The 72,089-nt window shown below is 33.9% G+C and overlaps 6 protein-coding genes and 3 long non-coding RNA genes across 13 annotated transcripts; 3 read left to right on the top strand and 6 right to left on the bottom strand.

The window, feature by feature from the left end:
- Positions 1-8,412: 8,412 nt before the first annotated feature.
- Positions 8,413-10,132, top strand: LOC142505621 (serine/threonine-protein phosphatase 7 long form homolog). The gene is made up of 4 exons (XM_075618683.1): positions 8,413-9,155; positions 9,240-9,358; positions 9,445-9,532; positions 9,638-10,132. The coding sequence occupies exons 1-4, from the start codon at positions 8,481-8,483 to the stop codon at positions 10,115-10,117; spliced, it is 1,362 nt and encodes a 453-aa protein (XP_075474798.1). The 5' UTR covers positions 8,413-8,480; the 3' UTR covers positions 10,118-10,132.
- Positions 10,133-14,000: 3,868 nt separating this feature from the next.
- On the bottom strand, positions 14,001-15,097 carry LOC142505178 (uncharacterized). Its single transcript, XR_012804387.1, has 3 exons — positions 14,979-15,097; positions 14,136-14,231; positions 14,001-14,057 (listed from the first exon to the last, which is right to left on the bottom strand). It is a non-coding gene; the product is annotated as an uncharacterized LOC142505178 (long non-coding RNA).
- A 999-nt stretch (positions 15,098-16,096) lies between these two features.
- LOC142505077 (dnaJ homolog subfamily C GRV2-like) lies at positions 16,097-38,931 on the bottom strand. 5 transcript variants are annotated; one of them, XM_075617894.1, is made up of 22 exons: positions 38,085-38,929; positions 34,986-35,219; positions 34,696-34,783; positions 34,362-34,570; positions 33,579-33,680; positions 33,405-33,471; positions 30,925-33,185; positions 29,968-30,330; positions 27,844-27,984; positions 26,425-26,817; positions 25,809-26,300; positions 23,078-23,301; positions 22,628-22,972; positions 21,960-22,254; positions 20,797-21,213; positions 20,372-20,717; positions 19,953-20,296; positions 19,433-19,870; positions 19,217-19,341; positions 18,970-19,093; positions 17,840-17,908; positions 16,097-16,584 (listed from the first exon to the last, which is right to left on the bottom strand). In XM_075617894.1, exons 1-22 carry the CDS (start codon positions 38,538-38,540, stop codon positions 16,387-16,389), a joined length of 7,731 nt encoding a protein of 2,576 aa, XP_075474009.1. In that variant the 5' UTR covers positions 38,541-38,929; the 3' UTR covers positions 16,097-16,386. The 5 variants fall into 5 exon arrangements, with proteins under 5 accessions (XP_075474009.1, XP_075474010.1, XP_075474011.1 ...); XM_075617895.1 differs by having other exon boundaries at positions 30,925-33,171; positions 33,409-33,471; XM_075617896.1 differs by lacking the exon at positions 38,085-38,929 and having other exon boundaries at positions 34,979-35,116.
- A 941-nt stretch (positions 38,932-39,872) lies between these two features.
- LOC142505626 (uncharacterized) lies at positions 39,873-41,614 on the bottom strand. Its single transcript, XM_075618691.1, has 3 exons — positions 41,068-41,614; positions 40,393-40,474; positions 39,873-40,090 (listed from the first exon to the last, which is right to left on the bottom strand). The coding sequence occupies exons 1-2, from the start codon at positions 41,512-41,514 to the stop codon at positions 40,469-40,471; spliced, it is 453 nt and encodes a 150-aa protein (XP_075474806.1). The 5' UTR covers positions 41,515-41,614; the 3' UTR covers positions 39,873-40,090; positions 40,393-40,468.
- Positions 41,615-49,782: 8,168 nt separating this feature from the next.
- Positions 49,783-51,166, bottom strand: LOC142505960 (uncharacterized). Its single transcript, XM_075619097.1, has 2 exons — positions 50,867-51,166; positions 49,783-50,205 (listed from the first exon to the last, which is right to left on the bottom strand). The coding sequence occupies exons 1-2, from the start codon at positions 51,015-51,017 to the stop codon at positions 49,919-49,921; spliced, it is 438 nt and encodes a 145-aa protein (XP_075475212.1). The 5' UTR covers positions 51,018-51,166; the 3' UTR covers positions 49,783-49,918.
- Positions 51,167-54,873: 3,707 nt separating this feature from the next.
- Positions 54,874-56,702, top strand: LOC142505784 (uncharacterized). The gene is made up of 3 exons (XR_012804497.1): positions 54,874-55,533; positions 55,663-55,888; positions 56,047-56,702. It is a non-coding gene; the product is annotated as an uncharacterized LOC142505784 (long non-coding RNA).
- Positions 56,703-56,836: 134 nt separating this feature from the next.
- LOC142505791 (uncharacterized) lies at positions 56,837-58,015 on the top strand. Its single transcript, XR_012804498.1, has 2 exons — positions 56,837-57,121; positions 57,241-58,015. It is a non-coding gene; the product is annotated as an uncharacterized LOC142505791 (long non-coding RNA).
- A 5,328-nt stretch (positions 58,016-63,343) lies between these two features.
- On the bottom strand, positions 63,344-65,410 carry LOC142506097 (phospholipase D alpha 1-like). The gene is made up of 2 exons (XM_075619246.1): positions 64,045-65,410; positions 63,344-63,957 (listed from the first exon to the last, which is right to left on the bottom strand). The coding sequence occupies exons 1-2, from the start codon at positions 65,327-65,329 to the stop codon at positions 63,527-63,529; spliced, it is 1,716 nt and encodes a 571-aa protein (XP_075475361.1). The 5' UTR covers positions 65,330-65,410; the 3' UTR covers positions 63,344-63,526.
- Positions 65,411-68,999: 3,589 nt separating this feature from the next.
- LOC142504871 (phospholipase D alpha 1-like) lies at positions 69,000-71,331 on the bottom strand. Its single transcript, XM_075617715.1, has 2 exons — positions 71,320-71,331; positions 69,000-69,569 (listed from the first exon to the last, which is right to left on the bottom strand). The coding sequence occupies exons 1-2, from the start codon at positions 71,329-71,331 to the stop codon at positions 69,006-69,008; spliced, it is 576 nt and encodes a 191-aa protein (XP_075473830.1). The 3' UTR covers positions 69,000-69,005.
- Between the last annotated feature and the right edge of the window lie 758 nt (positions 71,332-72,089).

The following is a 72,089-nucleotide window of genomic DNA, read 5'->3' as shown; positions in this document are numbered from 1 at the left end:
CATTTTTTAAACTATTTATGTTGAACAGAAAATAACAGTTTTCTTGTCTCGACAGGCGTAGACCTTTAATTCTGATCTTATGAGAAGAATTTCTCCCAATTGAGGCACTTTTTTTGAATCAAAATGTTCACACTCTTCCTGCGATCTTAGGAATGCGACTCTCTGTCAACAAATTTTACGGTACAACCAGTTCTACTTGATGTCACTACATAGAAAGAAAGAGTGACTTCTTGAAGATTATATATGTTGCATGATATACTTTAGTCAGTTGTCCTTAACGTCTGTTTTAGCTCAAAGAAACATATTACTACTGTAGGCTTACCCATTGGTACATTGCCAAATAGTACAATTTTATTTGATCCTCCAATACTACAGGCTGAACTACTGAAACGATGGTAACTGACAAACTCATTATTAGTTATATTGTCTCATACTTTTAGATTTATCTTTAGGCAGTCGAAATAAATTTGCTATATGCAATGCTTCTACTCATACTTTTAGACCAAATTAATCAACTCATATTGTTTTCTTCTAAGTTGTGTAAAAAAGCAACAATTAATTCCTTATACCACACACTCCCAAAAAAAAAAAAAAAAAATTCCGCATGAATTATAAAGATATCGTATTAGGCTTATTTGTTCAGATCTTGAAACTAATGTTGACTATAAGTTAGGTTTTGATAGAGACATATTAGACTTATTTGATTTTTCCACGGTGATAGTAGACTGCTCTAACGGAATTTTTTATTTGTTTGGTTAACTTGTTCTCAAAAAAAATATAACACATCTTGTCATTTGTCAAATGCAAATATTAATGTATAAGATGTTAGTTTAGTGTTCTTGATCACTCCTGAGCTTATATGTGATATATTGCAGTAAAACAATAGAATATACCTTAGAATCAGACAACAAATTTCTTTTATAGCTCAAATATTTCTTCCAACTATATCATATATCACTAACCCGTGAACTTTACAAGTAGATTTATTAATTTTTTTATTACTAAAAAAGGCTGCCATAATAAATCAAGATATCAACTTATCGGTGCATTGTATCAAATCGACTTATTAGTAACCATTAACAAAAAGAGTTTTACTAAAGAACATCTATGTTGCTGTATTTACCTAAGGTTTTCTCATATTTGTGCTTATGTTCATATTTCTTTCTCACATTTGCCCTATTTATCCGTATTTTTAGAAATAAAGAACTAATATACAGCCATTTTTTAGGATGCAAACCAATAAAGAGTACACAAAAATAATTTTTTCCCAAAAATTGTAGGATAAAGCAAACCAGGAATAGACCAACCATTTGACCCTCAAATTGGAAAATCAGTTAGATTCTGAGCCTGAATGAAGTAATAAGCTCATTTTTATTCACCCACTGCTTTATATAGCTTTATAGTCAACAAAAAGTTTGAAACATCAAAACTTTTTGGTTTGCAGGTGAAATCATTTTGGATAAAAGCTAGGATAAAAATAAATAATCTGGAGAATCGTGTATACTTTCTAGCCTTCCCATTTTGCTCTAAAGCCTGTGGTGCTGCATACAAATATGAGTTCACATGTTTTTATCGCAACCATGTTTTTCCAAGTCCAAAACCACTGTAAGTGATCAATATACTTTGAAAACCTACACTCATTAGAAACTTGTCATCTTACTTATGATATACATATAGGTTACGGTTCCAAGTAGAGCTGTTTGATGGTACTGGGAATTTGCAGGCTTATGTTGAGCACAAGGAAGCAACCATGTTGTTATGTACGTCAGGAGAAGATATAATTGAAGCAGAAGAAAATGTATATTTATTTAACTTTAATTTTCTCAATCAATCAAAGGCTAAAAGACTCCTAGTTCCTTTTTCAACTAAGAACGTCGTGCAGCAAATCAAGAGGGAAAACTTTTGTCGTAACAAAGTCATAGCATGTCTACCAGCAGCTGAATCCTCATCAGCATCGCACAGTTATGAAGATAAAGGTTCGTCTCTAAAATTTCAAGGCCTGTTACAGGTTGACGTGGCTGTAGCTGAATCCCAAGAAAACAGTTCTGCAATGCAAGAAGAATGCTTCGAAATAGATCTTAAAACGCAACAACCCAGCACACCAGGTAAAAGAAGATTATAATGCAGAGAAAATGTGTTAGATGAAAGTTTAAAACATGTAAAACAAGACTAAGGTACTAACTTAGATGTTAAAGTCCAGTATGTGTATTGGTGCTTATACTTTTCGTAGTTGTAACTATTGTGTTATACTTGTTAGACATATGCTAATATTTTGTTTCAAGCTTGACATATTAATTGTCCTTCAAAATTCACCTATCTATTTATAACTGTTTTAAGACACACATAGATAGATACATGTTCCCTTATATCCTAGAGATTTACAGACGTGCTTTAATTGATAAAATATCTCGTTCGGTCTCAATGCGTTCAAATATTGAATTATTAATCTAATTTAGGCTTATGTGTGGAACATGTACATGAAATTATTATTATTCAAACAAGCATAAAGTAAACTCAAAAAAGAATAGCAGTTTTTTTGGTAGCTGATGTCTTCATTTTAGTATATTTTAAATATTAAACAGCAAATAAAAAAACTTTTGTAACAAGGCGTTAAAAAGTCTCTACACAAATACCTTCATAAAAGTATAAAATCAAATTTAACATATTAGTAAAACTAACACCTACAAAAGCTATACTAGATATTCCATCTTATGATATATTGTATCTAAGGTTTTTTAACCTAATTTGCATGATATCAATATTTTATCCTCAACTCAGAACTAACTACTGTTATATTATTTCTCTAAGCAAAATAAGAACAATTGGCAATATTCAATCAACTAAAACGATTTCATCAGGAAAAAAGGCACACTCATAACTACAAATTATGCATTGAATATTGGACAACTGAGTAAGTATTTCAACATTATGTTAAGTAAAGGGAAATGAAAAGAAATCCAAAACTGTTCTTTTACAGTATCATTCGCGCAACTAGGTGATATAGATACGCAAACTTGTACATCCTATATGCATGAATCTACATACTCATATGCATTAACTTGCAACATATTACATTTGTTAACACTCTTTTTTTTTAAAAAATAAAATAAATCAAACAAGGTCGTGGAACGACAGTGCACCTATAGCGGAGGAGAAAAATGATAGCAGGTTGTGCGCCCATGCAAGACAAACACACGCAGCCGCGCACACCCCACCAAACAAACAGAGCCCTGCGCGCTACGTCCGTGCACCAGCATGTCACGAAAGATAACAAAATACAGAGACATAGGCGATGCTGCACATTATGTCGACGCACTAGTCCGCATCTTTTCTGTACAAAGAGCATAACCATGCGCGCATCAGCACGCTTACTATGCGCATATGTGCACCTCACAAGCACACAGACTTACACAGAGAGAGACATGCACCAGCGCATTCAAATTGGCAGCAGCACCTGCCCACTTTCGAAATAAATTATTGAGCGTCGAAAAATTATTTTGTTGACTAACTATAACTTTGTTAATATTTTTCCAAATCCAAACTCATGCATACTGACAGGATCGATTAGGGGTATCATCGTTGAGCTACAATAGTTCGGTTCATGAAATATTGAACACCGATGAATTAAATCGAGTTTGGTTTTCAAACCAAATAGAAGACACTCGAAATAGTCCTTCGTAGAAATCAATTAAATATTTTGTAAAGTATTTAAAATATGTACAAGTTGAATGAGTAAAAAATATTTTGGTTGAAGCATTTTATCAAACACTTGGTATGTAATAATTTTGTATTTGAAGAACACATAAAATGCTTCGACAATGCATCCTTAAAACAATGGAAATGATAAGTAAATGCAATAAACAAATAGACACAAGTTTGTTTATGGATGTTCGGAGACTTCAAATGCTCCTACGTCACACCTTCTTCTCTTTGGGAAGGATTCACTAGAAGACTTTGATTTATACAACTCTTTGTACAAACCCACTCTGGAAGGGCAGCACCCAACTAGAACTCCTAGCACCCAAGATTGTAGACAGCACCTCACAATCAGCATATTGTTTAATATCTCATGTGCAAAGACTACAAACACAATGTTTTACGTCTTTGTGTAAAGACTCACTCAACTAATATTTGAAGTTCAACTCTCTTGTATATGTGTGAGTGATTACGTGTAAGGAATTTATCCTTTACAGTGTACATCTCAAATGTATCCTCACACAAGGGCTTGTACTCTCAACTAGCTGATTTCTTCATGCTAACTACTCATGCTTTGAATCATCTTCAAAATCTCTTGTTTGATCTTCTAGATGTTGTATTTATAGGCTCCAACAATGATATATACGTTATATACAAGAATATGACCGTTTGGAAAGTTCCTGTACTGTTTCTGATATTGCAACGGTCAAATTCACCTTGCTGGACATTTTCCCGAGAAGTCAACTCAACTGGTCGTTCAGTTCAACTGGTCAGCAGCCGGTTCAGTTCAGTTCAGTTGGTCAGCTGTTGGTTCGGTTCAATTCTGCTGGTTCAATTGTTCTGGTTCAGTTGATCAGCAGCTGGTTCGGTTTTGTTGGTATGGTTCAGTTTCAGCTGGTCTGGTTTAGTTCAGCTGATTCAGTTTCAATTGGTCAGCAGCTGGTTTAGTTCAGTTGGTCAGCTGCTGGTTCAGTTTGGTTGGTCAGCTGCTGGTTCGGTTTAGTTCAGTTTGCTTCTTGTGTTTGCAACTTCACACGTGAGTAAATATATTAGAAATACAATAACAAATTCTGTTAACATCAAAATCAAGATTGCGAAGATGAAATGTTTATCACATACCCTTGCTTAAAAGATCGAAATCATTGACTCACTCTATCATATTCATCAGCACACCTCCTTAAAAAAACCTTCTGTGCAGGATATCTATTACCATGACAACCACATAGCCTATAACCTAGCTAGCATCAACATTCTTATCTTCAATACCTTGTTAATTACAAATTCCGTCACAACTTGGTTATAAATTAGTTCCGTTTTGTTGTTTATGCCAATACTCACTCCATTAGCATTTAAAATAAACATCTATTCTCTAACTTTTCTACGACATTACACTTGGCAAAAATAAAATGAATGACTTGATTACTAAGCTTTCTATTTTAAAACATTAAATTACGCCCTAACACTTGTCAATAATTAGAAATGACTAATCTACTTGTACTGAGGTGGCCAAAAACAATCGCAACATACTTCATATAACATATATAAATTCATCTACCTTCTTATATTTTATAAGTAGGTATTTGAAAATTTCAGTACTTTTCCTTCAATATTTACACGTACGGCTTCTAAACCAAGTCTAATGGAAAACAAAATTTATCGTGAATGTATTGCAGCCAATGTTACTACAACAGTCTATTTCAAAAAAAAGTCAAAAACGTAATAAAAATATTTTACTCAAACCCAGTTTGGAATTATCTTGCGCAGGACACTTAATATGGAATCAAAGCTCGAAACATAGCTAGATATCAATCAAATCCAGTATGTACATTAAACAAATACTAAAACATTGATCTTACCATCTAGAAAACGTTCAATCATAAAACATCTATATCGACCTACTAGAAATTCTGGATTAAGTTCTACAAAACCAGTGTTCATGAAACTTGCTTTTATTTTATTCTTTACAACGCTTTACTTTCGTTACGTTACGTTACATAAATAGCCTTTATTATTGTTATTGATGGACCATATTTTTCATTGACATAACTATTGTTAACCATTTGAAGATGTGTATCACTTGACACGTTACTGATAAACTTGCCAATGTCTGATGTATCTACCTGGTTTCCGGTTTTGATCAGTAGATGCTATACATGACCTTTGATTTGTATATATGCTTAACAATAGCCAATAGATAATGTAGCTTACCCAAATTTATTAACGTTTATGAGTGGCGACCTTCAATAGTTTGTATTTACTGTTTTACGAAATAAATATGATAAATTCTAAACGGTTTGTTCTCGCAAGTTATTTAGTTCTCGATAGGTTAAGATCATATGCTTACATTTTCTCAATACTTTTGTTTAAAATCAGTTAAATTTCTATAGTTAGATACCGATAAATACACTAGGAGTTAACTCACCTTGTTATCGGATTTATTTTCCTCAGGTACAATTCAACGGTCGGAAACGGAGATTAAAATAAGCTTGTAATATTGTGAACATAACTAAGCGTTTTGTACTTTCTAAGTATGTAATATCTAAAAAAATTTCATAGAATATCTGTAAATTATCATGTTTTTATCATGTCTAGACTTTCTTAATATTATGATAGCAAGATTCAGCCTAGCTATAGCTTGTTTTTCAGTTTTAACTACACTGCCAATATCCAACAAAGTAAAAATATTATAAATGTGATTTAAATGTATGAAAAATTCTTCAGCATCTACTTATTTTTTTTATACACTTCATTATTTAAACAACTCAAAAACCTCTATTTTTTAGAAATATAGATGTGTGAATCAAATCAAACATTTCGAACGTATAGCTTTCTAACCCCCTGAATTTTTTTCTTTTGGTTTGAAAAAAACAGTATTTACAGATATATATATATGTGTGTGTGTGTGTGTATAAAATACTCACTCCCTATTTTATGTTATTTAACTGAATCATCTTCTTTCCATTATTGTTTATCTCGCCTACTCAAGTACTTACAATTTAATTGCATCCAAGCTTAAGGATGGATTTCTTTTGTAATGTGTATTTTTTTAAACTTAATTTATATCTGATTTCTTATAAACACCATTATTTATACAATATAATGCATTAAAATTTTCCGAAATATGAAGTATACAAATATAAACACATATTTATCATCTTTAGATTATAAAAAAAAAGATCGTTTGTTGCACAACAAATCTGGATAAACACCTAAAAAATTGAGGTGGCAATACCTAGTTGGGTTTTTTTAAAAAAATAATATTAATTTAAAAAGTATGCATTAAAATATAACAAAATAAAGATTTTTATGTAAATATTACAATCCGGAAGAAAGATTTCCGGATTCAATTAAATTTTTTAAAAAAATTAACCCGTAGCCACGGATTATTAGAATCCGTGGCCACTCTCTTCTTTAAATTGAGTGCACACCTCCGAACTCCTCACATTCATTCAACAATTTCTCTTGATATTTCTTCTTCTTTCGGTCGTACACTCCTCCTCACTTTATTTATTTCGGTCATTCTCCTCCTCAATTTTTTTTTCTTTCGGTCATACTCCTCTCCTCAGCAAGTTCCCTTATTTTTTTTCTTTCGGTAATCTTCCTCCTCACATTCATTCAGCAAGTTCTAAGAGATAATGTTATTATTTTTGTTTATTATATTTATTATAGTTAGTTAATTATAGTAGTTTTAAGTAATCACAATAGTTTTATTATTAATTGTCTTATTGGAATTATAATACTATAATTTAGAATTTTTGTGATACCGAGAACTTTATGACCGCATGTTAGTAGTTTAAAATAATAATAATAACTATATTTAATTTTATTACAAAAATTATAAATTATATTATTGGAATTACATGTTATAAATAAGTATTATTCCACGTAGATCATATATAATTAGAGGTAAGTTAATTAGATTATGTTATATATTTATACACAAAAATTTAAGCAGAGAAGGGATATATTGCTAAATTTCACAACGTAGAACTTAGAAGCACAATATTTGGGGAAAAAAAGACTGTCAATCTTTCTATTCTAATTATTAGCTAGAAGAAAAAAATCATTGAAAATAAAACTTTGACAACACTTGAATAATACCAATTTAGTACCAATAAATTTTTCGGTAAAATATGTAAATATTGCTATGGTTTTGTCGAGGGAAAAACCTTACTGCTCTGGTATTGTTGTTGGTCAAATTATAGCTTTATTTAACTAAGTTGCAATTATAGTTTTAAGTAATAATAATAACTATACTTAATTTATTTACAAAAATTATAAATTATAACTATGTATTAATTTTATTATTAGAATTAGTTGTAATATAATTTATATTATTGGAATAATTATAATATTAATTGTATAATAATAATTATTTTAATACTTATATAATGATAATTATAATATAATATTAATACTTATATATTAATTGTCTCACCTAATTTTTTTTACTTATATATTAATTGCATGAAGTAATTTTTTTATTAGAATACTTATTATAATAATAAGTATACTTAATTTAATTACAATGATTATATATGTTTTATAACTATTACTAATTTATTTATTATAATAAATAAGTATTACTGATTTATTTATTGTAATTACATGTTATATTTTTTTTAATAATTAAATATTGCTATTGTAAACATTTTATAACAAATAACTATTACTAATAAATAACTATTAACAAATGATTTTTTGTTTGCAAGATGGCTAAAAATACGGATAATGTGTTGTATTTGTGGGGTAGACACATATCAAATAATATCAACGCTGAAAACATGGATGCAATAATTCCGCCACGACGGTCTGACAAATGTCTTTGGAGATTGCTTAATGTTGGGATTCACCTCCGTGTCCGCCTATGTCTTGCACGCATGGGCTTCTATGGTGTCATTCAGTGTGGTCCTATTAAATATTATGATAATCATTTGCTTACAGCCATTGTTGAAAGATGGCGTCGTGAGACACACACATTTCACCTTACCGTGAGCGAGGCAACAATCACTCTGCAGGACGTTGCTCTTATTTGGGGGTTGAATATTGATGGCATTCCCATCACTGGTGTAGATACCGCGTACAACAAACATACCTTACAACAACGATGCGCTAGTTGGTTGGGTTTTACGCCTACATCTTCTCAGATTAAAGGCGCACATCTTTATCTGACCGCTTTGCTAGATCATTGCCTAAATAATATGATTAATGATCAAAGCACTGAAGAGTACGTGGCACAATATTCCCGTTGTGTTGCATTACTGATCATTGGTGGATGTATGTTTCCGGACTCGGAAGGTTCTGCTGTGAAACTTATGTATTTGCAGTTCCTTGAGGAAATAGAATTAGTGAATACGTATAGCTGGGGTTCTGCTGTGTTGGCATATCTTTATAGAGAGTTGTGCGACACATCAATGAAATTAAAGGTCGATTTGTGTGGCCCAGTTCAGATATTGCAGGTATTTGTACACTTCTACGGTTATTATATTTGTTGTACTTATTTTTTCTTATGATTTGACTATTTCTGTTGTATGTTATTGCAGATTTGGGTGTGGTCTAGAATTACTCTTCTTTGCCCTGATAGAGCGCAACAGATATCTATTTCAGAAGAGCAGGCTGCAGATGTGCTTCAGGGTCTACCATTCCCACCATACGGCGCACGGTACTAATAAGAAATAATTAACATTTATTATTATTTATTTGTTATTTAGTTTAAATGAAAATATTGTGTACTTTTATAAATTGCAGGTGGAGACGCGGATTCTCTTGGACACACACGGCCCATCATTCGGTCCGTATAATGAGAGATATGCTTGACAGGATGGTAGAAGGGCAGGTAGATATATAAATTAGTTGTTTAGAGTTTGAAATTTTTTTACAAATTCAGTCTGAATTATATATTATCAAATTGCTAATCTTTTTTTCGTTGTATTTGCTTCAGTTTCTATTGACAGTTTATGATATGGAGTCCTCGGAGGTTGGCAGAATTCTTGATGGAAACAGAATTCATCTATGTCGGTCGGCATGCGCATTGATCAATTTTCATATAGTTGAGATGCATAGACCAGAGCGGTGTCTCCGACAGTTTGGAATGCGTCAGGGTATTCCGCCACCTGCTACTAACTTCGACAATTTCCATAAACTGACTCGACAAGGCCGGAACAACTTTGATTGGGCAACATATCACACAGATTTTGTAGAAATGTGGAATAACAGATATAATTTTGTGATTGATGGTGATTATGTCATACCTGGTACACCCGCCATCACAGTGGAGTATGTTCGTTGGTATCATCGCATTTCACAGATAGTGCTCTCGCCTCCAGTGGTACCTTCGAACATCATTGGCTACCATCCTATTGATGCAAACTACCGGCAATTTATCGTAAGATATGTTCAACTGGTCTACATATGTACGTAAATATAATTTCTTGTATTAAATTAATGTTACATAACATATGCATCTATGTCACAGACACGCCCAGCATACACTACTCCGCCAGTGGTTTCAAGCTTTCCATCGAATGCCATTGCTTGCGACACTCAACCCGGACCGTCATCTTCAAATATGGCATACACTACTCCGCCAGTGTTTTCAAGCTTTCCATCGTATGAAACTGGTTACTACACTCCGTTTGCTGGTAGTTTTACTGAATTTTTACAAAGTGACTTTCGACCGGGTATGAATGATAGTCGCCCTACATTTAACACGTCGCATGTACCATTTCAACAATATTCTGAGACAGAAGGGTATGATGTTGGTGGGAACATTGCCGATACAAGTACATCTACAGCCCAAACAAGTACGCATGGAGATGCTGAACAAATGTTAGGTCGTGGACGGAGAGTGATTAGAAGACCACCGTGTGGCACTGGGGGGCATCGTTACCATCAGCATTAACTATTTATTTAGATATGCAAAATTACTTACGTCGTATTGTTGTATGTTTTTCAATTTTTTTATTTGCATTTGAAGTTGTTGCTGCAACATTTGTATTTCAATAGTGCATACAAATTATTATTGAATTTTTAAAAGTGTTAAATGTAGTATTTTTGATTTATTATTCTTGTACTAATAAATTTACGGATAAAATTATTATAATGAAAAAACATAAGTATAATTCCTAAATAAAGTCAAATAAGTCAACAAACTTGATATTAAAACATCTTTATAACAATAAAACACCGAATACTATTTATTTACTACTTCTATTAAAATGTAAAATCTGCGTCCCAAACATAAGTATATGGCACCATAACTCGCTCTACTCACATGCAGTTATCTGCAGTGAACAACAATTATTAATAAATATAAAATTTTAATGCACAATTTTGTAATTACATTAATAACTTCACATGTTATGTATTCAAAATCAGGTACAATACGTTATTGTAGATCTTTTACCTCCCACGTTGTCTCTCCCTCGATGATGGTCGATCCATCTCGTTTCTTATGCGTGTCCTGCGATCTCTACCAGCATGCCTCCTTTGTCGACGAACACTATTGTGTTGTAATTGGAATGTAGGTTTATCCCAATATTGTTCATCATGAATAGGGTAGAATCTTCCATCGTATGTGTTCACGTATTCGCTAAGTGTAAACCATGGTTGTACAAGCTGTGCGGGATTCAAACCAAACCATTTTGCTGCACATATAACATGTGAACAAGGAATTCCAAATATTGTGAATTTACCACATGTGAAATCACGCGTAGAAATGTTGACAGCTTGTACGTGATGTTGCCGACCAGGTCTTCCTCCTGTGGCGACGGATGCTGTTTTATCCTTTGGTCAAATCTTACAACTCGATGTTCAATTGACTTTTTTGACCACATATCAAATTTAGAGTACGCAAAGTCGGTCCATGGTTGATTTTTTTCCAGCATCTTATCACTTCGCGCTCGCCGTTGAATGAAATATTGCACGCATCGTTGTAATGTCAGCTCCACTATTGCCGTTATTGGAAGACGTCAAACCCCTTTCAATACACCATTAATGCACTCAGACATGTTCGTCGTCATTATCCCTCGTCTCCATCCCCCATCATGAGCCAATGACCATTTTTCTTTTTGAATGTTTGACAAATAGATGAAAGCTGCTGCATTATTTGTTCTAATTGCCTCCATTGTCGCATTAAATTTTGATACTTGGTGTTGTATCCCTGCTTCCCAACATAAGTCTTTCAAGTGAATGTTTTTGAACTTGCTGTTGAAATTAGAGCAAACATGCCTCAAACAAAAACGATGAACACCACGAGGAGGCTTGAAGTCAGGGAGATCTTGCACTGCACTTGTTATACCCGCATGTCTATCAGATATAAGGCACACACCATTACACCCTCTAGTAACATGTCGTGCAACATTACTGAGGAACCAATGCCAAGACTCATAATTCTCTTCATCAACAAGCGCAAATGCTAGCGGCAAAACCTGGTTGTTGGCATCCAAAGTTACTGCTATGAGTAGTTTGTGCTTATATTTGGTGTACATATGGGTACCGTCTACGCTGATTATGTTGCGACAATGTCGAAAACCATCTACACATGGTTTGAAGGCCCAAAACATGAAGTTCAAAATTTTATGTGGATGGTCATACGGTCGAAGATGCTTCCATTCTACAATAGTTCCTGGATTGTACTTCGACAAAGCTCCCATATATTTAGGAAGTACAATTGCAGAGCTTTCCCATGTGCCATAGATTACCTCCATTGCGCGTTTCAAACTCTGCCATGTCTTAGCGTACGATATATCATACCCATATTTTTCTTTAATACTTTCTCGTACATATTTGATCTCATATGCAGGATCACAACGCACAATTCCCAAAAGTGTGCTGGCTATCATGTTTACATCAATGTTGTGGTGATCTATACCGACTTGGGTTGACATGCATGTGTGATCATCACCATATTTTGTGATCATGAAGTAGCCTAAACTTTTTTTGAACGATGCTCGAAGTCCCCACCCACAGTTGCCACCTTCGGACCAGTTCTTGCATTTGACCTTCCAAATTGTCGGAGAACTTTGGACAACGATATATTCACGTCTCAAAATCCGAACAGAAAAATCCTTCACTGAAGCTATTAAATCACCTTTGCTCTTAAAAACCATTTTTACACCGAGCTCTGGCCTTTCAGGATTGTAAAAGTTTGTTCGTGAAGAAGAAGGAATACCAAATGAATCTGGAATTTGTTCGTCGTAGACTTCATTGAAAAATTGGGGAATTTCACGTAAATGTTGCTCTGGTGCAATATGAATGTTCTCTGTCATTGTTGCTCCCGACATTAACACACCCGCCGATGTCCCTTCATTTGCATTCTCAAACTGTTGATCATCTTCTCCGTCACTTGATGTAGCATAAAAATCATCATCGCTATTAATGACATGATGCGAACTGTCCCCAAATAAATCATCTTGCTCATCCATGTGTTCTGTAATCGGGGTGGGAATATTTGCAGCCTCAACAGAATTATCAAATTCTCTGACATTTGTGGTATTTTCTTCAGGAGCCCATGAATTTAAATCCAATTGGCCTGTTCTACTAGAACCCCATGCAACATCAACTCCTGATGAAACCGTGATATGATGATCCCAACCCCCTGAGGTAAAATCCAATTCTCGTGTTCTATTCATCCCCCATGCATAGTCTTCTTCAGTGTGAGTCGTGATATGGTGATCCCAAGGACCAGTGTCGATCCCAGAGTAGGTCTGAGCTGACTGTTCATCGACGTGATGCATAGAAGGTCCAGCTTCATTCAAACCTACTGTTCCCAAACCTTGCGTTATTACTGGCATGAATGCATCAAAATCGTAATCACTTACATTCTGTAACACTGGCGATGAATCAACATATAAGTACATGCAATCCAGTGTCGGCAACTCAAACATAAATTGTAGACTATCATCATCTGTGATATAGACATGCTCTTCAATGTAACGAGACAACGAGCTATAACAATATTTCGTTGACAATTTGATGCAGCATTTTGATGGGTCGATCTCCAGCTTCCGATGCACATAACTCACCAATTGAGAAAATGTAGTAGAGCGGGGGATTTTAATGGGCCTGGTCGCGGGGATACTATATCCAACCAACACTACCATCTTCAATAATGACATAGCCACCTACGTAAAGTAAGGCCTTGACAGTATCCATGTATGTGCGAAATATAAAACATAATTAATATTAAAAATATAAAATATAAAAAAATTATATAAAATAGTATAATGCAACCGAAAAAAATTATAATTACATTAATACAACATAAATAATAAAATTATAATATAAGAAATTATTGAAATTACCTTTTCAAATGTCGTTCAGCGGAATTTGTAATTAAATGAGCTACCGGAGTTTAATATCTGCAATTAATTACAAAAATTATCAGATATAATATACATAAAACAATTCAATATAGAATGAAAAAATATATATTCGACTTAGACTCGGCGCAATTCTCCCAAATTCTGTTACTCAGCACAATTCTCCGAAATCAAATTCTGAATTGTTGATACTCGGCGCAATTCTCTAAAATTCTAAGATTTGACAGAAAAATATCAAATCAAATTAGGAATTCCAATAATCACACGATCAATGCAATTTATAAAGGGAGGAGAATCACAGATTCTTTATAACTAACAAATAATACCACGGAGTGAAGAAAAATAAAGAGCTGCGCAAGAAGAATGCCGAAAACTTGATCTGAAGGACTGATGAATTCACCAAATACTCGGTGTAATTTTATTACATAATTTTCAGAAATTTTTTGTATATAACAACACAAATTAAAAATTAATATAATTTATTTATATTAAACTTTTAAGTAAGTTATTTCAAAATATATAGTCTGATAAAAAAATTTAATTAGAATTATCAATTTCTTATATTACTTTGCATTAACATAAATTTTTTATAATATTATATAAATTATATTAACGTGCTCAAAGTTATAGTAACTAAACACTATTTCATATATAATTTTTTTAAAAAAACATAACAAAATACTTTATAATTTAGTATTAAGTACAATAATATTAACTCATTCTTATATTAAATTAATTTAATTATATTAAAAATATTAACCTTCAAATATTTCAAAAATCACAATATCATATTTATTATTTTTTTAATATTCCAACTATTTTTTAATATCGCGATTAATATTAAAAATATAATATTTAACTAAATTATACTTAATCATATAATGTTAGTGTACAAAATTATAATTATATTAATATAATATAAATAATACAAACAAAATATTTAAAAATTACTTAAATTACCTTCTCCAACGTAATTGTACGGAACTTGTAATAATATCAACGGACGGTGCTAATATCTGAAATAAATGACAAGTATTATAAAAAAAATTACACAAAAAAAATATTAATTCTTAATATATAATTATAATATTATCAACGAAATTAAACATTACCTCTTGATATATCTTCAAATGAAAAGAATGATAAAATCAACAATTAATATTAATACAATATCGAATTAGAAAAGATCCGAATGCGAGAATTATCACCGAAAAAAAAATATTTTCGGTCGAAAAGAAAGAAGGAAAGGGTTACGATTTTGAGGAGAGGAACATTTTTATTTATAGTGGGAACACACACGGTGTAGACGCGGAATGGACACGGATTCAAAGAATCCGTGATAGTCTGTCACGGATTCTGAATCCGTGACAGACTCCGTGACCACTCATTTTTCTTTTTTTTTTTTGTTTTTTTAATTTTTTTTAAAAAAGGATGAATCCGCTGCAGTGTGCAGCGGATTGTTATACTTTTATAAACCTTCACATTTTGCAATATTTTTATAATTATTATTTTACTTTATAATATTTTAAAAAAAAACCCATACCTAGTTGTCGTAATATATCAAAAGAATAGTCAAAACGTAGTTTTGTCCATTTATATATTATAATATAATATAATAACTTAAAATGGAATACGATTAACAATATTTAGATAGTAAATATAAATACCCTTTCCAATATAATATCCCAAAACATTGGATTGCCCCGCATATCCAAATCACAACGTATCTCGGACATCCAATTTATATTTTGACAAAACTTGTGTAAGAGAAACTCACGGATCGTATTTTGTGAGACGGATCTCTTATTTGAATCATCCATGACAAAGTATTACTTTTTATGTTAATAATATTATTTTTTATTGTGAATATCGGTAATACTGACTCGTCTCACATATAAAGATTCGTGAGACCGTCTTACAAGAGACGTACTCATTTACATTTTATAGTGTTGCCAGAAGATATCCATTTTGCATCCTAAATTGGATTCGAATATTTGTGAACAAAATATTGTTCAGAAAGAAACAACTCAGATAATGGAAAAATAGTCGCAACTCAAATTATGCCACAAAGCACAACAAGTCATCAAACTCGCCTCAACATGCTATACAAAATAAATTAAAAGGTAATTTACAAAGATAAAAAAAAAATTTTATTAGGAAAAAAACTAGTAAAGCCTGAAGGTGGAAAAGATCTAAACGGGGGAGGGGAGAAAGAGAGCTATACAATTTACAATGTACAAGTGAAAATAACTCAACTCCGGCGAAAATGACTTCAACCAATTGTAACCAACACATTTCCTCTCATTTCGTGGCATGCGATTGCAATAAAACTTTGTATCCTTGATTAACGCGCGGCATTTACTTTTGCTTAGCCATGCCTTCCATTCGAATCAGATGTAATTGTGGCAGGAAATTTTTTATGACTAGGTTGTGTTGGGGGAGCTGGTAATGCATATGTAAGACTAGATGCCGAACTTTCGATGAGACCAGCAACTCCAGCGGCTGAAGTTTGAGCATTTGAGGGAAGAAAAAGATCATGCCTTTGATCTTTATAAGCATTCCAAATCTACAAGAAAAAAATATACCACATAAATACAAAAATAGTGATGATGATTTTGAATAAGGAATTGCATCAAATAAAATTTAGACCAAACACTTCGATTTTGAGATAGATTCTTGACCACGGAGTCTTTATTTTGATCATTGATACCTCTATATCTTAACCACACTTCAACTTGCGTTGAGTATATACCTCTATACACCCCAGCTTTCTTTACGTTGTCACAACCAAGAGAAACTAAAAACACCGAGGCAGCGACTCTAAACCACTCTATAGTATTCTACTCTAATATCCAACAAGAGAGAGAGATCTGAATCATGATGTCGTTCTCATTGCTTCGTAGCTCTATAGATATAAAACAAGTACACGATCTCCGGGAACTAGAAGAAGTTATCCATGAGCAAATACTATAAAATCCATCCTTGAGCCTAACTTATATACCCCCCCTGCAATTTGAAACAAACTAATTGGAAAATACATTTATGCAAATGTATATGCTGTGTATGGAGTTAAAAACCCCTTCAATCCATTTGCAAGCTTCCCGTTTCAATCCTGTGCACATCATGATCTCCAGGAACTAGAAGAAGTCATCCACAGGCAAACACAATAAACTTCTTCCTCGAGCCCAAAATACCCCCTTACAATTTGAAACAAAGCAATAGGAAAATACAATCATGCAAATGTGTGCTGTTTTTGGAGTTGAAAAAACCCTTCCATCCTATTCGCAGGCTTCCTATGCATCAATGCTCTGTTTAAGACAAATTCGATCATTGGCTTCACATGGATGGACCACGTGAAAGTTGTGCATAATGTAGTACTAAACCATAGTTTAGCACAATTCTTCTATAGAGAAACAAAGTACTTAACTACTTTATAATGAACTCATATAGCAACTTGGATAAACCTATTTGTAGAGTGATGATGAATACGGGTAGTTGTGACAGTATCTCATTTTGTAATGGTGCTTGCGCAAACCCACAGGGCATGAGACTTGCTTTGATACAAAAATTTGAGAAGGGTGTTTCTCAAGCCTTTTGTGAATGAAGTTATCAGTGTTAGATCAAGTGAACATGAAACACTATGAGCGAGATTGGAGCTTAGGATGGATCCTAAAGAATCAGCCCCAGTACTTTGGAATTAGCTCAAAAACAGATCAACAATATATTAATCCCTCAAAATTTAATAAAACCCTTGTTAAAGAAAATTTTGAGATAGGCTTCAACAAATAAGCATGCATATAGATTCAGGAGTCACAACTTACATCAGAGGCATCTAATATGCCGCGCACTTTGGTACAGTAGGCCCCTTCTGTTGTAAATGCGTGCAAAACCTTCACAAATATAGAAAAGGGTTACAACCATAAACACCGGGAAAAATAATAATTTGCTAAAGTAAAACCATCACGCTGTTCAGAACATCTTGAATAGCTCGTCGTTTGAGTACACTTGAAATTTTTACCCAATCCACAAAATATAGAAAATAATTTTGGAAGGTGAATCTAACCATTCATCACGAAAACTACAAGAAAAATTCTATCAACGGGATAGAGAGACCTTTTCTCAAATCACATCACATATGAGAGAAGAATTTGATATGTGAATTATTGCTTCTTACACCATATTAGCAGTTAGACAACTACACAAACACCGCTGAATCATGCACCATTGCAATTCATATACTTGACACTGTTTGCTGAAGCGCTTTTACCCGAATGATCTCCTTGGAGAAAACATGCCAAGATTTTTTTTCTCCATTTCATCTGGCAGTTGACTCACAATGTGTTCGTCTATAAAGCACTTAACCTTTTAAAAGTTTGCTGCTATAAACTTTTTTACCCTAAAACTTTTTTGCAACCATCAGAAGAATAAATCATGCCAAAAATGAATTGACAAACTTCGGAAAAAATCATCATACTTTGATCAACCAAAAATCGATTCTCAAACCATATGGTTCCATTCAAGGAAATATAGAAACGGAGTCCGAAAATTTTTTCAACAGTCAAAGTTTAGTTCATAGAAATTAATCATTTAATGCTGAAACAAATACAAGCAAAGAACATCTACAAAATGGTAAATAAACGTACTTAAACAAAATTAATTTCAGGGGGGATAACTGCTTAATCTTGATATGTGGCAGTGAAAGTAAAATTTCATTGTTTCGAAGGGGTAAAGAGCAATTTGCTAAACTTTAAAACTGAGGTAGATAAGCTCCCTACAAAGTGAAGGTAGATTTACCTTTAACCAAAAAACATATTTAAAATATAAAATCACTCTGATTTCAACTGGATAAATCGTAATATTGAGTTTAAAGCTTCACATACGAGCATACACCTGTAACGTTGGAATCCTTAAAGGGGACATTATGAAAGCTATTATTTGACTAGTACCCCACCTCAATTGCAAGAACTCGGCCAATCGATGCTTCTGACTCGTTCCAATTCAGCTGTGAGGAAACCCCGTTTCTTACCCCAGCTCGCCAATCAAGAAGACCAAGAAGAACTTCCACAAGGCCAACCCTAGCACAATCATTTTAAATATCACTATTGAAACACAATAGATGCGATAGAAGCATCGTGAAGCATGCAGCAAACCCCTAACATATTCACGGAAATACAATGAGAGGGCGGACGTTTACTCACTTAAGACCCTGAGCAACAAGTGCATCTCTTGCTCGATTTCCCGCACCTACTACACGCTTCAGAGTTTCAAGAGCAAGAATGCTTCCACCTTGCCAACCAATTGCTTTCATCAGAAGTGGAACCACCTGAAATCAAGAATAAGAAAAATTAAATAAAGGCATGTAACCAGACTATCAAAATTTTTGCACATCGCATATTCAAAAAATCACCACATACCTGGGGTGTACCAACACTAGTAGCTGCCATAGCTTCTGCACAAGTGGTGCTACCTGCAAGTTGGTGTAGGACACGCAAACAACTAAGGCGCACTCGCTCCTGAGGAGTCTGTGAAATTTTCTGAACAGAATCGTCCTCAGGCAAACAGGATTCTGAAGTCATTGTTTCTCTTCTTCCTTCATAAGCTACTGCTGAAACTAGTTTCGGTACATAACCTAGATATCCAACATGATCAGCGAGAGCAGGATATACTCTGAGTAATGAGACCAAGGAAGCAGAAAGAAGCAGAGGAAGCTCGGTGTCAACAGCTTGCCCATCATAATGTGTACCAGCGATGGAAGAAAGATACTGATCGAGCAAGCCCTCAAGAAATCTCTTTGGATTTCTAAGTGGAAATTTGGGATCTTTGAGAAATAATCTGACATAGATTCCCCCAACCTACACATCAAGAGATGCTATGAGTCAAGAAATGAATAAAATTCAGGCGTTCTTGGACTGACTTGATGGATCACAATGATACCTGAGGTTCGTCTCTCGTTTCCTTTTGGCCAGACGCCTGTTCAGGCACATCCCAATCAACAACACGTCCTTTCATCTGTTCATGATACAAATCTGAAGCCATCGTCGCAATTTGAGCAGACAGTGATGCCGCCATTGCTGGAGTCCATAAAAGTTCTGGAGTTTCTGTTGTTTGTTCAAGAGCATTGACAACTGCTTCTCCAGGACCATCCCTGATTATAGAGATAAGACCATCTGGCAGAAACCTGGCCAAGGTAATAGCAACTCTAGGTCCATGCATTGTCTGCCCAACAAGCTTTCCTAATAATGAGGCAGCCGCTGCTCTTTGCTGCAAAAGAATTTCATCTACAGAACCTCTCCATTTTAGAAAATCATAGAAAAGCTTCTCCTAGAATACTTACTGTTAATAGGATGCTATACCTTGTAATGGCAAGAGAAGTTCAAGTATGTAAACCACCCCACCATGCTTTGCAGCTGCCCATGCGAGCTCTGGTGTGCTTGCCAAGGCGTAGAGAACGTGCAGAACTCCTTCACGACAGGTGGGAGATGAGTGAATCATCTGCAATAAAAGAAGCAGACTAGAGCTATCTGCAACCATTGCCTCCACGCAAGGAGCATATGTTGTCAGGCGTGACAGAACAGTTAAGCATAACAGAGGAATGTCACTTTCTGAAGCAACTGGGAGAGAAAAGCACTCAAAAAGGGGTAATAACTTTTCCTTTGAGGACACAACAGAAGCTAAGTTGGGATTCTTCGTCAAGACGTACTGGAAGTACAAAAGCAAAAGCATCAAAGTCAGCTAAGTTTATAAACTGTCAAGCTAAGCAAAACTACAAGATACATACCTGAAGAGATACCAGACCGTACTGAAGTTTCTTGACTAACTCTATCTCCTCCGTGCGCATGACTTTCCCACCATTAGAGGGTGAAGAATCGCAGGTAGAGTCCTGCTCAACAGATGATCCAGAGTTTATATCATCATTACCCTGAATATCTGAACCTTCATCTGATACTTTATTCACTTGATGTGATATAAAATCGACAAGGGCCAAGCAGAAGATCTCAGGCTCAGTGATTTCAAAGTCTGGTTGATCATTGTAGACTCTCAAGTACACATTTCCAACATAGAGTTCTTTTGACAATTCTTCATAAATAAATGAATGTGAATCTTTAAGGTCATATGAACCATCAGGCCCATGCAGTGCACGCTGTTCTTCCACAAACGTCAAAAGTTCGGCTCGCGTAGAGGAGTTCCAAATTATCTACAACCCAAAGGTAACAGTAATATCAATATTTGCACATAGAATGCTGTTCTTGACATTAGCACTTGATTCATCATGCATCAAAATGTCTTCAAACTGAAATGCTGTTAGTATCACTAACAAAACCACTTCTCAACCAACACCTATAAGTTGGAAACAGATTTCTGCATGCAGCATCAGGACAACCATTGTACAATCGATAAATAAAAAAATCATAAAACTGGTGTGAGGAACAATTTTCAGCTATTCAATCAACAGTCAGAAAACAAACAATTGAATCGGGTAAGTATGTCACTGTCAGCTAATTGCATTAAACATCAACCAGTTTCGTCATTGCAAAATCTGATTTTTTTTCTTGCAACTATTACATGTTTAGATCACTAGGCATGAAGTTTTTTTATGAGGGTTTTATTCCTGTGCTATCCTCGTTATACAGCTTCACACCAAGGGATAAATGTGACAAGATTCAAGAGGACATAATGAAATATATTTCAATAGACATGCAGAATATTCAACTGATTTCATCATTATTTTTTCTCACTATTTTTAGTGACACAAAATGCAGAAAAAAAACATTACTATATTACACATCTGAGAAATACAACTTCTTAAAGAGCTCTGTAGTAGTTTCATGATAGCAGCTAACATGCAGATTGTAAAATATTTAATGCCAACATATTACAGAATGCTTCAGCAAATAACTTCTCCAACATATTATTTGTAAAAGGAAAGATCAGCAACAATACCTCAGGAGATTCCAAGTTTGAGTTTAATGTGGCTAAAAGATCTTTGGGTGATTTATCTTTCAGCATGCTTGAAAGTTTAGGAGTCAGCAAAGCTCTCAAGGCATCAGATGCAGCCTGGTTATAGGGAGTTGGCATCTCACTGGTCTGTAAACCAATAAGCCTAGACAATGCATAAGACGCTTGTACAGCATGGGAATTCTTCGCTATTTGAACACTGGTTCCAACACCATGAGCATCTGTCTTATCCGATTCCTCTGCAGTCGAATCATACTGAAGCAACAAAGGTATGAGGTACCTGAACAAACATGAGCTAATTCATGAAGTCACAAGTTCATGAAAAGGGCCAGGAATTAGTTAATGGTATAACTAGGGAACATCGACAGACAATAGTTTTTGATAAAACCGTGGAGAGTGTTTATCCAAGAAAATACACATGAAGCAGACAGAGAGTTTGGAGCCCAACTTTCAAGCTTCGTAATAAAAATTTACAGAGCTCACCTAGAATAATGACAACTCTTCAGAGAAAAGTATGCTCAATATTAAGGCCCAAAAAAGCCACAAACAATCAAATCAAATTATGAAATACTCAGTAAAGAGCTATATCTCATACTAAAGCATTGATGGAGGCACTGACAATGCAAAAAGAAGCATAAAACAATCTCGCTTACCACAACACACCAGCCTTCAGTAAAGCGTCTTGAAACTCAGAGGATACAGAAACTCTAGCAACAGTCTGAAGGGCAGCATCAACAGCAGCAGCCACAAGCTCAAGTTCAGTGCAATGAACAATGTCCTCAACCAGTCCAGAAAACTCTAACATCTCAGTTCTGGCACTTTCAAATTGACTCAAAACTGAGAGAGTTCGCATTATGTTTGCAACAATGGTGGTGGATGGCTCATAAGCAGGAGTTGTTGGTTGGACCACACACATGCATCGTGAAAGAAGAGTTCCAAGAAGTGGTATCCCACCATCTCTAACAAGCTCTTCACCGTTTAATGAAGAAGATGCACACCTGAAAGATGTGACGGGTATGGTGATAAACACAGCTTATCGAGTACAAACACAAACTGCTGAAAAAAGACGAGAACAGATAACCAAATGTGGACGATGAACTTACGTTAGCCAAACAAGCTCAGAGGCCGCAACTAAAAGCGGTGCTCGGTCAGAGGATAAAAAATTGTTGTCAGTTGAATCGACTGTAATGGCATTTAGCAGCATTGGATATCCAGCGTATTTAAATGGCATCAATAAGTTCCCGTATCGCCTGTATAGGATGCACTGGCCCTTTAGTAGCAGCAACAATCTCCAAGTTTGGGGGCCTTGCAACCCTTGCATGGTCACCTAGAGGAAATCAATCAGAATTCAGTAAAGCTGCCAAAGAAAACACAATCTAAGTGGCAATTATGTCTTAGCAAACATTTTGAATATAAATCAGCTCAAACAAGACAAAAGTAAACAACAATCTTCTTAACCACCCACCTCCAAAATATACAGTCAACATAAGCCAATAAAAACCAAAAGGAATGAGAGGACATCAAATGAACATGAGAAAATGACAACAAATAAATAATGAGATTTACTTTCTTTGAATACTTGTTAATGGAAATTTAGGAAAAAATGAATATTGGAGTTTAAAATAGACATTTTACAGCTTCCATTAGGCAATTTTTACACATAAATTCGGCATGTGCAAACATTTCAGAAGTGAAGTAGAGATGATTGTGATTTTCTAAGAAATGTTTGCTACAATAGAATACCAGCACTTTCTGTTACATGTTAATACCAATACCCTCCTTTCGATCAACAGCCATTAAAGTTTGACTTCCCTCTAAACTTTTGGCAATGGTAACGCCAACACTACCACAGATCAGTACATGTACAAAAAGTCACAAACTAATGTACTTATGATCAGAAAACCACTTTCATCATCAATCTCACCTCCTACTGTGAGAAACCCATATCTAAAATCAAATCCAATTAAACTAAAACAAGCATGCCTCACATCAATTTGATATCAGTTAAATGGATTCTCATCCGTCGTTCTGCTCAATCAAGTGTCATCACCAAAATTTAACGAAACAGACGACATCCTTTGTCAACACTTTGTTACTCCTGTTAAAGCCATTAGGTCTATCTATTTCCCTGACTTATATACTACACGTCTTTCACCAGGTACAAAAAATCAATAAATTTGGAATTTTATGTCTATTGCAGCTTCTCACAGATTCTTATTCACCAGTTACATAAGCAGTATAGGGGTGCTGGGAACAGTAACATTAAACTTTAGAGCGATTAGTATACTAGAGCCAACATTCATAAACCAAACTGGCCATCCGTGGACCAGGTTAGAGGGGGGCATAGACGATGGAGCTAACTGCTTAGTGTTATCAGAGAAGGTTGAAAGAGAGTACATGGTACTTTAATGTCCTTTGAATAGAAAAATGGAATTATCTCTTCTATGAATCAATCAAAATCATTAAGTTACGCCAACATACGAAGGGTATGTCCCTAAATTGAAAACAGTGCATATCTAATCCTCGAAGAAGAGAGCAAAAAAGCTTAAAGATAAAACTTGTATGAAATTCATGAAGGCATGGTCATGTAATTTAACTTCAATCATTTGGCACTCAATAAACTGAAGGGACCTCCAGTTTGTTTTCTAAAAAGAACTGATAAGAATGCTATTATTAATAATAATGTTAATAATTATAATAATATGATGATAACAACAACAACAACAACAACAACAACAATAATAATAAACAAATAAAAGTCTCAGTATGTCACTGATGGCTTTGCCGTCACAATTATATAATCACAAAATGATGTTTGGAAACACAGAGTAGAGACCTTTCACTCTAATATTTGTCATATGTGAACATTTATCCAATTTCAAGTTTAATTCAACAAATTTTAAGATTCTTGGCTTTAACAAAACCAGATAAGAACAAAAGCATTTTGTGAATGCCGCTGAAGCATTTTACAATCCATAAATGTATCAAAAGGTTAATTTTTCTCTCATAGATTATGACCATCAATTCCCTCTGAACTCTGAAGAACTAGCGCACACAGGTACAAATTATGCCTATGAAGTTTATGGTAAGACCGAACATCTACAAGCTTCATTAGCTGAGATAAACACATTAATAAACACAATTGGTTTTCATATTTAAGGTTCAGAGCATTATATTTAGGGTTTATCTTTCTCTTAGTTTTGATGTCCGTAACAATGACAATGAAATTCTTCATTTATTTTATTAACATTTTTCTCTTGTTTTTGTTTTTTTATAGGTTTGATTGGCATTTTTCCATTTCAATCAATCAGGAGCTCTTTTGATCTTTTTTTTTTTTGAGTACTCAGCATCATACCTATTCCCAAGACTCGTCAAACTCTCATCACTACAAATGAACATTGCCACCTACAATCATCGATATATGCTACAAAAATTTGGTGAAGCTACAGTAAACTACATTAAATGACAAAAGTATACAACACAGTCACGAGATCCTACATCAATGGCTATCAATATGAACAGCCTATTTTTTTGACGAGAAGCATGGTGTACAAAAATCCAACAATTTGAACTAAATGTGAAATAAGATCTAAATGTGAAAGAGTTTCAGAGTTTATCGATACTTGATCTTTTGAGGGATTTGAGTTATATTTATTGTTAGTTGCATGATTTTATCTTTCATGGTGGTGGATCACTAGTCCACTCTATGTAAAAAACAATATTATGTTTTATTAATATTATCAAGTTTCTTATCAAAAAAAAAAAACAGTACAAGTCCCTTTCAACTTTAGAAATAAAAATGGGTTTTACATAAGGACATTGTTCTAGGAATACCTGCAGGCACTCATATGCTTTCTGAACTGCCAAGAACTTCTCCCTCCCTTCAGGATTTTTGTCAGGATGATACTTCATTGCAAGTTTCCTATATTGTCTCTTGAGCTTTTCTTCATCAATATATTCGATCTGTTTCAGAAGATTAGGAATCTCGTCCAACTCCAAACTTTGATTTTTAGGGGCATCATCTCTGGATACATCTTCAATGGATATCTCCAGTATTTTGCAAGCCTGTTCTTCAGAAAGATCCATTGGTCTTCGACTTAACTCCTCACGCCACATAACTAGCAATGATTGCAAAAACTCAACATGCTCAACAATAGGCCAATTAGGAAATCTAATTTCATCACACAAGTTTCGGAGATAATAACGGTGACACCACATTTCATCTTTGAGCTCTGGATATGTCACTGGAGGCATTGGAGCATAATCATACAACGAATGACAATGTTGCGGTAATTTTTGAGGAAAATCACCAAGATGCTGAAGAACCTGAATGAGAAATGAAATAATAATTCAAGTAACTGTAACAATTGTTTAATTCACAGATGACTTGAGCATAATATTCATTTGGAAGTAAATAGTAAGAACACTAGCGGGGTGGATACACAACTACCTGACGGATAAGATTTTCTGCCCGCATCTTATGTGTCCAAATGATCTCAGGAGTGTCAGAATCAGAAACCATTGCTGCCACAAATGCAACTGGCCCACTACGCTCCAGTACATAGAGCAAAGACTCTGGTAAGAGGCCACCTAAAACACTACGTTTTGCCAAAACCAGAGAAGAGGAAACTGTGGCTTCTTCACCACCATGAAAGGCTTGATGTATATGTGTTACTGAGAAAAGTTGTGCGATTGAAAGAAGATTAGATCCAGGGTATGCGAGGGCGAAATAAAATGCGCCAGTACTGTACAGTCTAATCATTGCCTTGGGATTCCTGGTAACGATATCCTTTAGTAAAGTAGCAGATGCTTCAACAATTGTTGGTTCACCAGAAAGTAATGCCTGTGAATGAAATAACGTGGCAATTAAATTTTAATACAATTTCTTCACACAAAAAAGGAAAAAAAAACAATGCCGTGCAGCCATCCATTCATCTTAAAACAAGAGTCAAAGTAAATCTCCCCAACAAAAATAGTAAGGGTAAATTATGTCTATCTCTATCAAACCTCAAGTATGGCACAAAAACCTCCCGTCCAAAATCATATTTACATCCAGTTCCTTGAGGTTAAACTTCTACATTTCGTATGAATCTCATACAAGGCATTTACATCCACCTCCTCTCTGAAGATACCTCTACTTCCCTCATAACTATGATTTTGGAGGTGATTGGTCTACTATGGACATTATCTTAGTCAAACAATGTAATTGAGCTAAATACTGAAGGAAAAAATATTATACTTCACCTCCAAAAGATCTAAAATCTAAGACTACAATTAATAAAGCTTACAAAAATAGTAAGGGTAAATTATGTCTACTCTAGGAAATAATATCTTAAGTGTGTGTTGCATGTAATGCCTTTCTAACTTTCAGGAGGGTAACATCTCATGCAAGCTTGTTGCAAATATTGAGTGTTTAATCTTTAGTCAGCAGTCAATAATATATATTCAGCATCAAATGCAAAAATAACCTCATATAAGTGACAGTCAGTGTGATCAACTTTGTGAGCATGCTGCATGCCATAGTTTCGGGACTTGTACTTATTCTCAAATCTCTCATAGTATTGCTCCAAGTGTGTGTTAACAACGTCTTCATAATTAAGCAAATCTTAAGCGATAAGAGACAATTATCATGATGAAGCAGAAGGCCGACATCAATAATTTTCGATAGCATCACAAAATTAATTTAGTATAATAAGATCTCAATTACAAGAGCAAATAACTTAGTGCTGTAATTTCTGGCTAAGATAAAGCAACCATGTGTTCAACATAACTCTGCATTAACTAGATTCAAGCTACATTTCGAGAATCTACAAGCCAACTGAAACAATATAATAAACCAATATATGATATAAACGCTTTTTAACATTACTTGCGCGATATGTGGAAGGCACCGAGGACTTGATAAAATCCTTTTTACTCTAGGTGTGGGTGTTACGATCTCTCCTGCATCATCTATATCTGAATGAGCAGCTACCATGCTTTGTAATATGGATAATGCCACCTGTCCTACCTGAACAAAGTGACAACCATCTTAGAAACATAAGACAAAAAATATTGATATGGTCAGATTAAAAAAACAGAACTCCTTCAAGGTTCGTTGCTGTCACACCTTCCTCGCACAGCTTGTTATACATGCCACCTTTCCAGATAGACTTACTGAAACTATATTGGTCCTTAACCTCTACTATTTACTGGTTGAATGTGGCCAGTATTTCTTCATGATTGTTTCGCAATTTTGGCTAGATTTCCCATATTTCACTAGTTAAACAGGACAAGAAGAGACAAAAAGAAGTCTTTTCCAGACGAGCAATGCACTAAAAAACCCTTTCATCGAGTATTCTAGTTATTTGCAATGTTAACTTTCCAAGAAATATTCAAGCCGTGTACTATTACAATTATATCAACGACAGTCAAAATCATGAAAATTTTCTTTAAAACACTCATTCTCTGGGAACTTAAATCAGCAGAGATTTGTAGATCAATAAAGAGTATGCATCTCTTTGGCATTTATTCCGATGTGCCTCAACATTTGGAAGTTTGACGCTATGTAAAAATGAATAATTTCCATTTAGCCACCAAATCATTTCAAGAGTGTTAGATTTTGTTTTTGAGCGTTTTAGGAGGAGTTCAGGGAAGCATTTTCGGAGAATGTTTGGGGAAATAATTTTTTTTTTGGGTTTTATTTTTAGAAAAATAAAGTTGTTACTGCAGATGTTAAATCATGTTGGGATGGTTGAATAAAATTATTATAAATTTTAAAATAGCATATTTTGGATTATAATAAATAATAGGATGATCAAGGAAATGATGAAAAAGTTTAATCAAGAGTAGTAATTACATTGATAGATGTGAAAAAGGATGGAAATTTTGATTTTGGGAAACGAAATAAAAACAAAAATATAATGATAGCATCTGTTTTTGTTTTGTGAAATGAGACAAAGATTTGGAAAAATGAAAACATGCGTAGTATAATTTTTTTACCAAATGGTACATCTCCCATCAGGGTACCAACCGTTTCCCATATCTCATGTTTCGGATTGCCATCTATTCATTTGTAAGGAATATATTATTGAACCAATCAATAAAATAAAATATTGTCCTATATTTTCATCACCAATCATGTGTCACTGATGTGTAAATATATCTATCAATTAGGTGATAATATTAACAATGAATAATAAATTATGTTAATACAGTTTTAAAATAAAATGCCGGCGCCGCGCTACATAAAACGAGGGGTGGGCTTATAGAACAACAATCCTTTAAGAATCACCAAATCAATTCCATTTCAAATATCACTAGAGTAACATATTCTAAATAAACCAGAAAGAACTCATGCACAAAAAAGTAGTCAATTAGTAGCCATTAGTGATAGAGCTCCACCCACGGTAAAGGAAATAGAAGAATCCTAACAAGCAAGAAATCAATGGAAGCATTGACAAAGAAGTCTGACCAGATATGCAGCCATCATCATGAAAATTGAAAATGCATTTTTCATTAAAATAAAATAAAATCTAAAGATTGAGTTCAAATGACCAAGACTCGTTCACTTTCGGCCATGAATTTGCAAAACCCTTGATCCTGAAAGTCTTCTTTAAAATATTCTAAAATAACAAAGAAGATAAAATATACATAACAATCATCATTTGGTATTTCTTCCTGATGCTCCTGCCCCTCGATCAAATCCTATTTCATTGAGGGATTAAATGCACAACATTTTCTATTATCATAAATAAACAATATTTCAGAACCATTAACTAATGGTTACATTCACTATCAATCTCATTGAATCTATGTTAATATCCATTGCTCGAAACTAAAAGTCACTAACAAGACATGTATAGAAATTTGAAATCGTGATAAATAAAAAAACTAGGTAATGGAGGTCCAACCATTTTATTGGGGAAAGCCGGAAAGGTTAACACCAATAATTTACTCAATTTGAATTGTGTTTACTAAATAAAGGAAACAGTACATTTTCAAAGAATCTTACCTGGATCGCAGTAAGAACGGGAACTCGAGTAGCCATTGCCCACCGGAGTTCACGGATGTCTCTTAGTCTCTTCCAGTCTGCCATCCCAGACGCCAAGCACCTAGTCGTCCAATCAATTTCTTTTATCGCCCAAAATCTTCTAATTGCATCCTTCTCCACTGGCCCAACTTTAACATTATTATTGTCTATGATCATCCATTCCTTTAATGGTTCCATAAAAGCAGTGGCAGCAATTAAGTTAGACTGGAGTGGTATAGCAGTTCTTTCAGAAGTCTCGTGAACTACTGTCAGTAAATCTACTGCAAGCACACAACCTCCTACCAAGACACATGCCTCTACGTTCAATAAAACCTTCATCAAAACCTGTTCATGGAAGGAAGCATTAACTTAAAAATCAATACAAAATTAATAATATTTGTGCCAGTGATATATTTTTAGACTCGTCTGTGAATATTATTATGAATCTTTATTGCTCATGATACCCTAAGACACCATCACTGTACCAAGTTTTTACCCTTTATATATTCTTCTTCATTTAATCTTTTAAAGCGACCTGCATATGAGAGATTCTAAACTTACAAAATAAGATCTGATTTTAAGAATTTCGCGATAGTTTGAGAGTCGACAAGCCCTTCTGCTCTCCATTTTATTTCTTTTATTGCAGACCGCTGAAGTTTTGCAGTATTTTCGAGATCATTTCCCACATTTACCATAACCAAACATGTCTCAATCCCTAGGCCTGCATTTGTTTCCTGTCTTAAAAATAATATATATTATTCCTCTTCCCAGAAGATAAGCCTGACAGTTCTCCATCATAGAGCAATAAAGATGCACTAATCTTTCGAGATTGATTTTAGATTATATTAATTATAAACTGGCCTTCGATCAGGGTTAAATCACGTGAGCTGGAAACTGAGAGACAGCTACTTTATTGGGGAAGGGAGGTAGCACATTTACCTTTAAGAGAAGTAGAAGCCGGTGTCGTAGAGCTCTATCATTTGTCCTGTCCAAGAGTACTGTCACATGAGCAGTACCCTCAAACGTGCCTATCAAACTGTGATGCTCTTCATATACAATGGCCATAGCCCTTGCACAAAGCTCCCTGACAGAAGAACCTCCCCCTCCTCCAAAACCATCTAATCTTCCCATATCACACCAATCATCTGAGGGACCCATTTCATCCGGAACAGCACCATCTACGGTCAGGCCCGTGTCTGCATCACACAGGAATCGATGGTAAAGTGCTCTGAAAAAAGAAACAGGATCACGCAGTGGAAAGTCCTGAGCCCTGCTGCCGCTGCCACTCTCAAGAAGCAATCGCAAATAATATTGACCCACACAAACTTCTTTGGCCAAGCTGGGGTACCTCACAGAAAATTCTGTGTAGTTCCATGAAATTTGTGGCAGACATTCTTGCACGCTGATACTTTCCTCAGATCTACCGCCAGGAACAATATCTCCAGTTCGTTCCTTCTCAAGGTCCAGTTTATGAACCTCAGCCTGCAAAGCCTCTCTCAATTCCTGTCTAGTACGCTCATTCCAGATCAAATCTGCACGATTATGATCAAGACCAAAAACTCGCCAAAAATCAGGCCAGTTTAATAGCAATCTTCCACATCCAACAAGAGAATTCTCCAAGAACACCTGGGCTGGAGCAGGAAGGCCTGGCTTTTCGGGCTCAGATGAACCAACATCAGAATCAACTTTGCTCCTAACACTTGTAGCAACTGATTCACAAGCATCCGCAGGGATATCAGAAGAAGAAATGCCCTGTAACTGATCCGTTGGAGGGATCCCTACAACCGGGAGCTTGTTAGAAAATTTTTCCATCCCCTGAGTTAAAGAAGGACGAACAGATGGAAACAACCCACTTTTTGAATCTCCAGCAGACTTTTGGTAACCATCTGAACCTCGAAATGGGTAAGGACTTGTCGGATGTGTTTGCTCAATAACTTCAGCAGCATTGACAGAAGGAAAGGAGTGTCCTTGAGATGGTATTGCTTTTCCAGGACGATTCCTCCTTTGTTGAAGTAGTCGTCGCTGTCTTCTGCTCATCAAGGAACCTTCCTGATTAGATACATCATCTAATGAAGTAGCCTGAGATCGTGTATGCAAATAAGCGACCAACCCAGGTGGCAGAACTCTAGATAACAAATCAAGAGCAGGTTGATAAGAATCTGCCCATAGAGCAACAAGTTGTCGGCTGACATCACGTCGCTCTCCAGCAGGAAGGTAAAATCCATGTAACAAATGCCTCAGCAGCGCACCATCACGTAAAGCAGCATCCCTCATTGATTCGGCTGCAACAGCATCTTCTTCTGCTATCGTACGCATAACTACTGCAACAGTCTCTCGAACACTTTCCGCAGGATGTCCAAACAGAGCAAACAAACGACGACGTAACCCAGCCACAAGGCGTAGTAACTCAACAAAAACTGTGTATTGGGTTGTTTCACCGTGCAGTTCACATATCATTGCTTCAAAAACTTCAACAACAGTCATGGACAATAAAGGTGAAACTGACACGGGCTTTAATCTGTTCACAAGGATAATTAAGTTACTATGATCAGAAAATAATACAGATTTGGTGTGCATAATTGTTGCGTACTGTTCTCCTTTTGTATCGGATAATATGTTTGCATCCCCAGGATCACCACCAATCAGCAGAGCAACAAGCCCAGCCGTTTCAGCAGCTACTCCCTCAGAACCATTTCTAAGCAGTCCCATGATTCTTCCAACAGCGGCAGGAAATGACATAACATGTGAAGCAGCACTGCGCGAAGAAAGCAACCTCCGTAAGCATGCAATGAAACCTATCACTGTAGCAGCTGCTTTAGGAGATGGAGGAGGTAAAGGTGGGGCTTCCGGAGGAAGATTAGGAGCAGCAGGAAGCAACGTAATCAAGGCCATCAAAGTCACCTCAGGTACTTCAACATTGGGAGGAACACCACTAAATGGAACACATGCATTAAATTCTCTTATCCTACGCCACAGTTTAGCTCTTGATCCAGGAATTGAGCCTCCTTCAGCCACAGCGTCTTTCGCAGCTGCAGCCAGGTATTTCAAATGCATGGTAGCAAATTCAGTCTCAACAAGGAGCTGCTGCTGACTTAAGGGATATTGCAGACATACTCTGCCACAAGGAGGATCGATTCGATGGCCAGGCATCGTTATCCTGGGTAAGACGGGAACTGGATATTGACCCTGCACAATCGGAGCTATACCATATTCAAACAAATTTTGAATTAAGCTTATTGTTTAAACTCAATACATGTCAATTGCAAACTGGATGCACATTTTTAATGCAATATACAAGGAACAAGTCAAACCATTTAAAATTAACTAGAACACACTGTAGTCAGTCAACTACACATGCAGAAACAGTTGGAACAAAATTACCAATTAAAAATTATTTGACCACCAAACAGCACATATACCTACTTCAGATTGCAAAACATCCCGAACTGCAGCAAGTAAGCTATCACGAGAAGTACTAGCATACACCTGAAATATCATCACATGTTAGCAACTCTGTTTGCTTTCCAATGAAGCAAAATTTAAGTAACTTTTTCATGATAATATTTGGTATGCTTCTAAGCCAAAATACTCACATGAGTAGGACATCCATCATTAAATTCAACAGCAAACATCTGTGGCTCCTCAGCTAATCGAACAAGAGCACTAACAGCGGATAGAGGACGAACAATAACGGCCTTCAAGCATTCAGAATGAAAAGTCACACTTGATTAACAATTCCATCTAAACATACATCCAGGGAAAAATGTTGATGATGCAACACTAACTCATCACCATCACTCATCAACAGTTAAGAAACAGGAGAGATGCGACACACACACCAACTTAATGTGCAAATTGGCAATACTTCAGAACTTCAGTATGGATTCTCCTAATTTTGTTTGCAGAGTCGATAATAATAGATCAATATAAATTAAATTCTGTCTCGAGCAGTGGGTTCACAAACCACCTGTGATCCCACTAAGTACCGAAGGCAATGATGTATAAAGCGACACTTCGAAATAAACAAGAGTTAAAATGTGGAACACCGTGGTATAAACAAAAATAATTAAAATATGAAGCAACAAATCTATAGAAAAAGACCATAACCTACAAAGAAGCTTTGACGAAAAACCAACCAGTTTATACAGATCACTTGAATGAGTAAATTTGACATTTTTGGTTCGAAAGATTCACAAACTTTCAAAAGGCATATAAAGTCAGCAAAAATAGTTAGATACGAATGCAAATTTCTTTTACTGTGTGACGCCGGCAGTCCAAGAAGGCAGAAAGTTTTCTCACAAAGAAAACATTGATTGCACATGAAGAACATCCATAAAAATTATATCATCTGAGATGCACTACAATCACATGCTTACTTCATAGTTTTCTGGACGCCTTTCAACAAGAGAAAGCTTGGTAAGAATAAGTTGCCGAGATACAGCATCACCAAAGTCCCCAATTCCTCCTTTTGGTCCGAGTGCCAAAGTTGATCCAGCATAAGGTAGCATCCCATGAGCAGCAGTCCGCAATCTGGTGACGGACCAACCACCAAGAGGAGTTTCTTCTGCCCCAACAGCCTCTTTAGCTGCAGATTAAATGTGTTTAAAGTTGAAATAGAAGACACGTGCAAACACGTCGTATGGATAAAACTACAATGGATCCACAAATTTAAACCACATACTAATTTTAAAACAAGATAGTAGAACATACCCCTCAGTTTCATGTACTCCGTGATGGTAAGTGATTGAGAACTGTCAACAGCTAATGTCACCCCAACCATTGCAGTTGCAGTTTTTGTCTGGAGCATGACATTTAAGCAATGTTGTTTAGTACATAAGCATTATCAGAGGCATAATACTTGCCCAATAAAGTCATTAAAGAACAGCATCTAGGTTCTTAACACAGTGTCAGAAAAGTTAAACCAAAAGAAATTTGAAAGACAACAATATGGATTTTCATAGTAACATATGAAATAAGGAAGGAAGTAATGTACTCCATACTAAATTTGATACGATGACAGCATTTGAAGTCCCTGGAGCAGCTTGGAAAGCTTTAGATTTCCTTCCATAAAGAGAACAAAGAACAAATCCTCCATGGTCAACATTTTTTCTTCCCTGACCATCAGATAAAAGAACAATGGCAGGAGAATTCATATCTCTGAAATCCAAACACCAACTAAGTTCTCCAGACTCCAAATTTATCACCTCGACTCCAGCATAGGTGACTTTCATTTTCTGCAAAAAACAAATTCATTATTCCTCGGAATTCGAAACTTTAACACGCATATTATAGTAAGATCTGGATAAGCTGAAAACTACCAAAGGTCAAAGCAGATTCTGTTATACCTCTAAATCATCAAACTCCAGATAGTAAAATATTTTAAAATAATTAGGAAATGGTTGTTAAAAGGTTACAATACTTTAGCCAAGTTTAAACTACCAACAGTGCACCATGTGAACAAGGAAACTATCGAAGAATCCATCCATGTTCTTTGCGTCAGATTCCCATTTATAACTCTCTACTTCCATTTCAAGCTTCAAATTGGCAAGTAAATATAAATTGATTTGACAACTTTCATGAAAAACATAACATCCAGCTCAAAGATACCTTGAGGTAAATACCTGCTGATTAAAATAAGGGATGACTGATACGTGCGGAACACCAGACAGGGGAAGAGAGCTGAGAACATGGAAAACATATCCCACTAATGTAACAGGGGAAAATTTTTTGGCAAGTGGTGGTTCATTGCATATGCTGGACGGTATGGCTGGAAAGAAATCGAAGAATTTTTTATAACAAGGAAGAAACTAGAGAAAAACGCTGGGATAAAATCAAGATCAATATTGCAATGTGGATTGGCAATCATCAAGATTTTAAGAATGTCTCGATTTTTGATTTATTGAGAGATTGAGAATATTTGTATCATTAAGACAGCTTTGATATTGTGTGGTTCATGATGAGAGTGGACCACTAGTCTACTGATGTACTCACTCTTATTTTATTATTAATAAAATATCGTTTCTTATAAAAAAAATTGATTTTGACGCGCAAATTATCGGATAATTGCATATTGGTGTTTTTACAGTTTACTATGTTAGTTAACATACACACTTGTAACTAGAGTAAATTTGTATCGGTACACAATGTCGGCATTTTTATAGTGAACATATACATGGGGAAACATCTTGAATAGTTCCTGATTTTATTAGAGAGTTAACCAATAGGTTGAACAAAATAAAGTTATTCCAATTTCAAATAAATAAGCACAAATCGAGCCAATTTGACATATATTAATTCAAAAATGAATTAACAGTTTGTGCACAACAAATTTTACTCCGTAGAATGGTTGAAACTAATGATTCACGCTCACTACTGTCGGCATCTTTCTCCTTAATCGAGTGAGCTGCATGCAGGCACCAAGTTTTTGCTTCAGATACCATTAATTTTCTTTTGCTTCTGTTTTTTGTCTCATTTCACAATGAATTCTTACAACCAGGTCGCAGCTACTTATCTATTCCAATTTTGGTTATGCCAGCCAATTGTTCAAACAAGGAAAAGTATAATAGCAAGATATATTGCTTACTATTTTTCTATTTATCAGTATGTGAGTAGTCCCTTGCTTTAAATGAATATAAATGGAAGGGGCATACTGACTTGGGAGCATGCCTATTGTCTTCTCCATGACTGGTCAACTAGGGAATACCCCTAAAAACGAAATAGGTGGAATCCTATTGTTCCAAAGAACCACCAAAGGCATGATGTCACCCACACAACCATGGCATCTTCAATGGTTGAGAATACTTTTTCTGCCCTTCGTGGAACCTCGCTAGCGGTGTCCTATCTAAACAATTTACGAGGATATCTCTAGGTTTCCTTTAAGAAGTTCTCACAATGTTATTGTAGATTTACCCTCATTTTAAACATTAATTTCACCCCACTGACCATTGTTAATCTGGAAGGTATCATTTTGTCCCCCATGTTAAAAGCCAACCAAAAGCCAAACGATACATAAGATAATAAAATTACAATTCCCCAGTGGCATGACATGTATGACTGAAGATGATAGAGACAGTGAGACACCGTCTTTTAGTTCAAAAATTAGTATAATACGCAATCCACCAATTAGACAATTAATGTCGACGGAATAGTGAATCAATCATCCATTTTGCTAGAGGTTCTTATATATTAGAATTGTGCCTCTAGGCCCTCTACAGTAATGGGGTTCGCACCCGTAAGTAAAACATTCATTCTATTTCACTCCCATTGTCACACCCGGTAAAGCCCCTATTCTCCTATTCAACTACTTATGGGGAATCAGCTTCTCCAGGTTTAGGGATGGCCTCCAACAGTAGCAGTACCCCAAATACACCAACATATTCATATATATTTCTCATTTTCAGGTTATAATCATGAGGACAATTTCAGCCAACAAAACAGAAATGTGTAAACCAATTTTCAAAAACACAAACAAAATGTCAAAATATAAAGTTTATCCAGCAAAAACATCATTTGGAAAAAAAGAAGTACAGATGCTATGTCGTGTGCGATCCCTGTCATACTTAGTTCAGGCAAGTGAGAGTCTAATCCAATGAAAGACCAAAAAGGATTCTCCCAATAGTTGAACAATTAATCCCTCTCTTACTTTCAAGTACCATCTAAAAGGTTTCCTCACTACAAAATAAAGAAATAGCAAAGATATTACTCAGAAACAGATATTAAGCCAGAACTTCACTTCTTCTTTTTTACTTACACAGGTTCCCACAGTCCTACACCAGCAGCACATATTAGCTCGCAATCAACTTTTTTTTTAGTAGTCTAAATTCTAAAATAGATTTGTAGCAGAACTTTCAGAGAGAAAAGGCCGCCCCTTTCTTGCATCCTATGCACTTTCTCTACAGGAATAATCAACAAGATTAAAATGAACTGAGGTTCAGTCATATCATCCAACACATTAACTTTTCTTTTAATTTTCAGGTGTGTCAACTAAACTAAAAAACCGGAAAGTTCACATGAAACTCACCTATAGAAGGAGCAGAACCAATGACCAACAAATTTAAATTACATAGTGGAAGAAAAAAATCAGTGATCTTGACACTTACCAAAGAGACCCACTCTGAGGTCCTCCTCCGCAAATGAAGAACAGGAAATTCCATCACAGCAGCCAGCCTATTCCATCTTATCCTATGCAACTCGGTCAGTATACTCGCCCTGTATTTCGATGAAAACTTGATTGTCTTAAACTTCCCACGTCCATCAGTCCGCACACTGATACTAAACTCATTGGAATTTTCATCCCTCCCAATTATGGGAGCAGCACTTTCAAAATCACTGCCCACATCATAAGAATTGGTAACAGACAGCGTGTTCGGATCCAAGGTGATAATACTATAACTTGAAATGCAAAGAACTCTCTTGTAACGGCCCCGCCATGAGTGCTTAACCACTGAATAACGGGCCAAATACTCAGGCTCCTCGGGTGGGGCTGAAGAAAATGTGGCGGCGGGAGGTGGTGTTGTCTGATGATCTGCGGCAGCGTGGCGGGTGACGGTGTCCATTTGAGGTTCGGGTAAATAACGGAGATAGTGAGACTGTGGAGGACTATGACGTAGAAAGAACCATATTCCACCTGCCGACGATGACGGCAGAGGTCTCTGCCTTGACTGATTGGCACCCAGAGCTTCAAATATCAACCCTAGGAGGGTGATTCTTGCTACGTTAATTCAAGCGATCAAAATTCAACTCACGGTATAACTGATCGAATTCCAATCCACGCATACGTATCATAAATATGTTCATAAATCTATTTAGGGAGATTGAAAGAGTGAATTGGTATCGGATTAGGGATTGATGAAGGTAAAGAAAATGGCGGATGAATGTCGCCAGATGAGCACTGGTCACACGTACAGAAAAGAGAGACGTTTAGAAGAACTCCTCAGACTCGTCGATCACCAATTGATTAACACTATTAACAAATTTAATTTCTGTAAAAATAATAACTATGAAAAATTTCCATTTTTTCTAAAAATTTCACAAAACTTGTCTAATTTCCAACATAGTTAATCATTTGTAGTACATTGGTATAAATTTATGTCAATATGATAGAGTTCGAATTTTAGATATCACGTCGTTATTTTCCAATGCTACTGATGAAAAAAATCTAAAATCTAAAAATGCTCAAACCGAGAAATTAAAATCGCAAATTATCAGAAAACAAGACAAAAACAAATAAAAAAATGTAAATTACAATACCAAAAATATACTTTTTTATTATCTTTGTTGTAAATTATCCATTAAAAAAATATTGGACTTCAATTTGGGTTACTATGTTAAATATTTTTTCATGATTTTGAAGTAGTGTTTGTAAATATTTTAAAAAAAGATTATGAATTTTTTCTTTATAAATTTGTAAAACGTTGTAAAAGAAAAGTTCATAATAATCCATTATGTTATATTGATAAATGACAATATTTTCCTCTCGCATGTATAGAGATTTTCCATTCAATATAGATATAAAGTCAATCACTATCCCCTTGTAATTCACTGAACACTCGAAGGAAAATAGTTATTTTTTCTATGTCGAACCTAGCATAATTAATATTGAGTAGATTTCTTGTGAGACGATCTTACATATATTTATTCATGATACGGTCTCACATATGTCAACATTGTTTATATTTACAATAAAAAATAATATTTTTGGCATAAAATATAATATTTTTTCATTGATGACCCAAATAAAATATATGTCTCACAAAATTACTCCAGAAACCGATTCACATAAATTTTTGTGATTAATACTCTATTAGTCTCCATTCAACTATATTTTAATTCGCACAACACCAACTTCACGGGGACTTTGTGTGATTGAAGACCTCGAGATGATTACATATTTTCGTAAAATCGAATATTTTTTATATATTTTATTAAAAGTTATAGTTGATAATTACATTACTTATTATTCTTCATAGTTTACAGAAAGTCTTGTATAATAAATAAAATTATTGGTTCTAAGCAAGTGGAGCACTATAACAAGACACTTTGTTCTTGTCCTTGGCATTCATCCTCAGCCTCCCAAAGAAATCGGGCATACGAACCCAGAACATCACTGCACACAAGAAACACACAATACAATCAACTCATAAAACTTGAATATTAAAATTGTTTTGTTTTTCCGTTCTCTATATTACAACTTTGTTTCGCCGCGGACTTTGTAATTTTACGTTTTTTTTTCTTGATACTGAGAACGTCAGTGTCATGACAGTACTATATCATCACCATGTAGATAAACAACTAAAATAGTTTTAAAAAATAGAAATATAGAATACTAAAACTAAAATTTGACATCATACGAAACCAAAATATGGATATTCATGTCGCTAATTAGTAGTGAATTATGTATATTTTTACCTGTCATTTGGGGCCGCTTTGACTGCTCGATCAAGGTAAAACTGAGCACGTGTTGAATCCTCGTACGTTTGCCATATTAAATCTGCATATAGTGACAAAACATTTCCGTAGCTGGGATTTGACAGAATTGCTCTTCCACAAAACTCTTCTGCCTTTTTAACATCAACTCTAAACCGCATTTTTTTTCTCAAATTAATTAAGCCCTATGTTTATTAGTAACACGGGTAAATTTTGCTTATATTTACAATAAAAAATAATAATTTTGACAAGTGACTCAAATTAAATATTCATATGTCTCACAAAATTGACCAGTGTTTAAAAATTAATGAAACTTATCACTCAAGTTTAAAAAATTTATACAATCTTTAATTTTTTTTAGAATAAAATTTGCATATATAACAACAAATAAAAGATTTTAGAATTCTATTAAATTAATCAAATAATAGATTTTATAAAATCCTTTGGATTTACACAAATCCAAAGGGGTTTTTGTGAATAATGCTATAAAAACAGTTGCTGATGTTAATTATGAGAATTAAAATCGAAAATAATTATTTTATAATTAACAAACATGTAATAAGATTTGAAATATATGTATTATGCAATCAAATTCTTTTTTTACAAAAAAAAAAAAAAAAAAAAAAAAACCAATATATTTTCTAATGAATTACTAACCTCTTTCAGAAATCTTGCGTAGTTGCTTAAGATCATGGAGTTGCCAGGGTCAGCCGCAATGATCTCCTGATAATAAATCTCCATACTTTCACTCCCACCATTTGAATCCCGGAATCCAGAACCACCGCTCCCGCCGCCACACAACCGCCGTCCCCCTCCTCCGCCGACATAGTCTTCTTCTTCATCATCAGTAATTGAGAGAAACCCATGAAGGTTAGAGTAACTATCAGAGTTTATTGGTCTTGAACTTTCGATCTCTTTCAGATCTGTTTCCGAAGCGATTCCCGCCATCTTCTTGCTTCGATCATCAAATGAAACTGATGACATCTTAATGGAATGCAAGGATCTTGACTTGGGAATGACTCTCACGCTGAATTCTGGTTCGGACTTCAACTTCTGAGGAAGCCATGAGTTCAGAACCGTCGACGAATAACTTCTAAGAAGCATTTTCTTGAAACGATTATATTTTTTTCGTCTTCGAGAAAATTCCAATAGTTTCAATCGCCTTTTAAAAAAAATAAAATTTTCTCTCTAACTACTCCCTCAGCCTTATGTTTCATCTTCTTCGCATATCACGATTTTTATATATTACAAAAACTTATGAAAGACAGTACAATCGACAAGATTTGTGACCGAAATATTTTATAAAAAAATTATTATTTTTTATATCAAAATTATTATTTTTAATTGTAAATATAAGTACGATTAACTCGTCTCATGAATAAAGATACATGATACCGTCTCATGAATAAAGATACATGATACCGTCTCACAAGATAGCCACTATATATAAATATTCTAAAAATTTTGAAACACTATTTTGATCAATGACGAAAGTTTGAATAAAAAAATGCTAATTCTTTAGAAAATTACAAATTGATACTATAAAATATTTTGAAAAAGAGAATAAAAATAAGATAAATAAAAAGAGTAGGTATCTTGTGAGACAGTCTCATGGATATTTATTCTTGAGATGTGTCAAGTCTGCTCACATTTATAGTAAGAAGTAATACTTTAGCTTAAAAATTAATATTTTTTTTATGGATAACACAATCACAAAATTGATATGTTAGATCGTCTCACGTGAGTTTTTGTGAAATAAAAATATCTGATCATGTTTTTGTAAGCGGATATGAGTATGGTTAACCCGTCTCATGAATAAAGATACGTGATCTTGTCTCACAAGATACCTACTATATATAAAAATTTTGAAATACTATTTTGATAAATGATGAAAGTTTGAATAAAAAAATGTTAATTCTTTAGAAAATTCCAAATTGATGCTATAAAATATTCTGAACAAGGGAATAAAAATAAGATAAATAAAAAGAGTAGGTGTGTTATGAGACACTCTCTCATGGATATTTGTAATATTTATAATAAGAAGTAACACTCTAGTATAAAAAGTAATATTTTTTTATGGATGATCAATCACAAGATTGTTTTGTTAGATCGTCTCACGTGAGTTTTTTTGAAACAAAAATATCTCTTTGTGTTTTAGTAAACGGAGATTGTTTCCATAGAATATAAAATATAAACTATATCAGTAATTATTTGTAGCGACCATCTACGTAAATCGTCGTGTTATCAAAGTAGCAGGCCAGATATGGAGGAAGCAGCGATGGATCACGTGATGTAGGATCCAGCAAGCCCGTGTTCCTTTGTGCTCTGGACGTCTATGACTCACTCTGTCACGTGACCGTCTGCCTACCAGTGAATGGGTGATCTTTTGGGCAAACAGAAGAGTTTACCAGAAAGAACATGAAGAAATGCAGATATTTAATAATAATCCCTATTTTGTTACCGACTGCATTTGTTTCGTCTCTTTGCATTCTCCAATTAGCATTCAGAAAATCCCAATTCGGAGGACATGTTCGGCTGATGGAATCTTATCATGTACAATATATTACATCTCATGATTATGTGATACGTCTGTTATATTATTTATATACATTACTTAGACAAGTGGATGGCAAATTTCAATTTTTACCTAAATTATAAGTTAGTGTATGCTACACGGGAAGTGTTTCTTCCTTATTTTAATATCATTAAATCATGTGAGTCTGTCACATGTTTATGAGCGTTGACATATATATTGATGATCAAATGACTAACATTTGACTATATCATAGAGATATGTTTACTTAAGATGTAGCATAGAATAAATAGTAAATTATCTATCATGGTTCATTTTCGGTCAATTTTAACATATATAGCATAAAATTATAATTTTCGAAAACAATTAAAAAATTCAAGTAATGTTATAGAAAACAATTAAATATGTATTTATTGTGATAATAAAACAATAATACAATTTTGAATATTAAATAAAGATTAGTAACAATTATAATATTACAATTAAAAGTAATATAATAATTAATTATAATATCAGTCAAATTATAAAATATATTTAAATATTACTAAATTTTTTGAATTTGTAATTATTTAAAACTTTAAGATATTAAAAAAATTAAATTAATCAATCATCATTCATTCTTTTTAAAAAATTATATAACCACACATTTCAAATCAAACACAGTACCAAATATGAATATTCTAAAAAAAAATCCAAAGATGGATAATGGTTACAAAAATGAGGACTTGTAACTTTTTTTATTGAAATTTGTGTAGCACTTGCATTGCTATTAAAATTCAAATCAAATTAAAGTATGCTGGCTAGTCAATTCTCGGATGACCTAATTTTATCAACAATTTCAGTCACATGTAGTAAGAAAAATATCGAATGATGCGGTTGGTTGGGTTGATCTTTTAAGTCAACTTCCTTCAAAGATTTGGCAAATTCTTACAGATGCCAGCCAAGTTTTTGATGAAATCCATGCCTAAAGGTTGTCCCAAGTCAACCAAAATAATAATAATAATAATAATAATAATAACTTTATTTTGTAAAGGTGTTTAGATAATAAAAAAATTAAAATATTTGCACATTGAAAATTTACAATATTAATCATGTATATTTATGTCAGATTTTGTTCATATCTATATATTGTCATATTTTGGTCTTGGATTCGCTACATTTATTATTTTTTCAATTTGAGTTATTGTTTTGATATGACTCTGGTATGGGTGTGGGTGTGGCACCTATTTGGATCCAACTTATTGTTGATGTGTGCAATTTGAGATCATAGCTTCTAATGTAAACAGACTAAAATTACAAAAAATTGAAAAATACACGATTATAACTGAAATTGGATTATACATATGATCAAAATCGCAAATAATGACAAAAACTTGTGTGAGACGGTCTCACAGATCGTATTTTGTGAGACAAATCTTTTATTTGAGTCTTTCATGAAAAAATATTACTTTTTATGCTAAAAATATTACTTTTTATTCTGAATATTGATATGATTGACCCGTCTCACAAATAAAGATTCGTGATACCGTTTCACAAGAAACATACTCATAAAAAATATATATATGACACAAAAGGCAATTGTCCCTTTTTTTTATCCTATCTATTCTCATTATCAGTGTTGCTAAGATCATTTAAATTAGCATGTAAAAAAATCACAATAATTTCATTAAATATATTAGAATAATAAGATATATATGTGTGTGTTCAGAGTTATCTACTAAATTTAGTAAAATCGCATCAAAATACATTTGCTAAAAAAAACTATATCATGTAGTTAAGTATTTAATTGTAATGTATTAAATATTAACAAATAAATACATAATTAAATGTGAAGTGCTTTCGGTTTCTTTTTAAAATTAAAATTTGAATAGAGATTTCCTTTTAAAATGCAAACTTCATTTAAATATTTGCATTGGTAATATTATTTTATTTAATTTCGGTTATACTTTTGGATTTTTTGTTCTCTTAATTTTATATATTTAATTTTTCAAACGCTCTAAAATATTAAATAAAATATAAAAAAATTACATATTTCAATGAAGATTGTCATCGTGAATTTTTGTATCTTGACTGATTGTAAATCGATATTATTATTATATATCTTAATTGGAATTTTAGTATAAATAATTTTCATGTTCTAAAAAATAATTCAAATTGTTAATCAAAGTTAATTCATATAATAAATGACGAGATTTTGATTTTTGAAAATTATTTATTTTTAATTTTTATAGACAAAATAATATATGATTTTTAAATATATTTTTTGTTATTTTTTGTTCTCCTCAATGTTAAGATATTGAATACAGTAATAAATAAATTAATTTGCCTGCATAATATTGTTATCCTCATTTGATTATTATCTCAAATGATATAAATTCTTTTGGTATAAAGATAAATAATTATTCAAAGACGCATACATATTAATTTAGTCATTAGTTACATAAAACAATAATCTTGTGCATCACATGAGTAAGATACTAGTATATATAAAAACATAGTTATATGCTAAATTTAGTAAAATGCATTTGCAAAAAAATTTAAATAATTATATCATATCATGTAAGTATACGCATGATTTATTAAATATTAGCAAATAAATATGTAATTATATATGAATTCTTCTCGATTTACTTTTTAAAATTCAAATTTGAATCCGATTTTCAGTGAAAATATAAAATATATTTAAATGTATGCATCGATTATATTATTACATCTAATCTCAATTATGATTTTGAATTTTATGTTACTTTTATATATTTAATTATGTATATTCTCTAAAATATTGAATAAAACATATTTTTTTTGAATGAAATATAATTTGTTTTATATATTATTTTGTTTTCCAACTTTTAGTAAAGAGGTTTATAGTGAATTTTGATATATTGAATGCATGTAAATTGAGATTATTATTATGTATTGTTGATTACAATAATTGTTCCTGATTAGTAGAAGCGAACGAACCATGGTGCTGGAGCAACTGTGCGGTTTAAAAGATTTGAGTTGCACAATTACCATCAGCTATAGCTTTTGCTAAAGCGGCAAGCACTCGATTCTACAATTGGTATCAAAGTCAATGTCATGGGTTCGATTCCATCGATTGCAAAGAGTGCAATTATTAGGAGAGAGATTGTTAGGTGCAATAATTGTAGAGCGATCGAACCGTGATGCTTGAGCTGCTATGCGATTTAAAAGATTTGAGTTGCACCATTACCACCAGCTATATCTTTTGGTAAAGCGGCAAGGCTTGGTTCTACACTATGTATCTTAACCAAAATTTTGGTATAAATTTTTTGTAACATTTTCTAAAAAATAACTATCAATTTATTTTAAAAAATTTCGATAGATAAAATAATATATGATTTTTATATCATGTTATGTTTATTAGTAATAGTTCTCATCAACCAAGATATCGTATGAAACGATAAAGAAATCAATTTGACTGCCGAATGATATACATTTTTTATATAATAAAAAATAATTATTCATACACTCATACTGACTAATTTAAGTATTAATTATATAAAACAACATCTCATACATCGTCCGGGTAAGATACTATTATGTGCATTCTCACAATCACAAGAAATAGGAAAACAAGTTGAGAAATTTAAAATAGTTGATGCTTTTGAAGGTAATAATTTCTATTTTAAAAAATAAATGAAAATTTTTGTAAACTTTACAGATTAATAATATTTATCATCTCTATTGTTTGGGGTTTAACTCGTTAGGTTAATCCCCTTATTTGCGATATGTCGAAGTGGTCCCTCCCCGTATGAATTTTAAGACGTACGGTTTTGATCCCAAATGATAAAGGACCAAAAATGGAGTTGGATAAAAATAAGAGGACCAAAAAGATATAATTATTATGCTTAGAAATACCGAAATATAGCACGTTGAATTCATTTGCTCTCTTGCCATAATAATTTGATGCCCAACCAACGGCTGAAACAAAAAAAAGCATCCAAATCTGTATGTTTAGGAAATTTTTCTGGTAAATCACTGATATAAGGAAATAAAATGATATACGCCCCCAAACAAACAAAAAATATGTTATCCTAAGACAGTAAAACATTATCCGCTTGAGTTTCTTTGTATTTTTTTTACGTGTGTGGTTTGCAATCTATTGCATGTATCCGAAAATTTACTCGATGAAATCCAAATAGTATAGGCAGGGCCGGCTCCAATGAGAGGCAGCTTAGACGGCTTCCTAGGGTTTCCCCTTGGTGGGTCTCAAAATTATTTTTATATATTTTTTAATTATTTTGTTTTTTTGTTTTTTTTTTTAAATTTAAAACTCTAACGGGCTTCTAAATTTTGAGTAGGTCTCTTGTGAGACGGTCTCACGAATCTTTATCTGTGAAACGGGTCAATCATACCGATATTCAGTATAAAAAGTAATACTCTTAGCATAAAAATTAATACTCTTAGCATAAAAAGTATCATGGATGACCCAAATAAGATATATGTCTCATAAAATATGATTCGTGAGACCGTCTCACACAAGTTTTTGTTCTCAATTTTTTGGTGAAAATTTAAATGATTGTCAACTTTTTGTATTTTTTATCATCCTTTCTTTGCGTGGAAAAAAACTCTCTTTGTTCTTAAAAAAAAACTCTCTCCCTTTGTTAAATTTCTCTACTCGAGTGAGTTGAGTTTCTCAAATTAGTTCAATTATATATCGTTCTTTTTTCATTAAATGTGATTTTCTTGTCTATTTGTGTGTTGCGGTTTGTGTTTTATTTTTAATTGGTTTGATTTTTGGTCTCCAGGATTCTATGATATCGCAATTTGCTTATTTGATTTTTGGACTAATTTTTTACTCAATTCGATCATGATTATTCTGTACATGTATTAGTTTAATTTATAATTTATATTTCTTTTTGTTAGATTTGTTTTTTGACAAAATTCATTTATTTATGCTCCCTTATTTTGATGATTTTTATTTTGTTGTATTATACATAGATTCATATATGACTCGAGAGATTTAGGCATGAGAAGTTAATTCATTGAGTTATTTTTTTAGTTTATATATGACTTTTTTTATAATTTAATAAATTTAAGTAGCATATTGGATATTGACGATAATTATGTGCATTTAATTATCGACTCATACGTAATAATTATTTATTTAATATAAAAATTATATAGAATTTTCCCTAAAAAATTATATATATATATTCCTTTCAAAAACGGCATTTTTATACCTGGCTTTGTCGTCGTCCCGTGTCTCATTGGAGGGGTTAGATGATGTGGACATTTTGACGCGACCCATAATCTGTACTCAAGGAATGGCCAAACTGATGCCTTGAATATTTAATCAGTAGTTTGGTACACATGATAGGATAAACATGTGATATATAATATAAAGATAAGTAAATGATAAATAAGATGTAAGATATTATATTTAATGTTTGGTATGATTTTAATAAAAGTGATTAAATTTATATATTAGATTGTAATGACAAAATTAACCTTATCATAATAAATTTTATAATTTCAAAGTTGTTGTTTAAGTTTATATTTCTTATCTGTTCATGTGCCGACAGTGCTTGCATTATTTAATTTTTTTACCTAATTTTATATATTATATAATATGATAATTGAGTCCTTAATTTTGTGAGTCAAGTCAAATATACATTTTTAAGGTTAATCGAGTAATACTAATAATTTTATTGAGATTTATATAAATCATTTATATAATTATCTCGAGTTCATTTATATAATTATCATATTATATAATATATAAAAATAAATTAAAATATTTATTTGATTTTAATTTCTACCTACTATTAAATGAGAGAACAATATGGTTTATGATTTTTATATATTGAGGGTAATTAAGTCATTTTTGATGTTTTTATCATTAGATTAAAATTATCACATCTCATAAAAGGGATATTTTATCCATACATAAAATTATTTATCACGGGCCCATGATATCATCATGGACTTTATAAAAAGTTATCAAACGTGGGATAAGGAGGATTATTTATCAATCCATCTCTTATCCCATGTACCAAACTATACCTTAGTAATTTTCTTATACGACAATTTACTGCAGAGCCATTATAAGTTATTATTATTATTATTATTTTTTCTGCAGAATATACAAAAAATAATAATTTTAAATTGATTATGTACATTCATAATTCAACAAGTTAAACTAGGATTTAGAATCATGTGCGACTTCGATTATATCTATTTTATCATTAACTTTTTCATTATTGATACTGTAGCTTTTCCTTCAATTTTCAATTTTGAAGTAATAGGTTGAGTGTTACATCTCGGGACTGGAGTAGCATTTCCCTTTTGTTTAATAAATCATGTTCGATTGGTTGTGATCTGGTGGATCTCCACAATTTTTTTATGCTTATGGAACCCGTGACACCTTCGATATGAATCGTGTAAATCTTGTAAGACAAGCTCGTTCGAGATAGTTTTGACAGAGAGAACCATGTCCATTAGTCAAATGTTTACCTACTCTGCCAACTCAAACATCTTCGTAGAAGCAAGATTCACATGCTTTTATTTTGAACTTATATGATTAATTGAATATGTTGTATTAAAACATACATAAGAGAAGTGTTATTTCAAATATAGCATAAACTAACATCATATATACATGATAGATAATTGGTGGACACGATAAGTCACGCAAGTTCTTGGGTTTCGGTTCTAGTTTGCAACAACTCATTCTATGATGGTGTTAATCTCGGTATATTTTTGTACAAGATGTTCATATGAAATAAAAAAAAAACAATGTGAGACTCATCAATATTTTTTTGTTTTGAATTCAGATGTTCATTTGAACGTTTTGTATAAAAACACCATAAGTAATACTCCCAGGACCGTAACATACCAAAAACAAAAACAAAAAGTTGGAAATTTGGATGGATTTTTTACAAAGTGGGTAATTTTCTCACAAGGGCTTCGAAGATTTACAAGTCCCGGTCGCGAAGGCTTGGATTAGCTTAGCTAGTATGAGCTGCTGCGCATCTTGTGGACACGATCTCTCAAGATTCCGTTGTAAAGCGCCACTCTATTGGCTGGCATTTCTTGCACTACTCTCCCACCTTTCTTCAATGCTGCACAACTCAAGTTTCGATTTTTAATATTTTCCGACGACGAATCAGCTGCTCCCCAACTATTATTATTATTGCTGCGTAATTTCCTGTAATCTTCGCTGTTCCCCGTTGGGTCCACCACATCTTCCGCGAACTGCACTCTCTTCTTCCTCTTTTTCTCTTTAGCCTTCACATGATCTGCAAACATGCATGCCCACTATTTTTTTATTTATATTATATATATATATATATATATATATATATATATATATATATCATGTGTAATGATAAGATAAATATAGCCCATGTTCCAGAAAAAAGATAAAACTCCAATATCTATTTCCTTTAGTTTCTTCCTTTTTTTTTACGAGAACCCGCGAATGCTGTTCGAGATACATGCTTATTAGATTGCAAATCACGTCAACCAAATAAATCACCTTAAACAAGCTTGTGTGAAGGCTTTTCCCAAAAAATATTGATAACAGAATAGAATATGTTATCGACAGGTCACAAATACATCCAATTCACCAACTTTGATACCCCTCGCGCACATTTCTTTTAGTTTCTCTGTGGGTTGAAGTTGAACTAATAATGATCACGATTATAAGACTTTATTCAACACACAGACGAAGATCAGAAGCCATTAAATAGGGAGGGAAAATATCTGAATCATGCAACAAAATATTTTTCCAAGTTATTTCATATGTTCATTCTCTCAAAATGATAAGTTTAGCCAGGAAAAATGACGATCATGCAATATGATCTTATTTCTTTTGTTTCTTTGCGTAAATGGATACGACGAAACTTGGAAAAAAAAGAAGAAGAAAAATAGAAAATACCAGGGAAATCATTTGAGTACCTGAAGAGATTATGGAAGATTGTGGGAGAGAGATTCGGGAGAAGAACGGGGGAGGAGACTTCTGAAGGCGGAGGACCAAGAGAACGACGGTGCCAGAGACCGCCATGGCCGTGGCCAGCACCATACCTTGAGAGGACAGGATTGAAGACATAAGTCGATTCTTGTTGTATATATGATCTTTCTGTAAATTTTTATTTGGATTAAGAAATGTGGTTTTTTTTTTTTTGGTGTGAGAGAGAAATTAAAGGGTGGCTTTTGAATGGAGAAAAGAAGAAAAGGATTTCTTGATTCAATGTTGAAGATGATGGATGGGTTGGATTTACAAAAGAGGAGAGTAACCAAGAGATGCTCTCTTTCATTTGTTTCAGATATTATATTTTTATTTATTTGCATTTATTTTTTCTTAAAGTCTTCTTCAGTTTTTTTTTTTTTTTTTTCAGCAAAACTTGTAATTTTATTAAAAAAGATCAAGAGTTACAAGATTTACTAGCCACATAGAGAACTCGTCATTCTTCCAGACAAAAGATGACTTGGAGCAAGAAGAAAAATGAATAATACTATGGTCCACATTAATAGCCAATCTATTCTCATAAGTAAGACTTGACACTACCGACTTCTGTACCAGATCTTTGATTACCGAAGCCCGTAATCCTACATAGCTAATGTCATCCTTAAAGGTCGTGACTGCTTGCATTGCCAATAAGAAATCTGTTGTAACTTGGACATCATGGAATTGTTTGTCATATAATAACTTGATACCTGCATGAAGTGCCTCTAGTTCTCTCATAAAACTGAGGTGGGTTTCGAAATTTGTTTCCCAAAGGCCAGGAGTAGTCTACCTTGGTTGTCTCGTAGTGCTGTGAATACTTTTAAAGAGAAAATAATTTTTTTGGTTAAGTAATTTGTTTTTATTTTGGTTTGGTCTATTAATTTATAATTTTTAATCTTAGTACAATAAATTCTGAATTTTGACTATTTTAGTCCTTCTACCATTGGAATTTTTTATTTTCGCCGGAAAACAAATGATTACACGTTTATTAAAGAAGTAAGTCTATTGTGAGACGATCTCACAAATCTTTATCTGTGAGCCGGATCAATCCTACCGATATTCACGATAAAAAGTAATACTCTTAGTACAAAAAATAATATTTTTTCATGGATGACTCAAATAAAAGATCTGTCTCACAAAATATGACCCGTGAGACCGTCTCACACAAGTTTTTGTCTTACTACAGTTAAAGTTTCCAAACAATTGTGGGATTCTTGATTTTGAAGAAAAATCAATTTATTTGAGACCAAATTAACATAAAAAAAAGTCGAACCAACCAAACGAATTTTATAAATTCTATGCCTTCCACCTGACAATTTACTGGATAAAAAAAAAATATTTTCCCTAGTTTTAAAGTGATTTTTTTTTTTATGACATTAGGAAACACTAATGTTATTTTGGACAAAATTCATGTTACATATGCTCCACTATTATTAATTTCATTTTTTTGTCCATATTGTTTGGGGTCCGAACTGTTATGAGCTCTCGAAAAAATCTCCTAATTTATGAATTTCGGACGTATTTGATCTTCAATGTTAATTCATAGTTGGAAACCATGGAAAAGTTTGTTCCAAACAAATATAATAAGAATCAAAATGGTTCTCACTTATACTGATGAGTAGGTCTCTTATGATACGGTCTCACGAATCTTTATCTGTGAGACGGGTCAACCCTACCAATATTCACAATAAAAAATAATACTCTTAATATAAAAAGTAATAATTTTTCATGAATGACTCAAATAAGATATCCGTCTCACAAAATACGACCCGTAAGACCGTCTCACATAAATTTTTGCCTATACTAATTACAGAAATGCACAAGTTAAGGGATTTGTTTGTCACATTGCAAACAAGAGGACTCAAAGAATATAGGGAAGAAAAAAAATGCCAAAAACGTATTATCTCCACTTAATGAATGAATAAATTCATTCCTATTTTTAAATTTTAAAATAAAATGTGAGTAATAATAATAATAATAATAATATAATAATAATAATAAAGAAAAAGCATTAATTATTTAAAAAATATCTGAAAACAAATAAAAATATTAAATATTAAATGTCAACTTCAAAATATTTGAAAATTTATAATCCAAGAACGTCACCAAGACTTGTTCATCAATTGGGATTATTTTATTTTTTCCCCGAAATATTCAGAAAGTGAAAAACTATTCGTTGGATGACACTTAAAACAAACAGAGAAGTGGTCGCACCGATGGCTTTCGAAACAGTCTCTCTTTTAACTTTTGCTGATGGCGTTATATATATATATATATATATATATATATATATATATATATATATATATATAAAGTATTGGTTGCTGACGTGATAAATCTAAAATAAGAAAATAACGTGCACATGTCCGAGTTTGTGTAATATGTGAACATTTGATCAATAATTATATGTTCAATTTTACTACATACAGCTTCATCGGACGAGCCTGTCATACAACATTTGCCTAGTACAGTTTACCACTAGCTTGATTTGCATGTTACTGCGTTAACCCGATCCTTTATTTAAGGATGTCAAAATGGCCTCCCTACCCCACCATTTTTGCGGGCTTTCAAATGGCTAACCCAACTCATCTTGGACCACAAGTTAGGCGGATCGGTCTCTCTAATTATTTTATTAAAAATAATTGAAAAAAAATCTAAAAACATTTGAAAGTTAAGAAAATGAAAAATAAATTTTAATCAAATAAGTCAACCAAAATTTAGAAGAATTACTATGAAAATTATTAATTAATGAAATTAATTAGTTAAATAAAATATGAAAAATAAAAAATACTAAAAAGTTAATTATCATTAAAATTCATTGAAAATAAATCAAATAAACTTAAATTAAAAAAAACTTAAAAATACAAATTCATAAAAAAAAATTTAAAAATAAAATCATATTTTGGCTGGCCCGTCCTGCCCTAACTTGCGACTCACATTGACTCAACCCGTTCGGCCCGCCTCCAAACGAGTTGAGATTTCCAAAACCAGTCCACTCCATTTTTTATGGCCGGGTGGGGCTAACCCGATAAGCTCAACTCAACTTGACAAATCTAGTTTTACCAAGTGAACACAAAAAAAATAGTGATTGCACATTCTCGTTCATTAAAAAAATAAAAATAAAATAAGAACACAACACTTTCACTAGTTGTGATCATAAGGTAATGGTACATTATTTGTAAGCAAAAACTTGTGTGAGACGGTTTCACAGGTCGTATTTTGTGATACAGATATCTTATTTGGGTTATCCATGAAAAAATATTACTTTTTATGCTAAGAGACCGTTTCTCTGGGTGGATGAGTGAGAGATTAGATGACACACTGTCTCATCCCTTGTTCCTTTGTCTTATTCAGATAAATAAAATGTCCATGGGCCCGACATTGAAGACTGAAATCTGAGTACAAGATATCACATTAGACACTTGAGATGTGTTCTCACGTCTAGTACAGTATTCTAGATTTTCATGAAATATCCCCATACTGCCCTGATTAATTGTACTGAATTTACATAGGAGAAATCAAAAACAGATTAAAATAGGGAAAGGACCCTAGATCATGAAGCTTGTTCGGGAAGGAGAAAGCTGAAGAACAAAGAATGGGGACAAAGAAGTATGAAATAGTGTGAGCCAAGAAGAAGATTCAATCGCTTTCCAATAACAGGGTTGACCGACCGAGACGCTTTCGGAGAAGGCATTGTCGAAATACAACATTTCTCTTCAAAAATACGGGTGAGATGATCATATTTTAGAGGAACAACCTACTTTCACTGCTACGATTTTTTATTGTTTTTGGATTTTTTGTGGTATATTTGTCTTCAATTGAAAGTCCATGCTCCATGTTGAAACCTTTTCTTATTTTTGTGTACTTTTTTTCTTAATCTTCCGCATCATTAATCTACAACCAGTTGTGTTCTTTCTTATGTGCTACATCCTTAACCTCCACGGTTTGGTATAATTTTTGTACATTTTCATAAGTAACGATGTGTACCTTGACTTCTTCATTTTTACTGCATGGTTAACCAGATTTGGACATTTATATGGATTATATATAAACTTTATATTACTAATTTATGATGTGACAGACATCTATCTGTCATGGGTGAAGAAGATGGATACACACAAGAATTGCTAGTGTTGCAACAAATTCTTATATCTTTCTTTGTGTTCGTCACCATTGTGTTGCGTTTCTACACCAAGTTTTTATCCATAACAAAGCGTAAGCCATATAGAAGACGTGTAAGGAATGATGATCTTCAAAGAATAAATGCTCAAGTGAACCACTTACGTAGGATTATTGACATAGGAGATGTCCAATGTATTATCAATTTGCGAATGGCTCGTAATACATTCGCACGTCTATGCTATCTCCTAACCCATGTGGGTGGCCTAGTGGAATCTAGGTATATACGAGCTGAGGAGAAGGTTGCCATGTTTTTGTCTATTTTAGCACACCACAAGAAAATAGAGTTATTGGCCATGACTACCTACGTAGTGGGCATACTGTCAGCACTCATTTCCACGAAGTGCTTAGATGTGTTTTGAAGCTACACCCATTACTTCTCATTAAGCCAGATCCAGTGACAGAAGACTGCTCAAATGAAGCTTGGAAACTTTTCAAGGTACAATGATATATCCTCGATTTAGTAAAGATTTTGTAGATACAGGTCCTTTCCTCTGTTTTGAAACTACACCCATTATCGTTAGCTATTTGAATTGTCGTCGATTATGTGTTTTCACAATCTCTGCAGGGTTGTCTTGGAGCATTGGATGGTACGTACATGAATGTTCAAGTACCTAATAAAGACAAGCCAAGATACCGAACAAGGAAAGGAACAACAGTTGTGAACGTATTGGCCGTGTGTGACCGTAAAATGAATTCCATTTATGCACTAACAGGGTGGGAAGGATCGGCGGCAGATGCCAGGGTTCTTAGAGATGCAATTCACCGAGAAGATGGTCTAAAGGTTCCGCGAGGTATGAATTATTTTTACTTGTAATACTGTATCATGTCATTTTGCGTACAATACGATTAACGACCACAAATTATATATTATAATTTTTACGTTACTTGTACCTTTTAACCAGTGTATAGCACACTCCAAATCTTTCCTAACTTCGGGACAACTTTGTAGGGTGCTACTATCTGTGTGATAATGGTTATGCCAACGTCGATGGTTTCTTAACACCTTACAGGAGAACAAGGTACCATATAGACGACTAGGAAATTGGAGCTAGAGGTCCACAAAACTTCAAAGAGTATTTCAACTCAAAACATTGTCGTGCACGTAATGTAATTGAAAGAGCGTTTGGTCTATTAAAGAGATGGTGGGCAGTACTACGCAGTCCGACATTTTATCCTTTGCAAGTTCAGAACCATATCATATTGGCATGTATGCTGCTACATAATTTCATCCGTGTTGAAATGTGTGAAGACCCACTAGAAGGGATTGATGAAGTAATTATTGTCACAACAGAAGCTGGTGAAGAGAAATTTATTGACAATATCGAGTCTTCCCCAACTTGAGATTTGTGGAGAGATAACATTGCAATGTCGATGCATAATAATTAAGTATCATACCAAATTTAGACCATAAACTTTATTTGATTGTAATGCAATTACGTGTACCAATTACTCTTAATAATTTTTGTGTTTCTTGCAAGCAAGAGTTCTTCAATATGATGTAGTTGAGTTCTTGCACTCCCTATGACACGAGCGTTTGATATTTTTGTGTTTAATTTCATTGTGCACATGTTTATGTTTTTGTTACTGTCTGAAACAATGTGCTACTTTAATTTGTGATAATTATGTTCTTATTTTCAGGTACTACATCAACACAAGTGATCACCGTGGACATTGGAACATGTAGCAGTACAATGGCTAACAAGGTGAAGAAATCTGAAAAAAGTCGTTGGTGTGGAGTGTTCGTGAGAGGAAGTATTGATACAATCATTGAAATAAGCAATTGCAAATGGCTGGAAAAGTGAGAACGGTTTCAAGTGTGGCTACTTGAATTTTCTTGAGAAGGCAATAATGAAAATATTCCCAGGGACCGACTTACGAGGCTGTCCACACATCAACTCGAAAATTCATGTATGGAAAAAAATCATGGCACATTGGTTACCATGTTGAGTAGAAGTGAAATTGGGTGGAATGATACACAAAAAATGATCGAGGCGTCGGATGGAGCGTGAGACGCATTTGTCAAGGTAACAGTTCACTTGAAAGTAACAAAATTGTTTAATTTTTTATTTTACATTACATATTATGTCTGTAAGATATTAAATTTAGAAAACTGAATCTATTTTATTGAAAAACAAATTGACAGATTGGTAGTAATGTCAAAACATGGCGATTCAAGTCATGGCCACATTATACAGATTGGTGTGAAATATTTGGATTTGATCGTGCAACAGGGGAAAGAACATCGACTTTCACAACTGCAGTTCAACAAGTTCTAAACATTGACGATGTCATAGGACCCGACATGAATATAGGATTCGAAGACATACCCCTGACATGGAGGGGGGTGGTGAATCGAATTTTGTTGCAAATACAACCTCCTTCACAGCATCGGAGAATCAAAAGGTAACAAAAAAGAAACGAAAACAAGCAATGCAAGGTGAAGAATTATTTGTTGATGCCATCAATAACTTTACTGCTATGACAAAAGAGGCAATAGCTGAGCTTGGTATACGTCTTAGTCACGACTATGAGATTGCGATGCATGTTTCAAAGGATGTACTGGATGTGTTACAAAATATTCCTGGACTAAGCAGGGATGAGAAGCAAATTGCAGCAGAGATATTGATAGAGAAACCAAAGAAGTTAGCATTGTTCTTCAGTCTTCACGATGATGACAAATTTCGTTTGTGTGAAGGATTAGTAAAACAGATTAACAGTGCTGTGTTGGTACTATTTTGTTTCTGTCTATGTTACTTTCCCCTTTTGTTGATGTGGTATTGCAAGATATGTATTTTGCTATGTGAAAGTAACTGTGCTACATCATGATATGTGTCTTCCACTTTTTTCCAACATATATATGGACTTATTTGAGGAAGATATGTGATATGGTATTCCAAATTAATGGGTTGTTGATATAATTTTCAGGTGAGTTGTTTTTAGTAATATTTGTTTAGCTTTCCTTCCGTCATTAATTCTTGTGTTTCTCCCAACCTTACTGCATTTACTTAGATGTGATATATTGCACACTGTTGTTTCTAATCCAACTTTATGTCCATGGTAATTTGTTTTTTACATACACGAGACATATTTCATTGCACACCAATTCCTTCGCTGTGCATGGAGAATCGAATTGTAAGCAAAGTTTTAGGCTTCCACATACTATTTTTGTCCAATTGTGCTTCTCAATGTGGTTTGAAAGATTTTAAATAAAAGAAGAAGAAAATGAACTTGTAAAAAGTATGAAACTACCTTGATAATATACAGTAACAACTCAATTCTTCTCATTTCAAAGCACTGAATATGAATGTATAACGTTAGTCTTTTGATTCAGTTGTTTTGTATCCGTGAGAAATGATAATTTGAAGATTGCAATCACATATACTTAAAAAAAAGCATTAATAATGAAAAATGCTTAACAAACATTATATCAAATACATTTATAATTAACCATTACTAAGGTGTGAGCAAACCTTACCATAAGCTTCACAACAATTTGACAAAAGCAGCACATCAATCTAACTAGTGCCATCTAAGTACGATAACATATATACATTGTTGAGAAGCCACAAAAGACACAAAAAGAGGTCATACACACCATTACAGTCAATATTCAAGTAGACTCTAGACTCTCAGCCACGGTATTTCATAGGTGAGCAACTAGACTGTGAGCTTTGTATATCAGTTTGTTTTCCATCGCACACCTTACCTCCACTGCCCATCATGTTTGGCGCATTGATGCAATCCAAAGTCCACATCCTGCTACAGTCGGTAGCTTCAACATTGAGAAGCACATCATTCTTTGCTGTCAGCCTCTCCTTATCACATGGGGATTTTTTGTCTGCACAAGAAACAATTACATCTTGGACACTACTGGATTTTTGACGTATAGGATGTGATGGTAAAATCTCAACTTCGTCGTCTGAAGTGAGATAAATATACCCGAAATCTTCTTTCCAGTAACTGGGCAGTAGGTATTTTCAACTGCTTGTAACACTATCATCAGAAGCTTGTGTCTTTTTCTTACTCATTCTCACGTTGAAGTAGATGAGGAAGATTGAAATTTCAATATAATATTAGTTCTTTTCTGTGCACTTTATCTCATTTGGTGATAAGCTTCAAATAGAAAATTTGTAGACACAACTAACTCATTAATTTCAGGCAAAACACAACAATCAAACTTCACTTAAATTGATTTAATGCAGGGAGTTATAAGATTTTATACGAAATGAATATGCATTCCTGTAGCACATCAACATCAAATCTTTTGGTGGTTGGATAATGTAAATGCATGTAATAATTACGAAGTTACTTCATTTATATAAATGCTACACGAACACAATTTCTGATGGAAAAAATGACTGATATGCCAGGTACAAAGATCATAGGTAGGAAAGTAGACATATTAAAATAAATTAACAGAAAGGATACATACATTCATTTGATGTGCTGTATTTATAATGACAAATACATGATATCTGAAGAAGCATATACAATATCTTAACAAAATCTGGTAGTTGGTGCTTAAGATCAATTAAAATTTTACATCGGATATTACAATGCATTAGTAGACCGAATAAAAAAATAATATGTATTAGTAATCTACCTTAAAATCAAGTGTCATGGTTGGTGGATGTAAGCAAATGTAGATATCTTGCATTAACTTGATTGAAGTACAAAGATTGTTACAATCACGTTAAATTTTTTTCCAAGGAAAAAAAATGTGACAACTCACGTAAGAAGCACGATAGGTCAAACATAAACCCACGATAATTATCCCAAAACATTAGCATCTTAAACGATCTCACTGCATAGTGGTCTAACACAGAAACAAGTTAAGTCATACATCTTACTTGGACACAATTAAAAGTAATATTGCTAAAAGGATGACACAAAGCAATGAGGAAAAACATCCAAAACAACAACATATTTGCTCTCTAGTTAATTTTGGGGGTGGTCGGACATGCTTGTGAATGTTTGAGGGCGAGATTGACCCGTGTTCGATGTTCGACGTCGATGACTCAGCTTTGTTTGACGACTCATTGAAGGGAGGCTCATTGTGCACGTTTTTTCTATTACCAAAGTTGGTCGATGGTGCACCACTTGACACACTTCCGTTAAAAGTTGGTTCCATATTAGGCATGCTATGGAGTCCATGGTATTCATCATACCATATAAATTTGTTTGGATGCTTCAAAGATGCCGGACAGATGTAGTAATACTTCCTGGGACGGGTAGCAAATTCTCCAGCCTGCCTTAGAATCATTATCCCATGGCCGCACTGACATTGGGGTGGATTTCGTAGGTCCATAGCAAACTGCATAGTAAATGTTCAAAATCATATATCAGGAAAATTGCATTGAAGAAGAGTGTAGTGAAACGCAACTATCGAATAAACAAAATAATCAAACTTGGTTCGTCTCCAAACTTGATTCTTCACTGAGAAGCTCAACAACAGTGTGTCAATGACGAATTTTTCACAAAAATAAGTTTGGTGGACATATTGTGGACATCTGAAAAGTTTACACATCATCTACATTATTTGACATCTATGAACTAAGATAACCATTATTCTTATCATGGAAGATGCTATAAAACTATCATTGGTCGTAAACATTCGTGCGCTGAACATCGGTTAACAATAAATTGACAATATTACAACACAATTAACAGTATCGTCCAAATTATGTGATCTCTAAATCAAAGTTGAAAATAAAAACACGAAGAACAGTGGGAAGAAGTTTTGTTACAAAAAAAAATGCATGACCTGGTGAAACAATAACTTCTAATTAATGAAGCAGAAAATGCTACAAGATCTATAACAAAGACACAAGCTTCACAAATCTAGATTGACGTCGAAAGCCCAATAAAAATGCAGTGAAGAAATGAAACAAAAAGAAGTTGCAAGTTGGGAGCCCACCGTCTTCTTCACAACTATTGTTGATTCACAGGCTGAGCTGATTTAATGGTTGTAGGAGAAGGAGAAATAGAAGGTGACGTGCAAGTTTGAATAAGTGAATTCGTGAAGGGGAAAGTGCTTTACTGGAGAACAATGGTGAAAGTGAAAAATGAACTGTACACTTATTTTCGAAAAATGTGCAAGGGCATTCTAATACTTACGACTGATTTTATTGTTTTTTTTATTTATGTGTATTTGACATCAAATTTTGTCACACTTTACCAAACACTATATAACATATCATATGCAGTTTAGTGATCCATATCTTAAGTCTTTCTATCACTAATACATCAGATCCTCAGTTTACTCAATCACACATATCAAACGCACTCTAAGAGTATTATTTTTTATTGTGAATATCGGTATGGTTGACCCGTCTCACAGATAAAAATTCATGAGATCGTTTCACAGAAGACCTACTTTTATTTATATTAGTATTTATCAAACAGACTAACCCGCTGAAGGTTGAGAAATTTTCAACCAAGTTCAATCCATAGTGGATTGCAAGTTAGGTGGGTCAGTACGGACCAACCCATCCAAAATGAAAAATCTATATAATTCATTGATTGTAATTATTTCATAAATAATAATTTCTTGAAAAATCTTAATAAAATTCTTAATTCTTGATTTCACACTTCTACATATTAGTCAAAATAATTAATACAAAAAATTCACAACTTTCACTTAAAAATTTTTGTTTCAATTTTTTTTGTTTTTTTCTTCTCAACACATGGATCAACCCAAGCCTGTCACGGGTCAACCCGCCTAAGTCCTCGACCCATGCGGACGAGCCCTTTAAATCTGTCTATAAATGATTTAGTAATATTTTAACTCAACCAACTTAAAATGTTTGCGAGACAACCAAACGGACGAGCTCAACCTATATTTGACAACTCTAATTTATATATGCACCCTTTGTTAGATGATTCAAAAGATCCAGAAAATGAATGGGGAAGCACCAAACTTTGTGAAAAAGGTGAAGACAAAAACTTGTGTGAGACGGTCTCACGGGTCGTATTTTGTGAGACGGATCTCTTATTCGGGTAATTCATGAAAAATTATTATTTTTATGCTAAAAGTATTATTTTTTATTGTGAATATCGGTAGGGTTGACCCGTCTCACAGATAAAGATTCGTGAGATCGTCTCACGAGAGACTTTTCAAATGTTCGAAACTAAAATAAGGATAAAGATGCGTGTGGCATGATTTTTTCCGAGGTTTTGTACTTCTTTTGGTGCAAATATCGAAACACCTACTGAAATATCAATTGAAGATTTCAAATTTTTTAATTTTTTTATTATTTTTTTTATCAATTGATCGAAAATTCTAATTTCACTTTCAGTTCTATTCTCTTTAGTAGGATATAGTGAAATGTTTTAATATTTTGATTTTGCAGTCTTATTTTTTGAGGTTGATTTTTAATTTTATTTTAAATATATATTATATAATTTTGGTTTGATGGGTGGAATCAGGTGGCTAATCAACTAGGATTATTTCCTTCCAAATTAAAAATCTCTAAATTTGTTGTCATGTCATCGGATTTTACATCTTAGTCAAGTAAAAATCAGACCAAAATAGTAAAAAATTAAAAGTCAATGTACTCATGCTCAAGTTTTTCTAGTTACAAGAACTAAAGAGAGAAATTGTAAATTTAAAGGACCAAAATGATTTTATTTACCGTGAATTGTTCAAGAACAATTTTTTTTTAAAAAAAAATCTGGAAACTCCGAACCGACTTGCGAGCTTTTTATTCTAGTTTGAAAAATATTCAATCCGTACGTATCATCAAATTGAAACTGAAATCTAACACGTTAGAATATTTTTCGAGTCGAATTTGATTCGAATTATTTTTTTCGATAATTTTGAAAAACCTTGCAAAATCAATGTTTTATTGATATATTATGATTATATATTAAATTATACATTTTGAGTACCTATATTTTCGAGAAATATCCTTGAGATGTCCGTAAACATGTTAAAATATTTCGAGTCCAGCCCGAACTCGAGCTCTTATAAGTGCCAAAAATATTTAACTATTTGAATTTTGAATTGAGCTCGAGCTCTTATAAGAGCCAAAAATATTTAACTATTTGAGTTATGAATAGAGCTCCAGCTCAAATATACATCTTGATGGTCAATTCATGTAGTATACATACCTGATCACGCTATTGAACTAGTCCAATATCATATCCACTCTCCTTTCTCTAATTTTGCCCATATTTAGTCACATTACTTCTAGTTCATAGTGCTTTTTTTTCAGAACAAACAAATTTCATGCACCTGCTCGACATAACTTGAAACCAAGATCTTGCCACGAGAATTCAGCTATGGAATAATTTTACAAGAGAAGTTCTGATTTTCTAGAAGAATGTGACACAACCCTGGCACTGTCATCAGTATCTTGCAATATACAGGTATTCAGTTACATAATGCACATGATATAATCACTTACATTCAATCAGCAGGGACATTTTCAAGTTGTGAGGATGGGAAGATACAGCTCTTTAGTACCCAGGACCCGCGCCCTCGTATCCGGGAAATTCTTGGTCCCGGAGCGCTCGGCAATCTTTCCATCCCGCGAAACCTCAATCGGGCAAGTCATCAAGTGTCCAGGCAAATCGCCCTCCATGATATCCGCCACGTAAAGCTCCCAGTTTCTTTCAGCCAATTGGTTCACTTTCTGAATGCATTCCAAACTTTGTGGATGACAGAAACAGTTTTCCAGAAGTCCCAGATGCTCGTACCACAACGCCATTCGAAAGCCGTGCACTTGACCTCTTGCTGGCTGTTTACAGGATAAGTGGTATGGCTGGTAGGCTCCCATTGCAATTTCTGAATCCCTTGCCCCGTCCATGGATCTTTGGTTGATGTTCGCGGATCCTATGATGATGTACTCGTCGTCGACTGCAAATACAAAACAAATGTTTGAAAAAGCATGATTTCATTTTTAGTGCTGCAAGCATATATATTTTGTAAAAAGAAATAATTTACCAATCATCATCTTGGCATGAACATAGATCATTCCTCTCCTGGCCTGCTGAGCTTTACCGTAATCTGTATCGAGGTTTGGCTTTTCTAATGGCTCATATTCTCCACTTTTCTTTGTTTCTCTGTTACCTAAACAAAAGAATGTTAAATAATCCTTAGGATTTGCCTCAATCCCTTTTGATTTGAGGGCTTGAACTATATCAGTGTACATCATTTCCATAGTCCTCGTTTGCCAATCTAATATAGCTTGAACTGATGTAGATTCTGGATACCCTTCAGGCCACATCGGAATCACGACGTATACTGTAAATCTCTGCCCGTTTGTGATCTTATCCACAATCTTTAGCGACAGTTCCTTTGGAATGACATGTAGAGCACCGATGTTTTCGACCTTGATGTCGTCCGAGTACCAAGAAAACGAGCTTCCAAGAAAGTACTGATTCTCAATGTAAATGAAATTATTTGCACGTCGTATAGCATGGATATACGCATCTTGAATGCTTCGCTCGATGACATTATCTTTGCCACTAACTAGCCCAGATTTAACTGCATTTTTAGGTGAATCAGGGAACCCGAAAGCAGCTCCACCATCTATGGATCGAAAAACTTGGACGTTCCAAGTTTCGTGATCATCAGGAAATATAACGGAAGATGGGGGTCTTATGATGTCATCAAGTTCTTGAAGTTCTAATAGTATATCAGTTACGCCTTGTTTCCTCCATCGTTGCTCGAAATTGTAGAGAACATCCCAAGCTGTAGGCCCTTCCAATCGGCAATGAATATCATGCCACGGCTCCCTTGGGCCACCTTTTTGAATGGTTGCACCCTTATAATTTGCCTGATGAAAATCGTCGTGATGTGCAGAGTCTAAAGTTCGAAAAAGGGAGTGAAACTGAGTGTCATATCTGCCATCACATAGATCGATCCCGCCTATAAAACTAACAATTCTCCTCCTATGTGTACCTCCGTTAGGCATGGCACAATCAGCCACCACAATCTTCTGATGATGAGTAAACATCGTGCCGATTTCTATGTTCTGGATTAAGCTACGCCCATTGTCGGGATTACGTGGACATAACTGGCAATGTACATCACTATTTCGAAAAAAATTCCCCGTATCTTCATCATGAGTTGCCATTAGTCCATCATCTTTAAGCCCTCCGACCGAAGTCCTATCATCCCAAATGAGCATTAGTACTCTCACGCCTTCACTAGCTTTTTTCTTCAGAAGGTCGCCAAGAATCATGTCACCCCCTGGTTTAGGCCTCCTATTATCGCGTATCAACATGATATTCGTAAAAACAGACCAACCTGTTATATAGATCAAATGTTTCGCGTTCCAAATGGCATCTGTTGGAAATATGCCTTAGTTACGTTTTTGCTAAATAATTGGTCAATTGACCAAGTTTTTAGGAAATAATCTTTTGAATTATTTTGAATTGATATTAGGAAGATATTTTGGGTTTCTGTTTTGTTTTTTTTAACTCTATATAAAGAGTATTGCAATGAATAATAAAATGAAGCATTCCAAATACATTCTTTTGTTGCTTTCTACCATAAACTTCTATACTCTTTTTTTTTGCTGTAAAACAACAAAATGGTATCAAAGCTCTCTTCTTGAGGGACCTTTTGAGTGGAGTGAATCCAAACACATAACCCAGATTCAAGAATGGAAACCGAAACAAGTTTCTCTCATATAGCACCACCAATTTTTGATGGCGATGACTATCAAGTCTGGGCTATTAAGATGACAACATATCTGGAAGCATTAGATCTTTGGGAAGCTATAGAGGAAGACTATGATGTACAACCACTGCCAGAAAATCCTACGATGACTCAGCTTAGGATCCACAAAGAGAGGAAGACTAAGAAGTCCAAAGCTAAAGCCTACCTATTTTCTGCTATTTCGAGCACTATCTTTACAAGAATAATGAGCTTGGAGTCAGCAAGAATATTTGGGATTACCTCAAAAAGGAGTACCAAGGAAATGAAAGAACCAAAAATATGCAAGTACTCAATCTAATCAGGGAGTTTGAAACGCTGAAAATGAAGGAGACAGAAACCATCAAAGAATACTCCAACAAGTTGCTGGGTATAGTAAATAAGGTGAGGCTGCTTGGTAAGGACTTTTCTGATGAACGAATTGTGCAAAAAATTATCGTATCTCTGCCTGAAAAATACGAGTCCAAAATTTCTTCGTTAGAAGAATCTAAAGATCTGTCAAGCATTTCCTTGGTAGAATTGGTGAATGCATTACAAGCTCAAGAGCAAAGGAGAATGATGAGAAGAGAAGAATTAATGGAGGGTGCTCTTCAAGCAAAGGCAGAAAGTTTAGGAGGAGGTAAAGATGGCAAAAACAAAGATTGGACCTATCCAACATGCCCATATTGCAAAAAAACAAACCATCCTCAAAGGAGGTGTTGGTGGAGGCCTGATGTCAAGTGCAGAAAATGTGGTATTATGGGACACATGGAGAGGGTTTGCAAGTCCCAACAATCTGAAGAGGCAAAGGCTTCTACTGAGAAACATGAAGAGGAGCAACTCTTTGTTGCAACATGCTTCTCATCAAGTAGCTATTCTAACGATTCCTGGTTGATCGACAGTGGTTGCACAAATCACATGACTAGTGACCGAGAGCTCTTCAAAGAGCTTGATAAAACAATTACTTCCAAAGTAAAAATTGGAAATGGTGAATTTCTTCCAGTCAAAGGGAAAGGAACTGTGGCTATAGAAAGTCTAACAGGTTTGAAATACATTACTGATGTTCTATATGTGCCTAATATTGATCAAAATTTGCTTAGTGTTGGCCAGTTAATCGAAAAAGGCTTCAAAGTTATACTTGAAGACAAATGGTGTTTGATCAAAGATGCAAAAGGTAGAGATGTGTTCAAGGTGAAAATGAAAGCAAAAAGCTTTGCTTTAAATCTCTTGGAGGAGGAGCAAATAGCATTTTCAATTACAGAAAGCAATGCAGAATTATGGCACAAAAGGCTTGGACATTTCCACCACGATGGACTTCTATATATGCAGAAACATAACTTGGTGAAAGGTGTTCCTTTGCTGGAAGACAAGCTATCTGATTGTGTGTCATGTCAATATGGCAAGCAAGCTAGAAAACCATTTCCTCAAATAACATGGAAATCAACACACAAGCTGCAACTTGTACACACAGATGTTGGAGGACCTCTTAAAATGCCATCTTTAAATGGTAGTAAGTATTACATTATATTTATTGATGATCATACCAGATTTTGCTGGATTTACTTCCTAAAAATCAAATCTGAAGTTGCTAGTATATTTTGGAAATATAAAGCATTTGTGGAAAATCAAAGTGGTTGCAGGATGCAGAAAATAAGGTCCGATAATGGGTCTACAGGACCAAACATAATCCAGATGGTTCTGTGAATAAATACAAAGCCAGACTTGTGGTCAAGAGGTATAGTCAAGTGTTTGGAGTAGATTTCTCAGAAACTTTTGCACCAGTGGCACGCTTAGATACAATTAGAATGTTGCTTGCTTTGGCTGCAAAAAAGATGGAAGATTTATCAGTTGGATGTAAAATCTGCATTTTTAAATGGTTATCTTCAAGAGGAGATTTACGTAGAGCAACCTGAAGGATTCCAAGTCAAGGGACAGGAGGAGAAGGTCTACTTGTTAAAAAAGGCCTTATATGGTCTTAAGCAGGCCCCCAGGGCCTGGTACAGTAGGATTAATGAACATCTTCAAAGTCTTGGATTTGTTAAAAGTCCAAGTGAAGCTACATTATATGTAAAAGGGACAAATGCTGACTTAATTATAGTTTCTGTTTATGTTGATGATCTTCTTGTTACAGGAAACAACGAGGAAGTAATCAAAGAATTTAAAGTTGAAATGCTCAAAGTATTCGAGATGACAGATCTTGGTCTAATGTCCTATTTTTTGGGTATGGAGGTGAAGCAAGATCATGATGGAGTCTTCATAAATCAAAAGAAGTATGCAAGGGAAATACTCAAAAAATTTCACATGGAAGATTGCAAAAGCACCAGCACACCAATGAATGAGAAGGAAAAATTTAGCAAAGATGATGGAGCAGAAAGAGTTGATGAAAGCAAATATAGAAGCTTGATTGGTTGCTTGATGTATCTTACAGCCACTAGGTCAGAAATAATGTTTGCTGTAAGCTTACTTTCGAGGTTCATGAATTGTGCTTGTGAAGTGCATTTTGAAGCTGCCAAAAGGATTGTAAGATATATCAAGGGCACAACAAATTATGGCATCAAATATTCTTACTGTCAGTTTTTTAAGCTTCATGGTTTTTCTGATAGTGATTGGGCAGGTTCTCTTGATGATATGAGAAGTACAACAGGTTTTTGTTTCAGCTTTGGATCAGGTTTTTTTTCGTGGTGTTCAAGGAAGCAAGATGTGATAGCTCAAAGTACAGTAGAGACAGAATATGTAGCAGCCAATGCTGCAGTAAATCAAGGAATTTGGATAAGAAAAATACTTGCAGACTTACACATGGAACAAAATGAAGCAACACAGATTCATGTAGATAACCGAAGCTGCAATTGTAATTTCAAAAGATCCTGTTTTTCATGGCAAAACCAAGCACTTCAAGATCAAGTTGTTTCATTTAAGAGAAGTACAAAAGAATGATGAAGTCAAATTGTGTTATTGCAAGAATGAAGATCAAGTTGCAGATATTTTAACCAAAGCTCTACCAAAAGCTAGATTTGAAATGTTGAGAAACAAATTAGGTCTATGCAGCTACTAAGGCAAGGAGGAGTGTTGGAAATATGTCTTAGTTACGTTTTTGCTAAATAATTGGTCAATTGACCAAGTCTTTAGGAAATAATCTTTTGAATTATTTTGAATTGATATTAGGAAGATATTTTGGGTTTCTGTTTTGTTTTTTTAACTCTATATAAAGAGTATTGCAATGAATAATAAAATGAAGCATTCCAAATACATTCTTTTGTTGCTTTCTACCATAAACTTCTATACTCTTTTTTTTGCTGTAAAACAACAGCATCGAAAATGTCTTCCCAGCACCGGTTTGGTTCGTAGAATTTCCCACCGGCTAGTGGAATCTTGGGTATGAAAGCATCAGGAACATGAGCATCTTGATAAAGTGTAACTTTGCATTCCTTCCTCTGCGGAAAGAACGTGAAAGGAACACCAGGAAATTTAGGACTTTTAATGCCTCGAGCCCAACAACGTTCCCGGGTAACGTCGTAGAACTGCAACTTAACATGGATTTTCGAATGCTCATGCATCAGTTTATGATGAGTATAATGGATTTCGAGCCATTTGTCAATTACTTCACCTCGGATCAAATCGGATACGGGTACGGAGGCTGTTGCGATATCATCAGCTCCAATGGCGTCGTCGAGTTTGATGGTGAACACAACTTCGGAGGCCGTGTGAGCGCAGTATATATGGAAAGACTCGTTCCATTCAGGATGTGAGTGTCGATGATGGAGCAATCTTGTTCTTCCAACTCGGGCCTTTCCTAAATCAATTGTTGCGTAGAGCTTTGAACCAGTTATCTGTATTGAATACGATCAAAGCTGATACATGTTTTTGACATTGAATAATTTAGGACCGGGTTATAAATTTCCATACTTTGTTCCTTTTGTTATTGTTTCAAATTATATTATATTATATTGTAAATTCCAATCTTTGCTGATATAGTGATATGAATTGCACTTTTGGAGTCAATAGAATGAATGGTTATGCAAATTTGTAACTCGGGACTTGTTGCACTTTTGATGGTACTATTTATTGATATGCTTCGTCACGACCATTACGTGAGTGTCATCTCAGTGGTGAACACAAAAAGTTGAACACGATTTGTGAACAACATATCATATTATATTATATTACGTCATCTATTTATTGATATGCTTCATCGTGTCAAATATCTACGTCTATATATATATCTATATCTATACTACTATTAGTATAATAATAATAATAATAGTATATGACTTTGAATTGTGAATTTACATGAATGTCATTATCTTCGTTAAATAATAATAATAATAATAAATGCATTTCTCTTTGTTTGTTTTTCTCATCTATTAATGAATTCTAAAATAAATTGAAGAAAAATGAAATTTAACCTCCATTTTTTGGAATAAAATTTACAAATAAATTGAAGAAAAATGAAATTCAGCCTTTATTTTTTGGAATGAAATTTACACTTCATTTTTTGTTTGGTTACTATTTTTTCATTAATTAATTAAATTTTAAATAAATCGAAGGAAAATAAAGTTTATACTATTGTTTAAATTTTTATAGTTATCCAATTTTTGAGTAGGTTTTCTGTGAGACAATACTATGGATTTATATATCTGAGACGGGTTGAATTTTCCCGTGAATTAATGGATTTTTAAATAAAATGAAGGAATCACTGTTATTTCGATGTGAAATCGGTTCATTCATATTCTTTAATAGATTGTTTTTTATCCATGACTAAAACCAAAAGCTTGTGCAAATGGTGTTGTAATACATAATTATAGTGCATGTTTTTGTTTTCGGCTTACTATTTTAATATCTTTTGGTTATTCATCACAAGCTTTGAATATATAATTTAATGAATCCCTTAGCCATATTATCTTTGACAAGTAACTTATATATATTTTTCTGAACCATTTTATATATAAATCTCTTCCGATTCTCTTTATATTCCTTTGTTTTGAAATAAATTCATACTATTTTTATAGTTAATTATATTAAAATTATATTTTTATTTAGAAGTTATAAAGTACAAACAATATACTATATCTAATTTTCTCGTTATTTTTACAATACAACACAATATTAATATATTAGAACTAATAAATATTGATGATTATGAAATCATTTATAAAACTAAATGATAGTGAAAGGCCAGTCTTTTAGTTAAAAAATTTAAAGATTTAAAATGAGTTTATAATAGGTTACAATTGACTTCTATAACAACTTGGGTTAATCATTTTCGTAAAGCGATGACGAATACGAAGTAGTTGCTATAAGAACCCATTGTGCAACCACACAGGCACGGGCCCGGGCTCGGGGCGTAACAGAATGGTATCAGAGCCGGTCACCGGCATGGAACACCGATAAATAAGTACTATGCGGGGAAAAATGCTACGTGCATGGGAGTCACCTCTTGAACCTGCGGGGCAAGGTGCTACATGACGGGAGCCATCTCTTGAACATGTAGGAGTCACCTCTAGATTCTCGGCGCTGGTGGATCGAGTGGTCAGGTCGCAACGAGGACGTCACGTTCAGAAGGAAAGGTGATTGTGATACCTCTTGTCCCATATCTTAAAAATTAAATATTTAAAATGAGTTTATAATAGCCTACAATTGACTTTTATAGCAACTTGGGTTAATCATTTTCGTAAAGCGATGACAAATACGAAGTAGTTGCTATAGGGGCCCACTGTGCAGTTACGCAGGTGCGGGCCCGGGCTCGTGGCGTGATAAAAAATATCTTGATCTCCAGGTCAAAAATTATATTTGTTACCCAAAATACGAATTTTATTTATTATAATTGTGATCTACAATGCAAAGCCTTATACTAAGTGAATGATATACGTAATGAGGATTGCACTGACGTGGGTGCCAATGGGCCAAACCGTAAAACTCTAGGCATGACTAACACAAATAATTGTTTGGTGCCAAAAGAGAACACTTCAAAGAATTAAAATGAGTTTAAATTAATTTTGTGTGAAACAATTACTCTTATATACTTTAAAGTTATAGAAAATGAGGATTCAAAATGAATTCAAATCATTTTTATATAAAATAAATCACTCTTATATCTAAGTTACTTATAATGATTTATAAGATTTTTAAAATTTTATTATGCTTTTTAAATATTTTTCACTCGCAAAATAATTTTTTTTAAAATATTACAATTGTCTTCATGTTTTACGTCATGTCAAATTGATAAATACTTATAGAACTTTTAGCTACTTTTTCAGGAGCTAATTTATGTATAAAACTATATAACTTCAAAATATATCATATAAATTTTAGAAATTATAATTGTTCTAAAAAACAATTAAATTGATATA

The sequence above is a fragment of the Primulina tabacum genome, chromosome 10 (genome assembly GCF_025594145.1).
Source record: "Primulina tabacum isolate GXHZ01 chromosome 10, ASM2559414v2, whole genome shotgun sequence".
Lineage (NCBI taxonomy): Eukaryota > Viridiplantae > Streptophyta > Magnoliopsida > Lamiales > Gesneriaceae > Primulina > Primulina tabacum.
Note: the sequence above shows the minus strand (reverse complement) of the source record. Positions and strands in the feature narration are given on the sequence as shown.

Bases quoted from the DNA above. Each gene is read 5' to 3' on its own strand.
- LOC142505626 (XM_075618691.1), bottom strand. From the start codon at position 41,514: ATGCTTCTTAGAAGTTATTCGTCGACGGTTCTGAACTCATGGCTTCCT.
- LOC142505077 (XM_075617894.1), bottom strand. From the start codon at position 38,540: ATGGACACCGTCACCCGCCACGCTGCCGCAGATCATCAGACAACACCA. The intron at 30,331-30,924 runs GTAAATGTGCTA...TTCCATGAACAG, and splicing joins GGCTTCTACTTCTCTTAAAG to GTTTTGATGAAGGTTTTATT. The intron at 27,985-29,967 runs GTAAGATTCTTT...CACTTTGTTCAG, and splicing joins CCGTTCTTACTGCGATCCAG to GTAGGACAGGTGGCATTATC.
- LOC142505621 (XM_075618683.1), top strand. From the start codon at position 8,481: ATGGATGCAATAATTCCGCCACGACGGTCTGACAAATGTCTTTGGAGA. The intron at 9,156-9,239 runs GTATTTGTACAC...ATGTTATTGCAG, and splicing joins GCCCAGTTCAGATATTGCAG to ATTTGGGTGTGGTCTAGAAT. The intron at 9,359-9,444 runs GTACTAATAAGA...TATAAATTGCAG, and splicing joins TTCCCACCATACGGCGCACG to GTGGAGACGCGGATTCTCTT.
- LOC142506097 (XM_075619246.1), bottom strand. From the start codon at position 65,329: ATGTTGATACGCGATAATAGGAGGCCTAAACCAGGGGGTGACATGATT. The intron at 63,958-64,044 runs GTAAATTATTTC...TTGTATTTGCAG, and splicing joins TCATGCCAAGATGATGATTG to TCGACGACGAGTACATCATC.
- LOC142505960 (XM_075619097.1), bottom strand. From the start codon at position 51,017: ATGTCTTCAATCCTGTCCTCTCAAGGTATGGTGCTGGCCACGGCCATG. The intron at 50,206-50,866 runs GTACTCAAATGA...GCATGTTTGCAG, and splicing joins ATCTTCCATAATCTCTTCAG to ATCATGTGAAGGCTAAAGAG.